Source organism: Columba livia, chromosome 9, assembly GCF_036013475.1.
Source record: "Columba livia isolate bColLiv1 breed racing homer chromosome 9, bColLiv1.pat.W.v2, whole genome shotgun sequence".
Taxonomy (NCBI): domain Eukaryota; kingdom Metazoa; phylum Chordata; class Aves; order Columbiformes; family Columbidae; genus Columba; species Columba livia.
In genome coordinates, this window is record NC_088610.1 from 14630769 (window position 1) to 14702559 (window position 71791).

The 71791-nt window shown below is 39.4% G+C and overlaps 2 protein-coding genes across 6 annotated transcripts; both read left to right on the top strand.

The window, feature by feature from the left end:
• Positions 1-14585: 14585 nt before the first annotated feature.
• PLSCR5 (phospholipid scramblase family member 5) lies at positions 14586-33395 on the top strand. Of its 3 annotated transcripts, none has more exons than XM_021292140.2 (10): positions 14586-14841; positions 15424-15650; positions 18222-18373; positions 22700-22742; positions 23642-23862; positions 24863-24976; positions 26000-26161; positions 27080-27158; positions 27245-31778; positions 33175-33395. In XM_021292140.2, exons 2-8 carry the CDS (start codon positions 15638-15640, stop codon positions 27116-27118), a joined length of 744 nt encoding a protein of 247 aa, XP_021147815.2. In that variant the 5' UTR covers positions 14586-14841; positions 15424-15637; the 3' UTR covers positions 27119-27158; positions 27245-31778; positions 33175-33395. The 3 variants fall into 3 exon arrangements, with proteins under 3 accessions (XP_021147815.2, XP_005505981.2, XP_064930022.1); XM_005505924.3 differs by having other exon boundaries at positions 14587-14841; positions 24815-24976; XM_065073950.1 differs by having other exon boundaries at positions 14588-14841; positions 24815-24976; positions 27065-27158.
• Positions 33396-39556: 6161 nt separating this feature from the next.
• Positions 39557-57415, top strand: LOC102098416 (phospholipid scramblase 1). 3 transcript variants are annotated; one of them, XM_021292137.2, is made up of 11 exons: positions 39557-39742; positions 41144-41339; positions 41862-41936; positions 48440-48471; positions 49244-49345; positions 51659-51828; positions 52254-52296; positions 53353-53573; positions 54379-54540; positions 55600-55761; positions 56969-57415. In XM_021292137.2, coding segments are annotated over exons 2-11 (1029 nt in total). In that variant the 5' UTR covers positions 39557-39742; positions 41144-41337; the 3' UTR covers positions 57029-57415. The 3 variants fall into 3 exon arrangements, with proteins under 3 accessions (XP_021147812.1, XP_064930020.1, XP_064930021.1); XM_065073948.1 differs by lacking the exons at positions 39557-39742; positions 41144-41339; positions 41862-41936 and adding an exon at positions 43481-43638; XM_065073949.1 differs by lacking the exons at positions 39557-39742; positions 41144-41339; positions 41862-41936; positions 48440-48471 and adding an exon at positions 43487-43638.
• Positions 57416-71791: the final 14376 nt, after the last annotated feature.

Below are 71791 nucleotides of genomic sequence, written 5' to 3' on the forward strand. Positions count from 1 at the left end.
ACATGCGAAGGGAGCAAGTGTGCACAGATAGATAACAAAGTTTTAGGAATACAAAAGCTGATGCTCCATCACTGGTAAAATTAGCAGAGTCATATATGCTGAAATCTCCATCCTACAAGACTATTTGTTTGGATCAGCTTCAGGATGACAGAGCACTTGACAAAACCTGAGATTTAGAAATTATGAAAGCTGCAAAATATTTGCTACTTTCTGACTTCATAATAAAAGACAAGTGTGTGAAGTAAAGAAACACGAGGTATGATGGAGCAGAAGAATTTACGGGTGGCTTAGCTGACAACTCCAAGGAAAAGCAGCACATAGAAAAAGCGCTGCTTCTTTCTATCAAATCACCTTACAGACCTCTAAAGTCTGTGTCAGTAGTGGTCTTAGATATGTTACATAAAAAACATAAGTGAGTTCTGGTTCAGAAATATGTCTTATATGTCACAGCAAGTAAAATGAGAAGGGAGTATAGATGGGAGAGTTCCTTAGTCAACTGTTGGACAGAATTGTTCACAGAAAGCTGTAGTGAGGACTGACTTTTCTGTAGGTTTTTACTTTTTGAGATGCTCGGTTTTCCTTCAAGCTAATTTTAACTCTAAACCAGCTGTGATTCTTTTATTTTTAGATCAAGCTGAGCTCTAAGGGGAAGTGGGGCAGGGAAACAAGAACCAAAAGCTGCAAGGTGGGTTGCTTCCTGTATGCAGTCTGCTGGAGAGCACAGCTCCAGAGGAGAGTACTGCTGGTAAGAAGCCTTACTGATGGCAAGAAAGGCTGCATCACTCTCCCCAGGACAAACATGTAATTAAAAGGATTAAAGAAAAAAAAAAAAAAGTACAGCTTTTCAAAACCTTATTTTATGCCTCCTTCATATTTAGCATTCCAATCTTGAATACAGCACCGGTTCAGGGTAACTATATATTTGTTTTATACTTGTTTGGTTTCCTTTATCACTTCAGCCTGTCTCTCAGAAGTATAATTTGCGTGTGGAAGAAAAGTTGAGCTTGATTGCAGAGGATGCATCTACCCCATCCCCAATAAAATAAAGTAGAAACCCATGTAAATGAGGCATACAGTTTATAATGAATTGGGCTGATCATGATGATGTGTTCAAATGTATCTCCCAAAGTTCATTAACTTAATGTAATATATAGTAGCAAGACTGATACCTATGATTACTCTAATTAAAATGATAGTTTTGTGCTTTTCTGTGATGCAAGCTAGTGCTGTGAGAACATGAAACGCACCTCATAAATGCCACCCAGCTGCAAAAGTGGCAAAGTGAGTCTACCAGCTTTTCCTAACATCATTGAGAATAATTGGCGTGGCTGCAACTGGCTTTTGTTGGTGCTGGAAGGTCTGGCAGCTCACCAAGCACGGTAAGACCAAAGAAATAAGTCCATGATAGCATTGCTCAACAAGTGATTAAAATACACTATGGAAAACTTAAAAACGTATACTCTTAAATGGAAATAAAAAGAAAGCAAACACTACTATAAGCATATAATATGTGGATACCACTAAGAGAAGGCTGTAAGCAAGTGAGGTTAGCACATCACACTACTCAAAAGAAGTACAGGATTAAAGCTTTGCTCTGTTTTGAGCTCACTGCTTATTAATAAAGAGTGGATGGTAACTGAAGAGATGAAGAGACTGTATTCTGAGACACCACAGAGCACTGCATGTGTGATGTTCCTTCTGAAGCCATAATAACCATTTGATTTCTGACCCTGAGGTGAATTTTGTATACTCATATGCATGAAGGAGGTGAAAGGATATGCACTGAGATATGCCCTTCTTTCCAAACTGTGTTTTTAGAAGTGACATAATTGAGGTATAAATAAAATAACAAAGAAGGCTTTTGTAGATACGTATTATTATTTCAAACTACCAACAGTTGTCTTCACTTTTGCTGATATTTTAGAGTCCTGAATTTTAAATGGCACAGGTCTTCTTTACCATCTCCTACGAAATGCAGTCAATAGCGAATGTATCTGAAGGGAAACATCCAGAAATCAGGTCTGCAATAAACAGTCCTAGGAACTTAGAGTTCCCTGCTTGTCTCCTTTTTGCCCTGTGACATCTCTGACAATAAAGAATGCAGCCCTAAAATTGGCACTTAGCAATAGGCGAGTCCATATCCTTCCCCCAAAATTAAAAAGAGGACGTAGCACGTGGTATTTGCTTCAAGTGTCTGCCATTATGGGAGATGCCGAGAGGCCACCGCCTGCTATTTTCCATTCAGATGAATGGGAAACCTATGGATAAATCACCACCTGCAGTGCATGATAGCGGCCATAGTAAGCAGCTGTCACTGTAGCTCTGTAATTATGCAAGTATTCTTCTAATATTATACAATTAGATGGCCCTCATCTCTTTCTTTTTCTTGATAATGTTTTTGTAGGTGTCAAGAGCACTGAACTGTTTTCTTGTTCGGTCACTTATGTCTCTGTGAAACACAATGAGCACTTTCCTAATGCTCCTGGAGCTGGCACTCTTCACATACTGGAGGTTTACTTCTGCTGCATTTTCAGTACTGTATTAGATTTTTGTGTTGTGAGATAGCAAAAACCATGGGAATAATAGTCAGTAAGTCGTCACACCTCACCTTTATTAGAGATATCAGACAATCTTGGCAGTTAGAAAGATGCAGCTGGCTTTATTTTCTTCAGCAGAAGCTTCTTCCAAGCATTCAGTGGATGAAGTATGATAAACCAAAAAATGTACGTGCATCCTTTATGCATTTGAGGCTTCTTTGCACTAGGAGAAATGGGAGAGAAACTGGATGGTATAAAGCAAAGCCAAATTTTTGGAAGTGAAAAAAACAGAGTAGAGTTCTCAACTGAGGGGACCATCTTAGTACCATCTTAGTAGGAAATGGCTAGTTTGTTATTGTGGGTGTTCAGAAAAGCATATTTTACTACAAAATGTTTCCACCTTTCTCAATATAGTGCCCTTTTTTTTTCTCCTCAGCATGCCAGTCTGTAATTAGTGGTGAGCTTATGAATACTAAAAGCTTGAATTTTTCTAAATATCATTAATAAAAATGGCTGATATTACTTCCCCCCCACCCCCTAACCCAAGCCTCAGTTGTCATTTTTGCAATCTAGTACTTTTGATTTTATTCCTTTCTCCTATATTTCTTTTTTTCTGCAAGTCTTCATTTGAACAAGAAACTGTGGAGATCTCTTGATGCCATAGAGGGTATCAAATCTCACCCTCAAGAGATGGCATTCATTCTGAGTTGGTCTAAATATTGATTGTTAAAGGAGTCTACAAACTCTGCACATTTTAGTTCTTCCTATATTTCTTAACTTAAGGAAAGTCAATTACATGAGTTGAGGATCTGTTCTTCAGTTAACCTTTTCCTGTGAGACTAAAGTTTAAAATAAGTTTAGATTCAGTACAAAGGTTGCTAATTAGTACCTGCTTTTTTACCTAAATTTGGGCTAAGTCACAGTGAATTTTACATTTGAAAGGCTTCATTCTTGCTGCCTTTAAGATAATTTCCATAAACAAAAATAGTGAGCCAGTTTTGATGTTGCCTTTAATTCTGCTGTTTACAAGATCCTCAAAACTTCCTTCCATAGGAAGCATGCAGAAACCATTAAATGGGGCTTTGGAAGCAGCTGTAACAATCGCCACCCAGCTGTGTGAGCTGTGCCAGCAAACAGGAGTGCAGACTTGAAAAATGTTTGGGGAAACCACGATTTTACAGATCTGTCCTCATGTTGGCAGTTATGCAGCTGCACGAGATGTGAACAGGGATAGTGATGTTTTAAATCACTGCAGCTGTAGAAGAAAATGTGTGATTCTGCCTGAAGGCTCCTGCATGATGGTACCCGGGGCACAAACCTGCCATTGGTCCCTGGGATTGGCTGAGACTTGGTGAAAAAGCCAAAGTAATTTGGCTGGCTATTGCAGATTGCAGGTTCTCCTGTTCATGCCTGATGTGTCATGCAAACACACAGGTGGACCAGAGCTGAACCAGAGCCATCCTGCTCTCTCTCATCACCCCTGCAGTTGCATTTCTTTCGAAGGCAGCATGAGAGCATTCTCTCGCTGTTATGCAGAGCCCAGGACTCTAAATTTATATCGCCTTTCTTATCCCTTCCAAAGGTTAGTCCCGTGCTTTCTTTGTACATTCACTCAACAACAGATTTTTGGCAATTTACAGATTAAGCTGTACATTTCAGAGCATGTAAATGGATCTAAATTAAGTTGCAGTTAAGTGGAAAGGTGTTTATCCTGTTCTTTGGATGCCCTGAAAAGAATTTTTTGAAACAGCAAACAATGTAGAATGTAGTTTTCTGAATTTATTTCTTGAGTTGGTATAAATAAAGGGCTTTTGGGAGCTTGATATATATTACAATAACGGAGCATCATTCTAAATTGATAAATTAGAAGAACAAACCATGGTAACATAATGCCCCCTATGGTTTGTAAGGCAGTATGTACAAGAGTATTAAGGGGAATGCTCTTAGTAGAATTAGAATTACATGTCATGCTTCCAGCTACAGAGGAAAAATCTGGCTGGCTTTTTTAATAAAAAATGTCAGATGCTGCTAATTTAGGTGCTCTAAATCTTTCCTTCTTTCTGGAGATCCAAAGCAATTGAGATCAAAAGTAGTTTTGAGTAATGTAATTGCATAACTCGTAGCGGCAGAGCTGATACATTCACATACCAGACAGTCATCACCTAAAGCAAGGCAAGCAGCGGGCCCCAGAGAGGAGAGGGTGCTCTGTAATGCAATAAATAGCCACTTGATGGCAACATTTTACCACAGATAAGTAAACCCAGCAGCATTTGACAGTAGAAACCATAAACCTGGAAACATGCACGTTTCTTCAAGACCCATTTCAAAAAGCTCCAGACATTCGTACAGCATTGTTTTCTAATAAATTCTGCAAATAAGACTTCTATCCACTGTATCGTGTGTATATCACAATTGTATGATCATTTAGGAATTCCCTTGTTACAGGACTTCATTTAGCAAGTTAGTGCTTCATTCAGTAAGTTAAGCCTTGCAAGCAGAAGTGGATGTAATGTATTAATATGTTTGCAGAGTGATAAATTGCCTCAGTGGTGAGTTATACACAAGATAATGTGTAAATAATGGTAGGACATTTTGCAGGTAAATTAGTGCTCTTTTCCTATTCAGAGTTTTTTTAATCTTGCTTTCCCACATGCAGTTCAAAGGCAAGTATACCCCCTTGTACTCTCAATTCCTTTATGGTCTCATGGTGTCAAGGAGGGCAGAAACACCACTGTACCCAGGAGAGGGAGCAAACCTGCCCACGTACAGGTGCTGTGAGCTGAAATCAGGGACAAGCCAGGCTGTCCTGCTCTGAACCTGCACAGGAACCATGAGAGCAACACCTGTGCAGTATGGTGAAGAGATCCAACATCTAAAATGGATGAAATTAATTACACTCACCTTTGAGCTGTGGATGGGGAAAACACCCTGGGGTTGCTTCTCTTTCAGTTTCCATGGAGCTCACAAATTTACTTTTAAACCTTCTCAGTGAAATAATATGTTGCTGATATTTGCATGGTGGTGAACTGGCAGCAACCAGAGCAGACCCACATGTGCCTATGAGTACACATATAAAGTAAGAAAAAATGTATATTGGCTGTTGCAGATCCCCAAAAAGCCAAGAGCAAATGTGTGCCAGTTAGCTACTCAAGCACGTTGGCTTTGTGTAAAGTGATGGATGAGATAAGATGTCTCATAGGCCCAAAGTTTTGGCCTTGTGTCTTGCATAATTTTGTGTTTCAAAGCTTAATAATCTTGATTACACATTTCTTCTATTTCAGTAACTACTGAAAAAGTCATTGATTTTTCATATATTTACATCTTTGCAAACTGGGGGCCGTGTGGAAGGTGAAAACAGGGACAAAGCAGGAGTGACTTACTGGGAGTAACTTCTGCATTTTGTCAGAATGTAATGAGAACTGTTTAGTCACCTGCTTTTAAGCTGCAATCCTACTAGTAAACTGTGGGCAGATTGATTTAGCAGTAAGTACACTTGGAAAAAAACAGACATTTCATTTCACTGACAGTGTATGATAGTAATCCTCTTGCTGCCTCAGATATAGCCAGTGCTTGTCTGGAGTGGAGAACCTCTTCTCTTCATCACTCCTCCTGCAACAGTCATTAATTTGTTGTACTGGGACTGAAAACACAATTCACTGCTAAATTTGCCACAGCTAAGGTTAAACAAATGGTTATTCCAGCTACTGGTCCATGGGCATATATACAGCTAATATTTAAAATCCATGAAAAGACATACGCATAGGGTTTGTGAAAAATTAGACAGTTTTCCTTCCTATAATGGCAGGGATCTCAAATGGGTTGTGTTGTCAATGGGACCACAAGAGGTTATATAGTTTTCCATAATCTATAAAGCTTCTTCAGAATCATGTCATTAGCTTTCCTGTGGCAGTGCACAGCAGAGCTAATAATGCAATTATGGTTCATGTAGTTAAACTATGCTATTGATATTTTTTTTTTCCCAGGAGGCCTTCATTTCTAGCAATTCTAATAATCTTCATTGTACAGCTGTATGGATTCCACGTTTCACCATGAGGGAAATAAAATTGCAAATAAATACCATCTTTCCTAATGTCTCTGTAAATGCTACATTTAGTAATCATTAACCAAATGTTGGAGTCTATAAAATGTATAATTCTTTGTATAAAGAAAAATATAGAAGAGGCCACATTCACATACCAGTCACCAAAATAAACTATTATGCTGCAGTAAATGAGAGCAGAATTTCATCCAATATTTGATTATTCTAATTTCTTGCTGCTAGAATTCATTACACTTTCTGGTTTTGGTGTACTGTCTCTTCCTCTGTCTGTGTACTATATTTAAACTGTAAGTACTAGTATGAATTAATAAAATTACCACATGAAAATGGTGTGTGTGTTTAGCGGGGATTGGGGGCAGAATCTTCTTTTAACTTCCCAGTCTTTTGAACAAATTTGGAAGCTGCAGTTCTGTACTTTTACATGATATGCAATTGATATGAGAGCTGGCAAGCATGGGATAATTAAGATGCTATTTAGTGTATTATTAAGCAATAATTTATGAATTCCATTAAGGAGATGATGTATTTTTTAAGAAAATGAATGCTTCCACCTGTGCCAATCCCCAGCATAGCAAAAATCTCAGTCTTGAGGTGTTAGGACCCGTATTCAAAAATCTGAAGCAAGAAATAAGGATGTTTGCTGCCTTTGTGTTCTCAGTCTTCCATGATTAAGGCTGTTCCAAGAAAATAAATTATTAGAGCAATGAATCGCTGAAAGGATTGCCCTGTTTTCTTGAGGAAAAAATAAAAATTGTTTCTGTTAACTATTGTGTTTCTTCTGGGTAAACTACCAAACACGTTATGAAGCCTTTCAAAAAGACAAATGATAAGGTGATAGTGTTGTTCATCATTTTGCTGAGAAACTTCCTCCTCTTTCAACATGCCTGGGACACAAAGAGTTGAAAATAAACTCAAAGAATGATTCCTATTAGGTGTCCGAGGAAACAAAAACAGATATGACAAGGACCTGCTAATTAGGCTTTCTCAGTGGACCACATGGAGATGGAAAGGAGTTGAAAATAAAAATAAAGCAAACACAGCGAAGGCCTTTAGATATTCTTTCAAAGAGTTGTTATGTGTGGTAATGAACTGGCAGAAATATTAGTGAAGTTCACATGCATTTTCTGTTACAATCTGTGTTTTTGAATTGCTTGACACTTTCTACATATTCTATTAGTACATTTTTTTTCTGTTGCATAATAACTGTTTTGACTTGTTCTTTAGTAAAGCATTGAAAAAATTCAACCTGTATTTTGAAATACGTAAGCAAAATATCAAGAGGTATTAATTTGAAAAGTTGTGCACACATAACTTCCTAGTGCTCTCTTTTGCCCTCATTTGTTTGTCTGGTGCTAGGTCAAAGAAGCAAACTGTTTTTACAGCTCAAGTAGTTCTGAAATGATAAGCATTAATACATTTTTTTATCTACACAGAAGTTTTTTCGTTCACTTTTTATGTTAAGCTAAGCCTTTGGTGGTTTGCTAATATTTTATTTTCTCTTTTTACTTTGTATAACAGGGAATCTGCATAGTGATTTGCAGGAATCTAAAGTACAAATTTGTTGCTTTTGGGAATCAAAAACAAACAGAAAAACTTGCTCTGATTTTTTTCACCAGTAAGTGAACTCTGATACAAGGAATGTAAAACAAACTTGGAGAAAACCAAAACAAAGCAGAAAACCACAAACAGAAAAAATTTTCCAGAGCTGCTGTGAGAAGACTAATGAATTAGCATGTCTATAAAAAGTGTGATTTGACCAGTAATATAGCAGCCACTTGGGGACTAATGAATGGATTATTTTGTGTTTCAAAATGTAATAATTTTGATTAAGCATTTCTTCTGTTTCAATAACTACTGAAAAAGTCATTGTTTTCATATAGGACATAATACAAAAAGTAAAATTGCCTGGTACCCTGCAAGAATTACTTTTCTTACTGAGCCTGTCCTTTGATAGGCAGAATGTCAGAAATGCGATAAGTTCAAAAGCAAAACATTTTCAAATTAAAATAAATTACTAATAGTTGTGCCATACTATCGGGTAGAATTTCTAAACATTGCTACTAAATGTAGAAAACAAATTGGATTGAGATCTTTAATTCCTTTTATTATTTTTTTAGGGGATGAAAAGCTTTATTAGAATTAAGCTCATCTGAAACTTATTATTCTTCCTGCATGCTAATTAATAGAGCAGGATCATGGATTTGTTAATTAAAATAAGATACCTCAGGGAAAATGAAATTAATTTTGATGTCCTTAATAGTGTTACCATTATGTCATTAAATCTTGGGGATGTCTTATCCATTTCACTTCTTTTTCTTTCCTCAAAAAGTGAAAAATGTTTTATTTACTTAGAATATAGAATTAGAATATTGAATCATGACTTTTCAAAGATGTGGAAGAGATCAGCTGATCATCTTGGAACACTGTAGCCTTCATGGGAATGTTAGGGCTGTTCACCTCCTGTGCTCTAAATGAGCACAAAACTGTTCCCCTCTGGGTCACTGGATCTGTCTTAGTAGGGATTAACTTGTAAACAGTTACTCCAGTAGACTACTGGAATAATTTAGTAATGTTTGCTTCTATTTTCCAGAAATGGAACTAGCAAAACTCAATTATCAGGCAGACATCATAATGACTGCCAAATTCTTATTGCACCTTAATGAAATGTCTTTCATACATGGCAGGTGTCATCCAACAGCAAATACTGTGGTCAGTTGGGTATTTCCAAGTTAGTAAATTAATTTGTGTGGAGTTTTTTAAGGGAATCTCCTGGTCGTCCCCCTTGCTGTGTTTGAGTGTAGTTTTGGAGCAGTCCTGGAGTGTGCAGACCAATTCCTGTTGGATGGGACCAAGCTTTAACATGTGCTTCAGGAGCTCATCGAGGGCCACCAATGGTACTCAACCAAAAAGCCACACAAGAGCCAAAGCAAAATGTGGAGCCACTGAGTATGGGTGAGTCCTCAGAACCTGTCTTCTCTTTCTACGGGTCTGCTGCTGTTGCATTGCACTTTGGCTAATGTGGATGTAGCTAGAACTACCCAGGTCTTACCTAGTGCCTTAGCAAGAGATCAGAGTGTTGATGTGATGGTTGGTGCAAATGTTGATTTCAGTTAAAGTCATTTTTACAGAAGGAAAAGCACCTAGAATATACTCAGTGTTTTCTGATACTCTGACCTTTCAATACTCTTTCTTCCAATTTAGATGTTTCACAGTGTAGAGAAATGGAAAATGAGAGGTAAGTATGGCAGAAGAAGTAGTTTTAATTCTACAGCAAAGCACAATGGTTCTAATTTGACTTTATAAATTTTCAAGGCCAGCAAAGAAGTTCTGCATTGTCACCAAGTGTTAATTGCATTTGTATCCAAAACTTCTGTCATTCAATGCACTAGAAGACAGAAATAATCTTATTAATATGCCAGTGTATATTGTCTGAGTACTTTACCTCATTTTATCACTGGGTTAAATGCCTAAATTTGATTAGAGGCAAGCACTAGATCTAATTGTGAGAGGCTGCTGAGCAGTCACAGTTTGCTTAGTCTTGTGAAAGCTTATGACTTCCTAGGAGGAATGCCTACTTTACTTTCAGCCTGAAAAGTGTTCACAGAGATTTGGTTATGTGTGAAGAAGGGCAAGATGCAGTTCTCTTACGCTTGAATCTGTGTTTAATAAGGAAAAATAAGTTGAGATTGTATGTGAATTTCAGTTGCACTTGACAAATGGTTTCAAGCCAAAATAAAAATAAAATCAGGTAAAATTCACTTCATCTTCTCAAAATAGATTAATCACAGTACTGTTTAATAAAGTATGCAGAAAACAGGCATAAAATGTCTTTGTTTCCAACACACAGCTAAAACAGTGAACTTTATATGTACCTCCAGAGTCCTTTTGCTACAGAGCTATAAAGCTATTCTCTCTGACCTTCAAATCCAATGAGTATTAAAGGACATTTACCTGGAGCAGAATACCTTCAGGACAGATTAAAAAAAATACCCTCAGAGTGCTCATTAATTAGGGTAAATTCACTCAGAGGTGAGAGACCGGGTTCAAAATTTCTACATGAACAAGAGAAAGTTTAGTATGTGTTTTGGTGCAAGATACATTCAGGTCTCGCATGCTGCTCCTTTCTGGCCTTATTTTTGTATAAATCATGTTGGTCAGCTTACATAAATCAACCTCTTCATGGCCATGTTTCCTCTGCTTTTATTCTAGAACTTCTTCTATATGATTCAAGTTGAAATATTTGGGTCTGGGGTTGAATTCACTATTTTGGACTAATCATTTCAGGCAGTGGTTTCAGAACCTAACACAACAAAATCCCACGACCCCAAAACCTCCTGACAAAACTGAAAACTAAACACCTCCCTGAAAACAAAACAAAACAAACAAAAACCCCAAAGCCTTCTCCATCTACTGTATCAAAATGGGGTATGGAAGCTGGTTTATGAATTTCCAGTTGATTGCTGTATTTTGCTGACATCTATATTTAGGCTCTGACCCATATTAATACTTGCTGGGTTGGTGTTAAAATTTCTAATACATATTCATTATCTGTGCACCATTTCTAAATACAAGTGCATGAAGGGTTTTTTCTTGATCTTTTCTTAAACAATCAGTTTAAGATTGCTATTTTGATCCCACTTCTCACAGTTCAGTTAAATGGAAAATAAAGAACTCAAGGCTGAACCATTATTTTAAAAGTTGTATTTTTCTATTAATTCACACACAACAGTCACCTTGTGGAATAGCCATGGTAAAACAAATGCCAGGCGCCCATTCCACAGCGCTGTGTGTGCTGCATGTGCTGTCAGCGCAGGCATTGCCAGGCAGCCCAGCCAGAGCCGGGTATTTCAGCATGATTGCAGATGTCTTTGGAGGGGAGGAGTTCCTGCAGACACAAACTGCAGCGAGACACCTCACAAACCAAAGTTCAAGGTGAGATCCATATTAGACAGTAGCTGATTTAACAAATTGATTCCCCCCCCCCCCCCCCCCCCCCGCCCCAGCGCAGAAAGCAAAACTAGGTAGAAATCTGTAACTTGGAGCTTCTTATTGCACAGGATCACAGGCTGATACTTACGTTCCTGCTCAGCATTTTTCCCTATGCTAAAGGAAAGTCCAGGAAAGGGAAGAAGGCTCCATAATTTCCTATTAAAAAATACAATAACAATTTATTTTAATGCTGGTGGCAACTGATATTTTGAGGAAAAGAAATGTAAAGTGGAAATGGGTATCAGTGATTTTCCCTCTTAAGCAGCAGGGAAGCTCAGGCATTGCTCAGTGAGGTTTCAGGTGCATTTCATGGTGCCTGTGCCCTCTCCTTAACTTGCCTGCTGGGTGGCACAGCGCATCCCTGGCTGCTGGGACCTCAGCAGGGGCAGGTGGGGAAGAGCTGAGCTGTCTCACGTGAACTTGTTTAGGTTGTGGGGATGGGGGGGAGACAGTTTCTGCTTATCTGGGGAAGCTGATAGTGATATAGTGGGGAAAGGGCAGTGTCATCTTTTCCCTGCTGCGTACAAGAGCAAATATTTCACACCAGGTTTATAGGGCAGTTTTCTGAGCAGCAGAACTTGGGAAAAGAAATCGGACAGTTTTTCCTAATACTTTGAATTCTGTTGCTGTCTCCTGTTTTTCTTTTGGTGCCTCTGACCTCTAGTGAAGGTGGATTTTGTGAAACCATTGTGATACTCTGGCTGTGGTGCCTGTAGAAAACAGAAGAGTGATTATGCTCCAGAAGAGCAGCACCTATGTTGAGTCATACAGTAACTTTGCTCTAGTGATCCACCTGTCTGACTAATACTATATACTTTCTGGAGGAAAAATCAATGTTATGGCTCTGTGCCATCTGCTATAGGGATGTCTTAGTCCATGGATAGGTTTCCTATGTGCTTATGTAATAACCACTAACTACAAGGATGTTTGTACGTCAGCTTAGCATGATGGATCTCTGTGCTTTTGAAGAAGTTGTAGTTGTAGAAAAGATGCAATGTAACTTTTCTTTAAAGAAAAAAAGAAGTTTCTAGATGTATAAATTCTTCCAGCCGAGCACTGCTTGCCCTGATCTGAATAGTCTCATGGAATTCAAAGGATCTGTATTAACTTGCATCTTCAGAGGATTTGCCCATCACCTTTTATAAGCTTTACAGCATAGGATGGAGTGAGTATATTTTACAGGTAGAGGGAATACATGTATGCACGCTCAGTTTCTTTTTTTAAAATTTTTTGTCTTATTTATACCTGTGAATGGGTTACAGATGTTCAGCACGTTCATACAGAGGAAGGGAGCATGTTCAACACCCTAATGACAGAGCAAGTGTGGGCAGTGGTCCCTGAGAGCCTTCTGCAAGGAACAAGGGCAGTGTGCTCGGTATCCTGTCAGAGTCCCACTTTGTGTGCTGCCGCTCTGCTTCCTCAAGTCCTTAACAACTGGACAGAAATAGCTGCATACAGGTCTTTTAATGTTTATCCTGATTTCTTGAATAGTTTTTCTAGTGCATTTCTAAATAGCATGAAAGAATGTCTGCACTTGTGCCTGGGCAAACATGATCAAGTCTTCCTCTGGTCCTGAAGTCCCTAGCAATGCTGCTTTTAACCATGGCTGGAGTAATTTTTCACCAATATGTGAGTACTTATTTAAAAACAGCAACACCAATGACAAAAACCCACAAAAAACAAGCACTAAAACAAACACTCCCCACCCACCGAACTAACAAATATTCAGATTAAAGAAACTGTTAAATACATAGTTTTATTTGTAAATGTATTTGTATTGATGCCAATGCAAGACTATAGTTTACAAATCCTGAAGAAATCTATGGATGTAATCTACGAAAATAATTGCTTCAGAATCAAACAATAAGAATAGAGTAAAAGGAGACACTCTAAAATATAGAGAAAAATGTGAAAGAAATGGAAAAACAAAAAATGTACTTGAAGCCAAGTTTTATATCTTTGTATCACTATTCACTGCATTTTTGTAAATAATGCTAGAAAATTAGTTATTTGGGGCAAAACTGCTTCAGGGAAATGTTTATTTCATGAGTGCAGGGTATTGAAACCCAGCTCCAGCAGACGGGTGCACCTGCTGATGCCACTGTGGCAGCTCATGCTCCGGAGCCGGTGTCGCAGCACCAGCAGCTCCCAGCACAGCCGGGCTGTCCTGTCCCAGAGCCCGCAAATGATGAGGGAACAACTGGGACTGGTCCTGTGTTAGTGGTACCCAGCACAGCACAGATGAGCTGCATCAATGTCCATGTGTTCCTCCAGGTCAGCAAACCAGCTGTTTGGACTTCTCAAAAATGCTTTTTATAAATGTTTGAAACATCATGTTTCAGCATATATGTGCATCTTCTGATTTAGGTACATTTTTTCTTACCGTACTACACTTGCTTTATGCACTGACAGAATTACTGTTTTTTGTGGTTTTTTTTTTTGGTTTGGATTTCTGGGAGCTAAAGTCAGTCTTTTTTCATTTTTCAAGGTAGGCGAGTGCCATCTTATCTGAGGTTTCATCTGTCATTTTCAAGGTTAGGTTTACTGTATTTATCCAGAACTTTTCCTTTCCTTTTTTCTTCTTTCTTTAGGTTTTGTGTCTGCTTTCCAGGTTAGATCCCCTGCTCCAAAGAAGCACATCTTTGGCAGGGAGAAAGGAAGCAAAAACTTTTAGTCATCCTTAATCTGTAGTGATGTCAAACTTCTTTCCAGTACAGAAGGATTTGTTTAGTGCCAATTTTACAGCAACCAAAGTTTTTGTCTGTTAGCTTCCTTTTCCCTTTCCAGGACTGAGTACAGCAGGAACTGGTTGCTGGGTCAGGCTGTGCTGCCACTGCACCCAGGGACTTCTCAGGTGGGCAATGATAAACTCCTGGAAAATTTTGCATGGCCAAATTTTCTCACATTCTATAGGTACACCTGGAGCCTTTGTGTGGACTAACATAGTTAATAAAAATTGGCTTATTTAGAGGGATTTTCTGTATTTTTCCTTCAGAGACCCTTAGTCAGCATGTTCCTGAACTGTTAACTCTGGAATTACATCTGCTTGGACCTGCTCCTACAGATTGTTTCAAATCAGTATGATTTGCAGTAGCAAGGAGAAGAGAAAATGGTCCCCAACACCTCACCCTGCTCTGCTGAGCTCCGTGCATAGACTCTGCCGTTTTTGCAGCCATGTATCACATCTGTCTGCAGCTCGCATGTGCATGATGATCTCCATGGCGACTTGGGCACTTGAGGCAGAAATATGAGCTGGTAAGTCAAGGTTACTCTCCCTCCTTCTCCTTTCCTCTAAGTGCAATGCAGGTGGTTACATGTGTTACATTTTGGTGTGGAAGGTACTTGTCTGGAGCAAAGCACAGCCAATCTGTTTTAATTCCCCAAAGCCAGTTTAAACACCTCACATGGATCAGCAGAGCCCAGCATGGTGTGGGGTACAGGAACACTTTCTGGGTCTAGGTGCAGGCATGACAATCCCTTGTAGGGGAGGCTGATTCTACACAGATAGAATATGAGGAGAAATCTGAGGTCCCTTTTCCTGCTCTGTGCATGTGAATTGTTGACTGGGGGCCAGTCATAGGGAAATGCAGGTAATTAGCTCCTCTGTCTTTACTGGATACCCTGAAGGAACGGAAACATAATTATTGAATTATAAAGGTAGAATTTGTATAGTCTTAGAATATATGTATACCTTATATAGCAGAATTTTAGGTCTAATGTGCTCAGTTAGACAGTGGGTCCATTGAAGTTTTGCCTCTTTGTATTCACAAAACACTTTTTCCCTCTTTCCATTGGTGCAAACCACTTGAAATGAATAATGTTTTGCTTGTTTGTCAGCATCATCTCCCCCTGTTGTCCATCGACATAAAATGCAGTGTTCTGGAACATAAGAAAGGCAATACATTTCCTCCAGTTCTTTGTAAGCTGATATGAAGTAGACAGACACCTTCTGAAGTTTTGTGCATGCTGAGCTCTTTTTTCGCTTTGCTGCAACAAGAAAAGCCTTTTCTTTTAACCTGGCTTCCTTTGAAGAAGTAACTCAGGAAGCTTCATGGCCTCTCAAGGTAAGTGCATCTATAGTCTGTATTTTTAGATCATGTTTACAGAAAACTACGGTCTTGTGCATTTCCAGCAATCAGCAGTCTGATGAAATGAGAGTTTCAGGCTGAAACCACAGCAGCCAAAGCACAGTTGTTTTGGCTTCCTTTAATTTTTCAGCATTCAAGAGGCTCCTAAAGAGACTAAAATCTATACTAGAATGTTATTTGAATAAAATATGTTACGAAATGTTAGCATCTGTATTCAGTCAGAAAATTTAGCGTTTGTATCTTTGTGCTTAAACCTTTCAGCAAAGAATGCGTGGGAAGGGCAGGCACCGAGCCAAGGGTACTACTATTTTTGCACAGTTCTTTCCTATTCCATTTTGAAAATACCAAATCAGCAAATGCTTTTCACTTTTAAAACTGGCCAGAGTCCTGCTAACCACATAAGGAAAATAAATATCTGAAGAATAACTGAATTTAATCAGATTACTCCTATCTGGGTTCATCTTTGTCATGTATTATCTTTTAGCAGCAGCTGGTTGTGTGCTCAGGGCTATAGACAAACACTGCAGTATGCTGATCTAACCAGCCTTCTAAATTCACTTTCTTCATGCTTTCAAATATTTAAACTAAGTAGAAGGACACAAATCTGTGTTTTCTTGACATGAACGCAAGTCCATAGATGTCACCCCGTTGTGACATACAGAGGCAGATGTTGGCCCAGGGAGTTTCAGCAATGTCTGTTTATGTTTGTTTACCCCTCTTTGCCCCCCAAAATGCTCAAGGCATACTGCATTTACAACAGTAAAAGTTATACAGCAGCAAGCAGGTTTTACAGCATTATTGTACTCTTGTAATATACTTATTTTTTTGCTTATGTTTAGCCATAGAAAAGAGACCTGGTTTATATATTTTTAATGCATAGTAGTTAACAGAAGCAGAAAAATAGTCATATTGTGTAATATGGCTTTCATAATGAAGGAACTTGATAATTTACTTCTTTTAGGAATAAGTAACTCTACAAATTATGTTTGTGTAGAATGCTCACTGTGTCACATAGTAACTTTTAAGTTTTCCCATACCATAAATTAATGGGGAGACATCCACAAAAATAGACAAAGTGTCAGAGTAGCTGGGATTTTCATCAATATTTAATATTTTTACTGTTTGATTTTTGTATAGCTTAAAATTTGACAGGTAGAACTGCAGTTTGTTGTCTTTTTTTTCTCTTTATTATTTGAAAATAACACTAACACTTGGTCACTTCATGGCATTTCATGTAACAACAAGAGTTACAGCAGTAACAGAACTCTGTGAGGTAAAATGATGCAGAAGAGCATATAAAATATTTATCACCTAGTTATACATTTTTAAAAGTCAGCGACAAATTCAAAGGCATTACTTCTTCCTGTCTCAGACTTTGAAAGCAAGCAGTGCCTGCAAAGACAAATTAAGATCAAAATACGATTAAACGATGAATTGGCCACAGTGAGTTCAAATAATACTAAGTTATCTCATTTAAACCCACAACACCAAAAGACAGCTTCAGACCTAGAGTCAAAATTCCTTCTGGAGCTCAAACCCCATCATACCTAAGTATTGTCAGATGTGAGATAAAAATGATCAATTTGGGGACTGCTTTACTGTCAGCGCATGGCGGTTCAGCTTAATATGAGGATTTGACATTTATATACAGAGCGCTTCAGCTTGCTCTTTCTTGTTCTGGCAGATCCAGTGTTACTGCAGGCTGTGGAAAGGTGCCCATAGCAAACCCAGTAGGATTTGTTGAGAATGAGGTGGCAAAGGTGGTCGCCGCACTGTGGGAGGCAGTGCCTTGCATGTGGCGGGGTGTGGGCACAGAGGTGCCTGTATCAGTAAATGCTCTCCTTACCTTTGTCACACTATCCAAGGTAACCACCACTGTGTTCTAAAGGATGTGTTTGCAATTGCAAACCAGAAAACTCAGCTTAATGATATCTGATCTTTTCATTAAGATAATAATGAATAATACATTGTGAGAGGCTGTTTAGATTTTGATACCAGGGTTGTAACATCTAGCTTGGGAAATCTGAGATCCCTGGAAAGGCTATCCCTAATTAACAGAAAATATGCATGACCTCAAGATGCTGGAAAGCCTCTTGCTTGGGGCAAGCCCTCAGCAGCTGAGTGTACACCTGCATGCAGGGCAGCTCATGTGGAGCTGGGCTGAGCAGCCTGTGCTGAGGATCTTGTGGCCACCCTGTGTGTGACTCTGGACCAGCTCCAGCCTTGTCACACAGACTGAGTGCTCACAAGCTGGCAGAGCAAATTATGTGCCCTCCAAGACCACATCTCCTGGCTGAGCTTCATCTAAGGTGATTGCACTTTGTGTACTCCAAAACTACTTTACAAAGTGAATCAGAATGCTTGAAGTGTGGGGCCATCAGGAATTTCATTTCAGATCCTCACTCCTGATCTGAGATAAAATCCTGATACAGTCACAGGCAGAATGTGATGTTATTGTTCTAGTTTTGATCCAAGCAGCTAACTGCTGTTTCGCCCTGTTCATTTCTGATTGGTTGGTTTGTTTGTTTGCTTCTTCTTTTCCTGCAGAATCTAAGGGACAAAATAACCCAGTCTTCAAGGATTATCTCCCTGGTTCTTCTGACCTTCCAGAAGAGAATAAGCCTGTTGAACCAACAAGTCTCTGGAAGCAAACATCACATACTCATAGCTTGCCACCTGGTCTGGAGTACCTGAACCAGGTCTTGAATCTTTCCAAATGTTAGAATTATTTTGTTTTCTTCATAGACTTCTTTGATACCTTAGGGGATGGAGTTGCTTGGGTCTTCTTTTCTTGAGGGGGAGGAGCAGGTTGAGATAGAGAGGGTTTATTGTTGTTTGATATTACTCTGAAATAGGGAGCATAGGAACGACAAGCCCCTCTTTTGTTGCTGCCATTCATTTTTATAAAAATCCACCTGTTGTGCATGCAGCTCTCCTTGCACCAAAACCATTGTTTTCTTCTCTGTAGGACTTTTTCTAGGTCATAGTATTATTCCTCTCATTGCCCCAGTTTCCTTCCAGCTCCTTAAGAGTTCACCCTAAGGGCAATGACTATCAAATTCCAGCTGGCCTCAGGAAGACTGAAACAGGCAGTGTGTGAATGACTTTTTACCTCCTTATCACCCATCCTTTGAGGAACATGAAAGTCTTCCGAGCAAACTCCTTCTGCTGAGAGCAGTGCTGTCCAGGTTAGATAGAGGTAAGGTCCTGGGGAGACAAGCTGCCAAGGAGACAACTTTGTGAGTGTGAACCTGGGTGGCTACAAATCCACAGCTGTTCTGTGTGGGGTCATGGGGCATGGTGTCCATCTCACTGTGTGAAACCTCATGGCTCCTGGCACTCAGACCAGTGCTGGTGGCAGCTCTGCTCCAGAACTTCCCTCTCTTCCTGCATTTTTCTACTGGGAGGGTCGCTTCCTGCTGCAGCTTTGACACTGACTCCAGTTTGCATTTCACATGTGGCTGGATGTGGCCAATCTTATAAACACTGAGTGACAGTTTATACACCCTGTCTGGTATGGACAGGGACAGAATCTGGCCCCTAGTGCAGTCAGGTTGTGATTCTGATACACAGGCTTCTGCTGTGTTCGTGTTTTGGTGGTGCTGGGAAATGTTTCTTTCTCTCAAGGTCTGTATTTTAGATATAGATTTCTGGTAGTTTTGTACAGAAGCAGAAATTGACTGTATTTTATATTTGGAGCTAAGTTATCTAGACAGCTAATGAAACTGGGAGACCCTTCAGAAATGAAAATCATAACTCGATATGAAAAATTATTTCATGGTGCCCATGCACAAAATTATATGTTGGCAATTACAGGAGCATTGTTACAGACTGTGAGCTACATTTTTTAGTGATTGTGATAGTTAAATACTTGTCAGGTTACATATTCAGTCTCCTCTATGAACATGAATTATACCTCAGATTTACACACACAATGTGGGCAAGCAAATTCTGTTACTCCATTTTGTCAAAGCTTTGTGTCTGACATAAAGACAAAAGAGCAAGTGGCTGTCAGAACTATAACTAGAACTCAAAACTTTGTTCATGTGTGTTCTCAGCCCAATAACCATGTGTTTGTGCTGCAGCCCTTGCTAATTATTTTCAATTTTCTCTGCAGTCTGAAAAGCGGAAAGCATGTGTGCAATGCTGATTATTGGCATATACCCACAGCTAGAGCTTCCATGTGATGCTGAACATTTTAGTGTGTGATGCTGAAGTCACACTGGCTGTGTGACTAATGAAACAAGCTCAGACAGGATAGATTGCAGCAGAAAGGAGATCTGACCAGCAGGGAGAGGGCTGCCTGCAGAATGAATGTGGGATTCACAGCTGTCAGGGTAATCCCTTGGGATTTATCCTGATGGACTAAGAGATTTTCATGTAATGAAATTCTCATATGCATTAAGATATTTCTAGCAGAACAGTGAATTTTTGATGCCACTGGAAAGACTGGAATACTGAGTATTCTTCTGGTTGTTTGTGTATTGGGGAAAGTTGGTCCAAACCAAAATAGGCACAGACAGGTGCTACTGGAAGGACATGGGAAATAAAGAAAGTGCTTTAAAACAAGACTGTGAGTGTTTCGTATTTAGACTAAGAAAATGGTACCAGAGAGGGAGTTATGACAGCTCTTACCCCTAGAAGAGTAAACAACCTGTGGGAAAATGAGACAATTTATAGAATGATACTACCAGAAGAAAGATTGTATAGAAAGTGATTGAATAAGTACAGGATAAAAGGTAGAAATGAAGTTCTGGGATTATCTCTAGCAGGAGCGGGGAAGATATCTGGACAGATTTGTGAAAACTGAATATATTTGCTAATAAGACCGTGATGTATTTGAAACAAGAATCCAAATTTAGTGAATCTCAGAGAGATCCCTACAGTCTTATTCTAAAGAGCAACTCAAAGGCACAATATATAGTGTTGAATGTGAGGAAAATAAAATGTCTATTGTGTACATTAAGGCCAGACAGCAATATTTCACTCTGCAAGTACACTCCCAGAGTCAGTCAAGCTGAGGAGTGATTTGGTTGGCTGTTCAAGGTGCAATAAACTACTTCTGCCCTGGCAAACTGATACCAGGCTTTCTATCAGTATCAAAAAAGTGACACTCTTCAGTCAATTTCGTACAAAACTAGCTAACCAAACCTCATTATTATCTTCCAGATCGCAGCCATAGTTTGAGGAACTGGCCAGTGCATATCACAAAAATCGAAGAAACTTTTCCCCATAGCAAGAATAGAGAGATAAGACCTTGGAAAAGAGTTTTCCAAGTAGCTCAACAGCTTGTTGTGCCACTATTCAATCTTAACCAGTGTTTTAAGAAGCTTCTTAGTTTATACTTGGTTAGACTGATCTGATGCAAATTTAATGCCCATAAAATTGAATACTGATAATTAGCTGTGTAGAAAGAATTTTAACACATCTGAGCTCAAGAGGACTCATCCTTGTAAACCAAAGGGGTTTAGATGCTTTCAAATGCAAGTGCAGAACTCCCTTAACACACAAGTGCCCCTATAAAAGATATATCAGAATAACTGCCTTGCAGAACACAGTGGAAGGCAAAACAAGCAAGCCTGACAAGTGATATTGCCAAGCTGTCTCAACATTGTTTATAGATTGACCACAATAAACCAATACACAGACCGAAATCACTCAAAGCTGCTCAGGGTCATTGATTTTCTTTTCCATGTGACAGTCTACATGAGACAAAGAAATCCACATGGAAATATTGAAGTAGCCCTGCCATCTTTAACTTGTTTATTTTTTTTTTCATCAGCAGAGCACTTCCCATGTGCCCCAAGAGTTCACATGTGTTATGAAATCTAGACTACAAACAGCAAAGATTCTTGGGAGAAAAGTTTTAAGTCCAAATATTTTTTCTTATTTCAATTACTGGCATAAACATTTTGGAGATTAATGAAAAGGATAAAGAAATTTCTCTTTACTAGCTTTTCTTTGCAGCCTGTGAATTAGCTGCAGGAGATGACTAGAATTGACAAATGGCTGCAACAGTTTGAATATGCACCAGGCGCAAGATTTATCAATTGTAAAATATACAGACACTGGAGAGCTGTGACATGCTGGTCTCAGAAGGTCGTTGTGTGCATTCTGTCTGCAGCTGTGAGTAATGGCAAAATCTTGTGCCAAGCATTTGCCCATCAGGAATTTAAGGAAAATAAATTAGCAAAGCCTAAACTATCACATAAAACAGGCATAAAGAGTCACATAAAACTGAAAGGTAGACTGAAATTAAGTCTTGCTGGTTTTATAATACTAATGACTGTTCTCTAAAAAAGAGTAATGTCAGAGGGATGATAAGCATAGAAAAGCCGGGTACCATGGCAAACAGTTTTCCTCCTGTGTTTGTAACCAGCTCACAGAGGCAGAGAGTTTCAGCCAGACGAGGATTTTTCTGGTGAGCTGTTGTTTTGCTCATTCTGGCACCTTAGCGTGATGGTCTGCCAGATTCAGGGTGCAGAACTCCCAGTGCCTGAAATTGGAGAGTTAAAGCTTGTGTGTGTTGTTGGCATTACCTGACAGCCCGGCTGGGCTGCTCCAGCGGGGCTCTGGGGATGTGGCTGCAGTGCATTTTGATCTGGAGCCCAAACTATTCACCCCTGAACTGCTGTGGTGCCCAGCACCAGCCTCAGCTTTGGGGTAAGGGGCTTCCCTTCTGCCAAGACCAGGAGGGAGGAGCAGGAGTGAGAAGTGGCTCCTGCTTCTTGCATACATCTTTTCATTGCTGTTGGCTTTCTCATTTCCCCCAGTGAGGGTTATTTTTCTTCAAAGCTGTGGACGAATTACATGACCACGGTACTCAGTGTCATGCTCTTCAGTCATTGTTTCAGAGGGATGACTAAAGTGTCACTTGAGATACTCTTAGGGCACCCAGCTCGTGCACCTCTGGAAGGAAAGAAATGCTAATAACAGGGAGATGAGCAATAAAAATAGATAGACATCATTGGCACCCCCAGACCTTTCCAACATCCAGCATCTTGTCTATTTTTTTTTTTAAACAGTTGGACCGGATAATTATTCATCAGCAGGTGGAGCTTCTTGAAGGTATGGTGCAATCCTTGTTCTTTAACAGTGCTGATATACAGATGTTTCCAAGAGGTTTCTGAATCTTGCCCTCACCTTGTTGAAGTCATTGTGAAGCCTCCTGCTGACCTTGCATTAGGCCTCTAATGCAGTGTTAGTGTGGTGAAAATTCACTTTCTTTATGCCTATTCAGAAAACCAATGAGGAGAGAAAGATTACAGTGAGTAATCTCTACACCAGTCCTAAAGTCTCTACATCAGATACCTCTCCCTCAAAGTTATTAAAGTTCAACCATCTTTTCAATCCATGGAAAAACATATTGTATTCAACAATAATTAACATGCTATGAGAAACAAAGCAAATAAGGAAAGATCAGAAGGCACAAAATGAAGAATAATAGTTTTCTATTTACATAGTTTCTTAGAATTTCAAAATACTGAACAAGTATTAAGATCTGCATGTAAAACTTTTTTAATGTATTTCTCTCATTCAAAATGTTTTTGGCCTGATTCTTGGACATTTCACTGAGTGAAAGTTTTGTCAAAGGAGTGGAACAGCTTCATATTGTTACTTTTCACAGATGATAAAATAAGAAAAAGACCAACCCAAAAGTTGGCATCTGAATTCTGTTTTGTGATATGTACTTCAGTGTACAGCAAATAGAAGTCTGAACTACATGTTCCTTCATAATACAGACCTGACATTATTATTATTTCCTTATAATTGTATATCTTCTTTGTGTCCTTATTTCTAAACAATTTTTAAAGAGTCTCTGTTCCACAGATTTTTAGAATACATGCTACAGAGAAGACCAGAACTACAAACTTGTATTCAAAGCTGAATTTGGAGGGTCTTGGTAAGGGCTAACTCTAATGCTAACATTATACTAAGGTAACGTACTACTTGTTTTGCTTTATTAGCCATACTTGGCACAGAGACCTCCAGCAAATATGAGATAAAAAACCATTTGGGACAAAGAGTTTACTTTGCAGTGGAAGAAAATGGTTGCTTTGATCGTAATTTGTGCTCGCCCATAAGGTCTTTCACCATAAGGATTGCTGATAACACGGGCCGAGAAGTGATTACAGTGAACAGACCTTTGAGATGTAATAGCTGCTGGTTCCCCTGCTTTCTTCAAGAGGTGAGTGAATCCTAATTGACTTCTGCCCCAGCATCTCGCTGTCTGTGCACAGCATTAGTGAAGCCCAGTGCAACCTCTGCGAGGTGGTCAGGAGGGAATTCACACCCACGTCTTAGCCTGGGGCACTGCCTGGGGCCTTCGTTTAGAAGTAACTATTGATAAACATTCTAACAGCTATATTCCTAGCTTGTCTCCTGTCTCCCACGAGACTTTACTTTGCTGACATCCTAAACAAAGCCTCTATATCTGATGATACAGATGTCTCCCCAATTAGGCAACACTCTAATACACTGCCTGCCCTGCCACAGACTCATGTCTGTTGGTGCTGCTGACGTCACCCACTCTGCTCCCAGAGCATGAAGGATGGAAAATCACTGGAGGCCACTGGTGCATGTGGGCAGGACTGGGAAGCAGCTCTCAGAGGAAGCTGATGCTTTGCTCTGTGACTCTGCCTCTTTAAGGCCATATACCATTGAGAAATTGCACAACTTAAAAGTAAGCTGCCTTAAGTGACAAATGCAGATTCTACTGAGATTTTTTTTCTCCTTATTTTTGACTCTCCTTTATTCAGACATCTTTCTTGTTTTACAAAAATGTTTTATAGGGTAACTGATCTACCTACTTTCTCAGTTCTGCATCAGGATTTTTTTTTTGAAAGGTCTTTTTGTAGCACAGGCGCTATATAAAAAAGCTTATAGGATATTCACAGATTACAGTAAAAAAGACTTCACAGTGCATGGCTTTTATCTAATCTTACATGTAAGATAGCTTCTGGTGCAGATTTTAAGGTTCATATTGTGCACTATTTAAAAACACCATTAGATAGCCTTGTAACATCTAGTTCACAGTTTGGTAAAATTATTTATAATAGATAAATAATGTATGTTGTCATTATAGAAATAATACACTATTATGAAGTTAGTCTATAAGGTTTTTCTGTTTTGTTTGCTAGTTAGAAGTTCAGTCCCCACCAGGAATAACAGTTGGATATGTTGTACAGAACTGGGACCCTTTCCTGCCTAAGTTTACTATACAGAATGAAAGCAAAGAAGAAGTACTAAAAATAATTGGCCCATATGTAACTTGTGGCTGTTTTGAAGATGTTGACTTCGAGGTATGTTTCTGATGAATGTTGAGAATTTTAAAGTTTTACTACTTTGAATAAATTTCTCACTCAAAAATCCTGTTATTCTAAGCTTAAAAATATTATGTAAATTGCTATAATTATGGAACAGAAATACAACAATGTGCATTGGAATTCCTGACTTCTACACTCAGATTCCCACAAATGTATTCTGGACAGGAGTGACAATTTTATCAGGGAAATAAATATGTTGCTAAGCTGAGTCCTTGTCCCAGCTGTTCATGACTGCTCAGCCTTTGACTTCAGTTCAGGGTTCCATCCCACAGGCATTCACTGGTACCTGACTCGTAGTCCCTTAATGCCTGTGACATGGAATCTGCTGCCTTCGTTATTCTCAGACTGAGAACCATGGACAGGACTACTGTCTGTCATGTTTACACCCATTTGACAATATTCACCAAGAGAAAAATAATTCTGAGGAGCCATTGAAATATTTAAGGGATGAGAGGGAGAATGGGAGATGCTCAGAGAAACCATGGACAGAGTTTTGTGATGTGACCAAAGCAATTTGCCTTAGTTAAGGAATCATAAAAGAGCTGCTGTGTTGATCAACTCGTTAGCCAAATCAGAAGAGTTCAGTATACTGTGAGAAACATGCAGGTAGCTATATCTGTCAGCTGTAAGGGACAGTGGTCCACAGCAATGGTACTGCTGTGACTGGGAGCACATCAGAAACATAAGATGGGAAAAAAATTTTCATTGTGAAAAAAGAGCAAGAGTGGTGTAAACTTTCATAATTGCTTTCCTCCACTTTTCTGTCAGGTCTAAAGCTGCTGATGTTTCCAAACTTGAGACCTGTCCTTGTGTGCCACTCCTAAAGGCAAATCTGACACTAACAGAGCATCTCAATGATAAAGATAAAAGAACCACCTGACAACTATAGCATGCTCTGTGTTTCAGGGCACAGTCACTAATTCTGTGGAGATACAATCAGTGTGTATTTTATTTATTTACATTTAGGTGTATTACTTTTTTTTTTTTTTATTTGTGCAGGTAAAAACTCTCAATGAGATGTCAACGATTGGCAAAATTTCCAAGTACTGGTCTGGATTTGTAAACAATGTCTTCACCAACACTGCCAACTTTGGGATCCAGGTCCCTGTAGATCTTGATGTGAGAATCAAGGCAGTAATAATTGGTGCTTGTTTCCTCATTGTAAGTATGCAAACCCAAGAGGCAGATCTACAGAGGTGGGCAGGCTGGGACCAAAGGGGCCTTTGCTATCAGCTGGGATCTTATAAAGGCATAAGTGCAGTGAAAAGCCAAACCCATTACCTAAAACATAAGCTAAATGAAAACCTTTTAATTTTTACAGCTGCTTTTGTTTTTCTGTTATTTACTGAGCATCTCTAGGTTCCTAACATTTTTGTTTATTAAATCATTTAAATAGTATTCCACATGTGATTCAATAATCTTGATTGCCAAACCTACCAGACTCCCCAAGCCTCTTAACTGTTGTGTTCAAACTGGTGTACGAACCAGAAAAAAAGTTATGTTATTTCTAATCATAATTTCAAATGGTAAGTGCCACTTCAATAATTCTGTTAAGTGTTGCATGTAAGAGCTTCAGGTTACATGAAATTTCCTACAAAAGTTTCCTTGTGAAGATAACAATAAGAGAAGAATTCGGGAAAGGAGAATACTCATCGGAAGGGGCAAGGATGAATTTAAGAAGCATGTTTTCTAGAATTACAACTTGATATTTCCTGTGTACCTCTTTTGCCAATGCTAATGACCTAATATTAACATGCAATGGCTCAAAATCATCTGTGATACTTACATCAGAGAATATAATCTTAAAGGAAAAAACTACTTAAATTATTCACTGCAAAGTGTTTGCTTAAAATAGCAACAACAATTCGGATATTTTGCTTTTATTAGGTCAGAAATGTAACTCTCATGACACTTAAGATTATTAGATTTTGTCCTCCAAAACTCCTGTTGTTCAGTAACAGAGTAATGGAAAATGATTGACTAATTACTTTATGTAAAAAAAGCCTACAAGTAAGACTTTTGATAGTAACTGTTGCATTTTCCTACCTTCTTTACTGTTCACAGTTTGTTTATTTGTAGGACTTAATGTTCTTTGAAAACTCTTTGGATGGATTATAACAAGATGACAGAAACAAGAAAATATGCAGAATGTGTTTCAGTAAGTAAAAATGAAAATAAATTTATCTTCTTGCTTTGAAGACTTATACGTTAGATACTTTCTAATTCTTTTTCATTTTCTTCCAGAAATCCCCTGAGATTTGAATGTGATTTTGAACTGCACAAATCCTTGTTCCTTACAGGAAAAGAAAGGGACCTAATGATGAAGTTTATTAAAATATGCCTCATGTAAATAACAATTTCCTACTTACATTTTATGTGTTGTTGTAGCTAAACATATACTTTTCACACAGAGCACTGTTGCTTTGGAACAGTGCTATTCTCTTCTTTCTCTTTTGATGTTCCTGCATGGGAAATCATGAAAGATTAGATGAAGGCTTGCAGCGTAACTGATCAAAGTCTATGTTTAGAGAAGCCTTTGATGTTTTGCAAGTGCTGGTACCAGTTACTAACCACATGAGGGTGTGTTCCAGGGGTTTTGCTTTTTATAATTTTAGAAATAATTTTTTGATTAGTTATTTAATTAATAGTAGCAAACTGAGGCTGAAAGTAACAAATATAAAGACATCACCCAATGGGAAATTCAAGATGTTATCTGTTTCAGCGAATTGAAAGAAGGGAAGTGATGTTTGCTAGTAAATTAATTTTATGGTATATTTGTTTGATGAGAGGCAGCCAGAAATTAGTCTTCCAGTACTAGAGTCTGGAACATAAGGTCTGCTCAGAAAATCTGGTCTTCTACTGCCCTTATTGAATACAGGCCATAAGGTTTGAGAAATGGTGCTCTGTGTGCTAGATGTGCACAAACCACTTCACATTTGACCTGTCTAACGTTAGGAATTCTTACTCCCATCTACTCAGACTTTCCTTCAAAGTTTTGTTCCTCTTAATAATATCTGGTGGTTGATAAACTTTCATTCAGCCTTGCCTGAAGCCACCTTAGCACAGAATTATTCTTTTCCTTTGGCAAGCTCAGGTATTTTCCATGATGAAACTGTGCAACAGGAGCTTTTTCTGTTTCAGATGGCAGTTCTACATAGCTGTTCATTCCTGCAGTCACACCTCATCATACTGTTCCCAAACATTCCTACCAGCATGCTTTTACTAATACAAGCTGCCTTTGTGGGAACATCCGTGATACACATGCAATAAAAACAGAAAATATTTTGTTGCAAAATATTTGCTGTATGAACATGCTTACACCTATCTTGAAAATTCCAATACATTCTCAAGAAACAAACTAGTACCATACAATATTGGTGTCAATGCTATCCTAGTCACCAGGCAAGTTTCCAAGGGGAACATTTTACAAATCACCATGAATACTGAACTCTTTTTTCAGTGTGAACTAGTAATTCCATTCTTGTAAATAACCAACGTATCAACGGAAAGGAGAGGAGATAATGAATAATTCATAAAAATGAAAAAGAGCTAAATTTATCAGGTGATTAATTCTCAACAAATATTTAGACTAATTTTAAATTAATGTTCATGGCTATGAATTTAAACATGGTGAAATCAGGAAGTTGCAACTAATATTCCCATAGCAAAATTAACTCAGGAATGCTTATAGATTTAAACAGTATGTTTTATATTATATACCACACTTAGGTATTTATACAGATTTACATATGTCTTGGAAATAATTGTCGTTAACAAGCTCTGACAATCATCATTATCTGTTAACCATTTCATTACTGGCTCTCACTGTGACTCCTGGCAGTGCAATCAAGCTGCAATCTGCAGAAATTGAGAACTCAGAGGGAACCATCACTGTCACCTTTCCCAGGAGGAAGCACCCTGTGCAGTAGCTGTGAGCTTTGTGGGCAAGAAGCTCCCTCGTGTGGAAATTTGTAGTTTTGCAGAAGAACACAGATGCCAGTTTGCTATTCTCACTAGTTTCACGTTGGTGTTAGTCTACTAAACTCAGTCAGTTCACTCTTGACTTACTCTAATGAAGACTGAGAAACAGAACCAAGTTTTTATATTATCTCTTTAAATCCCTTTGTCATCTTAGACAGAAGTGACTATTATTGCAGCCAACAGTCTTGGGTCTCATGCAAAACCATGTTCCTGCACTTGAGTTGTGTGTGTCTGAACACCCAGCAGAGCGCAGTGCCAGGTGTGACCAGCGAGCTTCCCTTGTCACCTGCCACTCGTCCTTGGCACTTCCCAGCCTTCTTGAGACCCTTAACAAGCCAAAGACACCTTTGAGGCAAATGTGTCCAACCACCACTAAATCAATACAAAATAGGGTCTTATTTACCTGCCAGGCTGAATTTGGCTGTGATTATCCACAAATACACTTTGTAAGTAAGAAATATGTGCATATTTAGATATATATCTATATATATAGATATATTTTAAGCAGATTATAGTACTGTATTTCTTGCACTTAGTGACTTTGTTGCTGTTTAGTGTGTTAGTACAACTTTTTTTTTTTTAATGTAGTGCTTGCATACATGTATGAGTATGTTTGAATGCCTCTGTTCATACCCAGCTTCTGGGACATACAGGAACAGGTTCAGTCCATGGATAAAACAAAGCACTGGGGTTGGGGTTGCTCTTGCTGGCTAGAGCTGCTGTAGCAGCCTGCTTGGTCTTGGTCCCACCCTTCAGCATCCAGGTAGAAATTCAGTGCCAATGCCAGCACTTTTTCAATTGGAAGCTCTTTTGTCTAAATCACAGCTGCCATATGAGGGCAGGTATTTATCCTCAGCAAAGATGAAGGGGTTCTGTGTGATATTACTAAATAAAAGCTAACGTGTAATAAACTTTTAAAAACCTGCAGCTCTATCTAGTAATTCTTTCTTATTAATAGCAATGTGTTTCACGTTTTAGGAGCTACATATGCTCTGTACAAATCTCACCTTTCACAATTCCCTTATGGGCTAGGAGTGGCCCTATAAAGGACAACTCAGTATTCCCCAAAGTGGGGACAAATTATTGTCCTGAACGTCTTCTAGAAAGAAACATGATTGTTCTAATGAAATGGAAATCTTACTCAATACAGCCAAGCAAATAGTTTCATGGTTGATCACAAGACAAATTGTAAAGCTGTGTAGAACATAATTTTTGTGTTCAGTAGATGGCAGCAACAGTTCATTATTGTAATATTTAGATTTTCAGAGATCAGAAGCTGTACCCAGGATGCTGATTAAAGATCAGCACACCTTTAAACCCTAATTGATTTCTACCCCTAACTGGAAGATTTTATTTTCTTTGTCTGCTATGAAACCTTTGTCACATGGTGCTGGTTTATCTTTATTGCCTGCAACTTACAGCTGAATTATTGGTAACTGATATTTTGTAAGATCTCATAGATCCATGGGCAGAATCCAGTCTACAACAAAGTGAACTCTTCTGGTAAGCCCAAAACCTATTTTTTCCACCTGGAGCACCTCACCAGCTTCCACAGATGGACAGAGGAGAAGCCCCAGTTCCAGGAATTTCCCCACCTTCTGCAGAAACAGAAAGTGCTACAGGAGTGTCTAAAGGAGATTGCCTTGCAGTGGGGTCCCTAGAAACGTAGAAGGTTTCTATGGGTAAAATAACTTTGCCCCCACATGATGTCACCATGGACTATCACTATGTGTTGTCCCGGGACTTGTAGGGCCACAAACTCAGACAACACCACTGCCTGGGAAAGAGATAGTTCTTCTGCAGGAAGGTCAACCACTTTTTGGAAGAAAGTGGCAACACATCATCTATGTAAGTCCTGAGATATTTTTGTCATATAATAATTTGGTGGATGTGAAAGTACTTCTCTTTGCAGACTTTGATGTGTGTTTTGGGAAAAAAAAAAAAAAAAAATGGTTGGTCAGTCTTGGTCTTGAAATAAACTTACTGGATTGCATGGATTAAAATCTATCTCCTCCATTTAATGTTCTCATTCACAAAGAATAGATGAATTAGGCAATCTTGTATAGATCCAAATTCAGTGCTTTCACAGGCTGCGGGTTCAGTTCTGAGTGCTTCTTATTGCACAGGCTCTGGCACAGAATAGCTCCTAAAATCCAGATACTGGCAAGCAGGGTAAGCATGGAGACTGTTCAGCTCCATAAAGATGATTGAGCACTTTGTGTGCTCTTATTTGTAAAGAACCCAGCACCTCCCAGCTTCAATCCTCACATAATGATGTAATAAAAAAAGGTTGACAAGGGCACATGAGTTGTCATATAAAATCCTAATTGGAAGGAAAGTTCTCACTTACTTGAGTGACCTTGTTAACTTTGCTCACTGTTTATCTAAATTAGGCTTACTTTCTGGTAAAGATTGACAGATTAATCTTCATGTGCAATAAAATAGGATACAGGAAAAAATGCAGGAGAGAACCAAGAGCCACAGGGTGGGATGGTGAGGGCTGCCTGACACCTGTCTCAGGGCTGGGGCATTCTCTCTTCCATCGCTTACAGGGAAAGTTGCACTTTGGGTACGCAAGGCTGGAAAACAGGGAAGCACACACCACACATTTTCCATCTTTAGGTTTCTATAGGCCAGTCATAGTATGTCTAACAATGTTTTTATTCTGGCAATAGGGTGAGCATCGAAGGAAAATTCTTCCTGTAAGTAATTTCAAAAGGACTCATTAGCTTGGTGTATTTTTCCACTTTAAGAAGTTAATTTGAGGGACTTCTTTGCTCTGCGCTAACAACATCAGGTGAGTGTTCTATTTACATTGCTGATTTTTTGGTATTAAAAAAGCCCAAACATACAACAACAAAACCCTACATGCTACTGTTGGCAGCAACTTCTGTCTCTAAAAATATTTGTTTCTATCTAGAAATGAGCCTGGATACTTCTTTTGTTGTTTCAGATGAGCACATTTAGAGAAAGAAAATGTCACAGTGCCTGTGTCAATGTCCACTATTGCTTTGTAAGCCTTTTCTTAGTTATTTATGCATTGCCTGCAGAAACTTGGGGAATTTCTGGATAAGGCTAATGATTATTGTTATTCTATCCACATGTAATTTCTAGACACATAAAGAATTACAATTTGGTACCAGGAATCATTTTGGGCAGCTGTATTTAATAATAAGGCCTGTAGCATATCAGCCAGCATCAAAATAAGAAAAGCAGCCTGAGATCAAAATAAGGACCACTACTAGAAATACCTTGTATGCTTTACACTTTTATAGAATTCGAATGAAAGTTTTGAGCATTTTTTAATTACTTGTGGGTTTCATGAAGAACCCAAAGTGTCAAAAAACTATTGTATTTAAAAAAGAAAGATCCTATTTGCTTTGCAAATTCAGGGGAGATTACTCAGGTTGTTATATAGGATAGTTTGCTGAGTGTATAGGATAGAGGTAAAAAACACTTTTTTTCTTGTTTTCACTGTTCATTTATTCTAGTTTCTTTCCTATCTCTAGTTTTATATAGTTGTAGATTAAGGCTCAGAGCACCTGGGAACTAAGAGAAAGCCACAAGTGGTGCTTTCTCCATCCTTCAGCCTTGCCCAGCACCAGGGCAGCAACATCGCACCTGGGAACTGTAAGTTTCCCTTGAAAATAAGGCTGGGGATAGACAAGCCCTTACTGTTTCTGTTCAAGGGGATTTTTTTTAAATGTCAGCATTTAAATCAAGTCCTAGATATGCATTTTAAAATCCTGAGAGTTTGGAACAGTTTTGATTAGATGAATATTTGGTTCTTAAATATTTTCACTCAACTGAGCCAACCATATGAGAGCATCCTCACACCAATGCTCTGAAAAGGCAACAGCTCAGATTTAAACAACTTTAGTGGAAGCTAGGACAAGCAAGTTATCATTTACGTTAAGAGTTTAGTAAATGAATGAATGAAATGGTTCTTTATCAGGAACAGCTTTATCTCTGCCTTTATTGCTGCAGATTATCAAGGGCCTGATATAAAATGGTGACATCTAATAAAAACTCCCAGAAAAGTGAAACCCCAACAAGAATTGGTGCTGTACAATGTATTTCATCCTTGACACAGTGCAGTGGCTATTGTCCCAGTAAAGTCAATACAGTCCCACAGTTTGACTCCTTTCCTAATGGCGCCTAATAGAAAATTAAAAAGATTTTTTCCCTTTCAGTGATCAGCAAGATGTGTCATTATTGATGTCCTTCAACCACCTGGACACTCAAATGGTATTCATCATTGTGGTACCAGAGCAGTACTCACACGTTACAGACATGGGTAAGATGAGGTGGCACTGTGCTTGCCGCTGAGGAAAGTCTGGGTGTATCTTCTTTTTGCTTTGCTGAAGAACTGACAGCAGTGCACGAGGAAGAATGTGAAGGTTTCAGCAATAAGGTAAGAGACAAAAAAAGCGAGGGCTTGGGAGGGCTGAGGAGGAGTGCCTGTGTAAACAGATAAGGTGTGTCTTTGGGAAAGGCTTTGTTCACAAAAAGCTGAGAAACAGCGACCGATATATTGACACTAAACTTGGCAGCAAGCATGACACCTAAATAAAGAGCATGTATGTGATCCACAAAAACTTCTGTGAGCTAAAACTGCTTGCTTTTAGCTGCAGTGGTTGGAACCAGTGGGACGAGGCATTTTGTCTTGATACTATTATTTTTTTTTTTTTCAAACAGAAAAACTTATATCCCCCAATGACTGCATGCATGTGACTTCCATTTGCACACCAGCTGGGAGAATGTTATCACAGAGAGGTGCGGTTATACGGCGGGGAGAGGGGAGGCGGGATGGGGGGATGGACACAGGAAGCACATGTGCGACCTGACTTCTAACTAAGCCATTTGTATAAGCAGTCACATGAAATTTGCCTCGTCTTTCAGTCTTCTGTTCAGTCCTCTTTTGCAAGTACTGGGTTTAACCTGTTTCAGGGAACACAGTGATTTAGTTGAACTGTCACCACCCTGGGTGGTGACATTGGCCCTGATGTCAGGGAAAGGGTGGCTGGGAAGAGTCTGAATAAGATGAATCCCTGCAGGGTAACTTGACCTGAAGGAGGTGTGAGGGTGTCATTGGAACAAAATGAGCTGGGGCAGAGGAGGACATGAGGAGTATAAAATATTTCTATCAAAAATAAATGAATGCTTTCAACTAGCTGTGAAGCCTAATATGGTCTTTACAAATATGTGCCTGGTGGAAAAAGTATGATGGATCTTCATTACAAAACAAACATCTGCTTGGTGAAGTCATGGTTATCTAATGCACTGCTGATTTGTTCAACCCATAGTGCTTTGTTATTTGTACTTCAGGAGTATCACTGATAGAAGATGATTAAGAAGGAAAAATGTTTCAAGAAAATCTGCAGAGATGCGAAAAGCAAACAGCATTTATATGCTTGGCACCATATATATATTTCTTCAAATATATGTTAGTTTTTTTTTGTGAACTTTTTAATCTAAATCACTTAACTGTAAAAAATCAAAATAGAAACCTTTCCTGAAGGAGATATATCATAGCAGATGAAGTAAAAACAAAACAAAGCCAAAACCTGTAAGAAAGAGATCAGAATCCACTCTTCTCCCATGTTGTCCCAGAAATTAAATTTTGTAAACAGCTTTGTTCAGTCTGTTGTTTATAAAGCAACATCATCTTAATTGCAGTCTTGGTTGACGTGGAAGAGTTTAGAATTCCAACACTACAGTGAAGCATTAAAACCACAGGGCTTCATTCAAAGCCTGATAAAATAAAGGTTAGCCTTTAAGCAGGTCATTATGGCCTTTTGTCAGATGAGTCCAGAGTAATTGTATGTAGCTCTACAAGCAAGTATTTTATATTATTAACTCAGAGAAAATAACTGCTGAATGGTGTAAAATTTTTTTTCTAGCTCTAAAGCCACAGAAAGTCTGATTAATGCTAATATAAGTCCACTTAGGCAGAAATGATATGCTTTGAAATTCTGGGAAAGATCGTTGATAAAGAACTACATAGAATAATTGTAAATACTAGAGTAAAAGTGGCTTTTACCTCAATTTTGGAAACCTGCCCAAGGAGCATATTTGTTTCAGAAACCTGCATACCAGACTTGCAGGCCAACCCATCCCATCCACCTTGCAGGAACTGCAAGTCCAGGGGTTGGACCTCCTGTCTCCAGCAGGAGAGGGTGGCCCTTTCCCAGGATCAGGGGCCACAGGGCACTGAACTTCCTCCTGCAGCACACAGGAGCAGTGTTTGTCTCAGCAGGGCTGGCACCCGGTGTGTCCCCAGCGGGTGCAGTCCCCTCCAGCAGCACACTGCTAACCTGCCACAGCTGGACAAGAAACTCCAGCCTTGGGCCAGAAGCTTCCAGCAGGACCTGTCCTCACTCATGCAGGGTGGAGGTACCTGCTTTGGCTTTGCTGTATTGAGACGTGGTTAATGGGAGAGGATGGAGCATCTCCTCGTCAGCAGCAGCCAGCAGCTCGATTACATTAAACAATTGAAGGATTGGATAGCAAATACAATTTATAATACCATGTGATAGAGCAACCAGGGAGAAAGGTCTCCTGGGCTGTGCGTAAGAAATCTGAGAAGCCTGATGTAAGATATAATAGGATTTATTGTGAATCTCCTGAAAGCTATGGTCAGGATTTCTAAGGAATAGTCCTGGCCTGAGCGTGAGGTTGCTGCTTTGATGAGCAATTTCCTCACGTGTAATTACTCCACGTCCAAGGTAATGCAAACAATATAACTACTACTACACCTGATATTGGTGGCTCAGTCTTCATAGTGAACAGGTTTTGTGTTTGATGTAAATCTTCTCTGTCTTCCTTTTCCTGCATTTTCCCCTTCCCAGCTTCCAAATCTCCCCAAATCCCACAGCTCTCTGTGCAGTGCCTCTGAGCAGTGCCTTGTGTTGAGTTTCCTCTATTTTTGTTCTTAATTGACCTGTAAATTCAACTGATAAACCCTTGCAGATATAGTGACCCTTCTACATTTACAACTTCTTAATTATCTTCTTAATTAATGAAATCCTCCCTGTCCTCAGTATGTTTTTATCAGATGAGTCTGTTATGAAATGCATTAACTTGTACTTCATTTTTTTAAATAACATTCTGTTCTCAGCCTGGTTAGACTCAGGTTGATAAAAGAAGCAAGTTCTGGTATATATCATACCAAAATCAGAAACAACCCCATTTGCAGCTTTTCCTTTGTTAGCAGCTCCCTGACAAGCCTAGGGTCCCTAGTCAAGAATGTGAAGCTAAAGGGTATTATTTTTTTTATAATAGTGAATTCACAAGCAATGGTGGTATTCAAAAGGCTAAACTATTGTAAACAAAAGCCATTGTGGGCCTGGGTGCTGCCAGACATTCTTTGCTGTGCTAGGACAGAAGTGGGGCTGGGAGGTCTGGGGGACAGACAAAGGGAGCAGAGGTGACTCTTTCTCTACAGCCAAAGATACCCCAATTACCATGGCCATGGGCTGCTGCTTACCTGCTTTTTTATTTTATGTACCTCTGAAAATGAGAGATTTCAATTCAAGGCCCCAGATGCCCTAACATAACCATCTCACGTGAATCCAGTTTTCCAGCAGTGCAGCAGCACCACCTTGAGAGGACTTTGGCCAGAGAATCCCATCCACAGACGTTCCTCACTTGTCCAGGAAACTGGAGCCGGGGAGTGTTCAAGGACTAACACATCATTGCTGCTGTGCAATCTAGTGTGGCCTGCAACAGTGCTTAAATAAAAGAACTTAGCTTTGCAAAAAACCTTAAAACCCCCACAAACAACCAAAGAAAATCCCAAAAACCTAACTCTTCACCTCCTGCTCTGCAAACCAAACACGCTTAATCTAAGCAGCCTGGAAATGCAGAATGCCAACTTCAACACAGGGAGCCGCACATCCGCAGTGTGGGGTATGTGGAATTGGCCTGAGCTGGCTTTCCTGGTGTATTATATAGATTAAGCTGGTATTAATTATGCTTTTTAGGAAAAAAAAGTCACGCCTGTGAAAATGTTGCCTATAAATATCTATTTGCAGTATCAGTATCCCTTTGGCGGAAAACAGGATTTACACAAGCTGCATTTTAAACTCTTGGTATCACAGTTAATCCTAAATGCTGTAAACTGTAATGGCCTATTTCTTTGTTGTGTTGTTCTTTTTCTGCCTGTATCCTGGTTTCTGACTCTAAAGCGGCTTACTCTGGCTCCTCTGTAGTGCTGACATTCAAAAATCAGTATGACTGGCAGCAGTAAAACTTTATTTAGCCTCCTTCTCAGCCTAAGAAAGAAATTGGTTTGGCACAAAAACATCTAGTAGCAAAATAAAAAATGTGGTATTATTTCTATTGTTGTTCAGTTGTTTTTCCCTTATGTCCAAATGTCTTGAAGAAAGACTGATGATGATGGCTGATGGTTCACTGTGGGAAGTGCTTTTCTTCTTTAAATTATTATTGTAATTGTTAGTGACAGCCTGAGGGGACATGTTGCTGGTCAGTGTATGCAACAATATAAGGACTGTTGCCTTGTGGGGTTTGGAACTCTTAAATGTACAATCCTGCTATCTGTATGGTGAATTTACGAAGACATTACAATATTAAAAACATTTTCACCCAGTTTTCCCTCTCAAAGGAGAACATTAAGCTAATTTCTTAGACTACAGGCTCGAAGACTGACTTGACATTGTTAAATGAAATCAAATAAACTAACAGTCCTGTTACCACAGTTACAAGTCTTTAATACAGAGATAATGTGTTAGCTGCCTCTCCTGGTTTCATGAATACATTTTTTATTATCTTAGTGAAGGCCTAATTACTGAACCAAAAAAGAGAACTACACTGGGACTGGGGAGATGTCAGATGCCTGTCAGCTGTTAGCATGGTGGAATCAATTTGCCCCAGTTCCACATCAAAGAAATAATAATGCTAGTAATTTATCTACTTTTAAAAATGTTTGGATTTAAGCTTCCTTTTACTACACGTACATCATGTCTGACATATGGTGTCAGACATGTCTGACCCATGGAGCAGACATGGTGGTCTGATATTAGACATCATGTTTTAGCAAAATGTGGATCTTGCCTATTGGAACAATTAATTAGTTGCTTATTTGCTTTCAACGCTGCTACTAGTTTGGATACAATAGATAGTATAAATGCAAAGAGGAAAATAATTTATTGATTATGGATAAGATTCCTAAAATGTGAATAATTTTGGGTAGGGGGGTTAGGGTTAGCCTTTTAAAATCCAAACTCTCACAGGAAGTTCTAAGTGTTGTGAAAATCCTATAATTTAAAAGTGTATTCGATGTGACTGCATTGTACGGTCTTTGCCAGCAAAACCTGTGCAGGGTAGAGCAGTCAACATTGCAATCTCTGGTACTTTTGAGATCTACCATTCCTGCTCTATTCACCAAAATGTTTCCGGTATTTAACATTCAGTTTCACTTTTGTTCCGTCATTCCCAGATGACAACACTGACTCCAGTTTACTCCATCCTGCCATATCCCTGCAGCAGTTTGCATGCAAAGGGATGGAAGGATTTGCCAAGCAGTGCTTGGACATCTGCATTGTATCAGAAACTGAAGGTCCTGGAGTCAGTCAGTACCTTTTCCATTCCTCTGCATGCACTGCTTGAGTGACACCAGCCTCTCGGAGCTGTGCACAAGGAAGGGATGGGAGATAGCAGAAAAAACTGTACCCCTTGGCTGGGGCTGCTCCCAGTGCAGCCCAGGAGCCTTTCTGCCTGCCACAGGCAGGGGAGCATATTTTTCTTTTTTTCCCCCTCTTCCTTCTTCCTCCTTCCCTTTTCTTTTTTTTCCTGGCACCACCCTCAGTTGTGCACCTCAAACCTAACATCCTATACCTTTTCTGTGTTTAAGGCAACAGCTACTCACGGCTAATCTTTCTCTGCATCTGCCAGGGCTGCTTGCTGTTCTGGATTTGCTTTCCAGGACACAAAAGCCAGAGAAGGGAGTTTCCATCTTCTGTGGGATGACGTGCACAGACACAAAAGGCAAACCTGCCAGTAATTGCTCTTATTTCCTGAAGCGTGCAAACAATGCCTTTATAGATGTTAAATGCAGTTACACACTGGTTGAGCTGCACAAAAGTTATTTTGTTTCTTGTGTACAGTTGTGAGTGAATTTCCTTATGTTCTATCACAAACACTGCACTGCCTGAGCACGAAGTGAAACAGAGCTGCTTAGGTGACATCAGGAAGAAGGTAGCTCCTTTTGTCAACAAAACTCCACACAGCAAATCAGGTTACTGAGACTTCTGTGTCAGAAGCTGGTGGAGGATTTGATCCTATTTCTGGTGTTGGATACCATGGGATCAGATGAGTTGCTAGAGATGGGGGATCAGAAACTGAAGCAGTAGTAATATACTGAATACATAGCCCATAAGCAACACACCTGGAAAATGGGGTCAGGAATCTACAAATGATGTTTCTTCTCAGTTAAACATGCTAAATCTAAAGAACAAATTATTATGAGCATAGTCTGTTTCTCACTTTTCTTGAAGCAATTCCAACTTCTCTTCCAAAGGTTTCAGGGGTTCCCCTGCGGCACTGATCAAATCTGTTCACTGGAGAAAATAAAAAGGTACTGAGCATTTCAGCTCACCGATCTAACAGAGAAGCACTGCCTGTCAGTCATAATACCAGCGATCATAGTCGGATAAGAAGTGGAGCATTATTTGATATGGCAAGGACTGGCAATTGACTGGCATTGTGTGAATCATGGCATCTTTTTTTCTGCCACCACAGGTGAATAGGTTTTTTTCCTACTGATAAAAGCCTCAAAGGAAGAGGAAGAGATACGGTGCTATCTGTGTTCATATTGATAAGATGAAGATATTCTCATGTAATAAATAACATTCATCCCTGTGTCAAAAGTCATGTTTGCTGGGCAAGAGAGTTTACATTTCTAGGTATAAACCTGAACTGAGTTAAATATAATTCTTTCATTTCTGTTAAAAAGGAGAGGTAGTATCAAATACTACCACGTATTTCTAATTTCCCAACCATGTCAAAATAATTCTATACCCATTTCTTAAAAGAATTATTACAGCCTACTTCTCACTGTCTGGTATTAATCCTCTTAGTGGACTCAATGCAGATGTGTGGAAAAATGCAAGTCAGCTTTAGATTAGATTCCTATGTACCTGAGGAAACTAGCAAAATAAAATCCCCAAATCCTTGTTATATCCGGTGTCCAGGTGAAATTCGGTGCACAACTATAAGAAGATTTTTTTGGTTTTGGAAAGTTTTATATTGAAATGCAGACATTATTTTGTGAGTTAGAAGAAAAAGGCTACAGTGTATATAAAGCTGTAAAGTGACCTGCACTTACTCATTTCTGTTTTCTTTATTAAGGATTCAAATTTAAGTCCCAGTCTTGGGATTAATGCACGCACAAATTACCATGATCATATTTGTGTAGTTTAGATGAAGCGCAGTTTACTTGGCAGAGGCATACATGGACCCTAACAGCTCCAGTATGGATTAGGTGACTGTATAGCAAAGGATGCAGAAGATTAGTTCACCAACACTGTATTCAGGACGTGAGCCAAGTTACTCCAAATGCTTTCTTTGCCAAACAATTCAGTATTTGTTTGTTCTTGTTCCTGTAACTGTGGAATTCACATGAATATGTTTTTTTGCCTGAGGTGGTGCCTTATAAGCAAGGTAAAATTGTTTCAAATAGAATTTATTTCCCTTTCAAGGTGGACATAGAGTTTGAATGTACGTATGTAACCAGGTATTCTGTGGCTAAAAATTAAAAATTAACTCTCACTAGAAGTATAATTACTCAAAAAGCCCAGTGTACTCCATGTCACAATTTAAACATTTATTGTACTGCTTGAATTTTGTGTGGCCCAAGTCTTTTTACAGATAGGTGGAAAAAAGACACTGGATGAGCATTATATTCTAAATTTGGAGATGGAAAAAATAAACATCAAAAGGAGAAATGCTAAGTAATCTTTAGAATTTTTTTTTTACATTTAGTGATCAGATACACAGTGTCCTTTCTGGCCTTCCACTCTATGAGAGGAATAAAAAGGCCCTAAAAGAGAAAAGAAAGGATTAAAGTGTTAGTTTTGGGTTGGATGTTTTCCTCACTGAAAAAGAGCAATACTACTTTTTTTTTTTTTTTTTCTCCCGTAGATATTAAACATGCTGATCTGTAAACAGCACGGACTTCAGTATCAGCAACATCATAACGTCATTCTTGTGAGGGCTTGACTTTGTTACAGGAAGGAGCTGGAGCCCAGCCGAGCTCTGTTCCTGGCACCCAGGCAAACACACAGCTCCAGCTCTGGGAGGCAGAGCTGGGAAAGCAGGGCTGCTGCCTGCCAGCAATGTAAGACTGCACACCGCATCAGTACTTCTCTTTTCTGCTGAATTTTATTAAAAGGTTGACTTTGCAGCAGTCCAGAAAAGTTGTTATAACTTTCCCAGATGTACACAAGTTTTCAAACAGCTAATATCTCGGCATCATGGGCCAGCTCCCTGATGATAGCAGGGAAGCTTTGCAATGCATGCAGCACACTAAGCGGCTCTTTCAGTGATGCAGTTTGGATGTTCTCATGGGATACAACACCAATTTGGGATTGTGGAGGACCTCTGCCATGCCACTCATCCAACCCCTCAGCCATTTGCCTGTTCATTTCATGCCGAGGCTGTTCTGAGTTATGTCTATGGATGTTCAAAAACCACATACTCATAGGGGCAATCTGTCAAACTTTCAGCCCTCAGCGTAGCTGAGAGCAATCCTACTCAGACTAAGGGCCAAGAAAACTGGGTTATCAGGTGGTAAGAGATGATAGCTGGGCTAGGATTTCCTACTGTTCTTTCCTGAGGACAAGGTAATTTTGTCTTTCAGGGTTATTGATTGGGGCTTCCCTGCACTCCTGGTATTCCTGCAGAAGCTGTTAGGACTGGTGTGGCCTTTCTTGCTGTAAGTCTCTAATTTAAGCTTTATAACTTCTGAACATCAAATTCTTCAGCTGTTACTTAAAGTTATATAACATGTGATCCAAGCTGAACTGCCGTTAATAAGCTGTCACAAAGGCTTTCAAAGCTGTGAGATCTGGTGAAGAGGTAACTCTATTTGTTGTGCTTTCTGGGCTGTGGACTTGTATTTTATGCCATCTGAAATACATTCCAGAATTATGTTACTTATTGGAGCCCCCTTGACACTGTGATCAATCGATTTTAAGAATTAGCTAGATAGTTCCTAATGCAGAAGGAGCAGACTGTCTTTTTCCCTTCTTATGAAAACATCATACATTTTTGTTTCTACGCATCTATCAAACAGGATCATCTTATTCATTGATAACTAGTACTTGTCTGGAAGCACTCCTAAGCCTGAAGGAGTAGGAAAGTATATAGAAAAAATAGCATACTGGCACCCTGGAGATGGAAATATCAAAAGTGCATTTTGCTATTATAGATCTATTATTTATATTCTTTGACAAAACACAACTGTTCTTTGCTTTGTTTTTATAATTCTGCTATCTTGAAAACAAGGCTTGCATATTGCATCTCATTAGGTTTTATTTACACCTGTACAAATTGTACATCTAAAAGTATCTATAGGCTTCTGAACAATGAATGACATGACTTTCAACTATATGAGCAGAAATTTAAAAGATTCTATTTTTCTGTTGTTTAAAAGCTCAGTTCATCATATTTGTTGAATGGTCTGGGAACCAAAAACATTGAGTAAACTAGCAAGAGAATTAAGTGTGATTTAAAATTTAGGAGAATATCTTGTTATTCCCTGTAAAGTGTTAGAAAAAAAAAATCTAGAACATAATTTGTTTTATGGCATCTAAAGATTAAAAATTCATGAATATGTAAATTACAATCCACAATAAAACTTCCTGTGAATCTTAACAGTGTCATTTAAAGAAATGTATTCGCAAGCCAATTCTTTGCAATGTGTTATACCAGTTTCTCTGTAACCTTGGAATGTTTTATGATGACCAAACATTGAGTAAATCTACAATGACCCAGCGCTGGGACACCAGGGGATACAACCAGGGCATCTGGCCCGGACTGGCCAAAGGAATATTTGATACCATATGAAATCATGCTCAGTATATAAACATGAGGAGTTGGTCAGGGAAGATGATCACTGCTCAGGGATGGGCTGGGCATTGGTCAGTAGGTGGTGAGCAATTGGACAGTGTATCACTTGTTTTGTATGTTCTTTTATTATTATTATTATTCTCCCTTTGCAATCCTATTAGACTGTCTTTATCTCAACCCACAAAAGCAAGCTGTTCAATGAGTTCCCAGTGTTTCACCCATGCGGTTCCTCTCCTGCCCCCAGCAGTGCCAGCACCACGGCCCGGAGAACGGCTGCCAGAACATCCGAGCCGTGTTTGCCGCTCCCATTCACAACCGTGGTCCCTTCCAGAAATCCAGCAGGCGCCCCCGAGCTGCCACGGAAGGCGGTGGCCGAGCTGCTCCGCCCGCCCAGCGCGGCCTCCCCCGGGGCGGCCCCGGGCAGTGCCCGCCCCGCGGTGCGGGGTGTTCCGCGGGGACGGGACGGGACCGCTGGGCGCTGCGGAGCGGAGCCGGGGTCGCAGTCGGTCCGGCGCCGCTGGAAGTGGGGTTCAGTGTGCGGGACGCCCTCTTGGCTTTGGGAACGGGTATTCTTTACAATATATGATTTCTTTATCGTATATGATTTCCTTTACGTGTTCGTGTTTTTTTTTTTTTTTTTTTTTTTTTTTTTTTCCCCTCGATCATAGGGCTGTGAAAACGACCTGACGATTAGAAGGACCACAGTTTTCCAATTTGGGACTGTGCATTAAGTTAGAAAATATCTCTCTTTAGCAACAGTTAGTTATTAGATGTGGGAAAGTAACTGGCTTGCAAAGACTGAAGCTGTCAGTGGAGACCCCCACTCGAGAGAGCTGACAGCAGCAGGCAGGGTTTGGGCAATCGTGGTCCTGTCACCCAGCCGTGAAGTGAGCAGTGGTAGAGACATGGCCTTGTCTCAGCAAGGCTTGATAACCAGAGAGTGCATTGTAGCTCTCAGACGTTGGACTCCCAGGTTTCAGTAGAGATCTCTGTGTGAGGGGAGAGGGTATCTTACTGAATGAGAACAAAGTACTTTTATGTCAACTTACAGCACATTTCATTCCTTCTCTGAAGGTTATTTTCTTAACTTTGGCAGAAAATAGACCATTTAATTATATGATGTTGATTATTTTTAAGTATACTGTTTCTCCACCAGTCAAGGTTAAGATCCAGTGGCTGAATAGGCTCATATCATGTGATAATGCAAAGAAATGCTAAAAAGCTAGCTAGGGTGAACTAATGCATGCCTCACAGCTAATTGGCTTTTAAAGTCTGTTTTTTGAAACATAAACCTTCTTGGAAAGGGTGTGACTTGGTTTTTAAATGGCACCATGTGATGTTTGTGCTTGAGGGTGTATGGTAATATGCTCTTGGCAGGGTTTTAGTGAGCTAGATAAGAAACTAAACTGTGATGTTTTTCTGCTAAAAAACGGAAGTTCTGGGGTTAACTGAATTAAGGCCTCTCTAAATCAGTTGCAGCACATCTACTGACGTGCATCAGAGTAAGGGAAATCTGGTTGTGTAATACACTTCTGAAAATGAGAAAGTGACTGAGAAGAAATACGGACATTCTGCCGTTCCTCAAAAAATAATAATCTGGGGATGTAGTTTCCTAACTCTTCTCTGAACTAGAATAGTTTTGTTCTGAATTCCTTCAGAACCATTATTTCCTCAATTTCCTTTCCAAAAGCGTTTGGATGTCCTTAAGTGCCTGGGATCAGAACTCCTGAAGAGGGGAAGACACTGTGCTTGGATTCCTGGATGCCTCTGAGGGTTGCTTCAATTTCAGTAACAATTTCAGAAAGTAAGGAGGAAGTGAGGGACCCGTTGGATATGTTGGTGCTAGGTGAGAGGGTTTAGACTATCGCAGCAATTGACTGCTGCTTGTAAGAGCACAGAGAAGATAGTCTGGGAACTCCTATGGATGAGGAGGAAGGCTGGCAATATGGGTAGTACAGCATATAGGGACAGCGGATGAAGTATAAAACTTCTTGATATGGGTTTCTTTTGTGAGCAGTACAGCAGACGAGGCGTGAGAGTCTGTTGTCAGCTTGCTAACCCACAGGTGAAGGAACCTTTAGCGTGGGGGCGTGTGTGCTGGTTCTTTTGCCTTTCATTTCCTCTGTATTGCAGTAGCTGAGGCCAGAAACCATGCTGCAGGGTTCACGTGTTTCTAGGAGAGGTGGCTGGCTCTGTGTAAGGCAGGCAGCCCTGCCTTTCCCACTGCCGGTGTCAGCCATGGAGGGGGAGCTCAGACCATCCAGAAACTATTTCATTAACAGTCATCCCTCATCACACAGACGCACCTTATTCCCCTGGTGCTTCCCTCCCCACAGCAAAATCGCTTCTGCTGTCCCTTGTGTAAAACTGAACCCAGGTATGTCCCCTCCTCCAGAGAAGAGAGGGTATTTCTTCCTTATCTGTACTCCCTTTGGGAGAGTGGACCAAGAACTATGAGTTACTATGGGAATCTGTCAGGAAAGTGATCAGGGGTTGTTACATGCAGGGACAGGAGTTGGACTGGATGATCCTTGTGGGTCCCTTCCAACTCAGGACATTCTATGATTCTAACTCATTGGGTTTCCCTGGCACAGGCTCCATTGCAGAGCCCTAACCCAAAATAGCCCGTGAGAATCAGGTGCTGGGAGCCAGAGCCTGGTCCAACCCCTCCTCTCACCCTTCTTGTGCTTCAGCTGGGGATTTTGGGGAATATTTAATTAGCAAATACCTCAGACAGTATAATAAAATGTGAAGGACCCTTATTATTCTAGCACAATTTAGGTTGGAAAGGATAACCCTGGGAGATCATCTGGTCCATTCCTCTGCTTAAAGCCAGGCTAAATTCAAATTTAGATCAGACTGCTTTTAAATGGGCCTTGTAAAGCTTTTTATAAGATGTACGCAAAGATATACAGCTGCTGCTTCTGGAACGCCATGGCTAGCTTATTCACTCCCATACAACTTATTCTCAATTTATGCTGTGAATTCAGGTTGCAGCATGTGGTCAGTGTAGCACAAGGCATTAATGCAGCTGCTGTTTTTGTTGAACTGAAATTAATTCAGTAATGGACTTCTTGCTGAAGCACTTCCTTTCGTTTTTCTTTAACTCTGTGAAATTTTAACTCCATTACAAAGAAATAGCATTCTCCCTGTTTTTGTATTAGTGGGAGCTAAACACAAATACCTTTACTTTTCCCTGCTATGTAAGTAACGTTTCAATGATTGTTCCCTATATTTATTTTAAAACTGTTACTAGAACTAATAACACCTAGCAGCATGTAAAGCCTCATTTTATTAAACTGAAATGAAAATGTAGGATTCAAATCATTGCTTTGTGTAACCCAAGCAGCTGGAACCAACACATTTCTAAGTGACTAGTCTGCCTATTGCTGCTGGTTTTGACTGAGGTATCACCAGGTAGGAATTTCGCCATGTGTAACAGCATGGCTGAACAATAGATTGTGCAATATAAAGGCTGATGAAAGTGAGTTTTTGTTCCTTGTTCCTTTGGTATTTCCAAATTTTTGGTTATTTCACAATCTTTATAAATTATTTACGTGAAAAGCAGCATATTACTGAGAATGTGTTAATCTTGGTGACTGAATTGGATGTAGTAGGAGTCTAAATTAAAAAAAAAAAATAGAAGAAAAAGAACAATATTAATAAAATAAATAATATTGACTAGCATCAGGTCTTATGAAATGGGAATTGAACTTTGTAAAATCTTTGTTGCTTTTCTAGCTATAAAACATCAATGTTTTCTAAATCCTAGTTGGCACAGAGGTGAATAGGTATGGTTGTAGGGAAAAAAAAAGATTCTGGGCTACTATAAAGCCTTTCTTTTAAATAAATGATATGAATCTGTCTCTGCTCTCTCTTTAGCAAAGGGTTCAGTTGTAATTCACAATAGTTCACTAAAGTTCAAGAAGCTGGAACATTTCACAGTATAGACTGAGAAACTGATCTTTGGTACTTTAAATAACATTTTTAATTAATTAATCATTTGTGCTACTTCCTACAAGCTGGTAGTTTTGTCAACATATTAATATGGTTTTGTATTAGCCTTGTCACTCTAGGTTATCAACTGGGAGAACAAGATTTAGTTATGTACTTTGAATGTTTTCTTTCAGATTTTTAAATTAGATGTAGAATTTTAAATTATTTCCTACTCTCTTTTAACCTGTGTTCATATGGGGACAAGAATCGATTTAAAACATGTAAAACAGGATGGTGGTTTTGTTAGTAAAGTAGAAGAAAAAATAATATTAAAGAATACCTTAAGACTTACTTATTAAACAAAGAGGATGTTGTGTGTGAGTTGGGAAGTGAACTAGATGACATGTCATCCCAGAACCACTAAACATCCTTCTGTGACATTAGCTTTTACACTGCGAGTGAAAAGCAGAAAGGAACTGGTTTCAGTTTCATTTCCAGTTTTGACCATCTTCATTGAACTGAACTAGTTGGAAGAACCGTAGCAGACGAAATACATTATTACTTTAACTTGAACTGTGTTCTTTTTAAAGAATAACTAGGTTTATTGTTTATTTTAAAGCTTTTGAGCCCCAAAAAGGAGCTCCTATACTATTCTTTATTATACTTGTGGATCTGGTGGCTCTTTTGGACCTCTGTCTTTAACAGAAGTCGCTGCCGTTGTCTTTCTTCTCGTATTACCCCAGAGACTGAAAGGTTCATCTCTCAAGGTTAATGCTGGCATTAGTAAATGTTCTTTCTGTTTTTAACTCCTTTTGGCAACCCTGGAAGAGCAGAAAGAAAAGCAGCTGGCCTTTTCACTCATGATACTCTGCTGTAGAAGCCCACTTACCTGTGCAATCCTACCCTTTATTAACATATGGAGACAAGAATTGGATATGTGCTATTTAGTAGTACCACTTCAGAAGTGGAATGGTGTAAAGAACTGAGGAGTGATTGCATGGCATCACAGCTGCTCCAGGATTTACAAAAGCAGGTTTTCTAGTCAACATCCATACACTAAACTAGTTGATCTGAAATTACTGCAGTAGTTACTCCATGTGAATTGGGTGATGTTTCCAAATGGCTGCACAGTGTAGTCCTGCACTGCCATGGAATACCAGCATATACTGATGCTTTCCTCTGAGTTGAGGATGATTTCAAGATCCTCAAAGCATAAATGCAGGCATAGATAGTTCAGATTGATATTGTGGTGGAGATATAGCCTAGAAGGATGCTGCGATATTTAAAGGTAGTTTGGCTTGTATTTATAATTCACCTTTTCCATACAGTCTAGGTAGGCAAGTATCTTTTATCAATAATAGATAACTCTGAGTAACTCTTGTGTGAAATTATATATTAAAAAACCCATGAAATAAAAATGTTGTTTTGCAGAACAATTATAAGCAGATCCACGGCAATGCAAGGTGAGTAAAATATAAACAAAATGTCACCTGTTGTTAATATCAATGATAACATGGGTCCTTCAGAGGTGCTCAAGCAATATTAGCTTAGTTATTAGTTTACCTTCTAATATTATGAAAGATATATAAATGTTTTAAATTGAAATTATTTATTTTTTAAAATTGAATCATTTAGAAAACATATAGCTTACATTTTCAGATCTTGATTTTAGAAGTTGAATAAAATAAATAAACTTGACTTCGAAGTTGTTTCTGCTTACAAACCGAACTTGGTAAATGTCATCCCTTTGAGTCTGCCAGTGAGGCATTAGTATAGTCCTAATTTGAAGAAATTGGGAGATAATGTTTTATATAGTGGAGTATGTTCTGTACAGGAGGACAGCCTGTCAGTTCCTTGGTAATTCTTTGAATTAAAGCCTACTTATAAATTAACAAAGGCACTTTTGCTTCAGACAGATAGTGAACTGACCTTGCTTGAGCAGGAGTAGGAACAGGTGATCTCAAGAGGTCCCTTCTAAGCAAAATGATTCAGTGTTTTTGTGACATCTTCATGACATAATGGGCAATACCTGCCTTTTTTCTGAACTCCCTTAAATTATAGTGATGTTTAATATTTTTAATAAATACAAGCTTGTTATACAGCTTTTGCTATACAGAAAACAGCTACTTAATTTTCTTTTATGTCTGCTCTGAAAAAGGAAGCAATTCTGGGGATCTTTCATGCTAGGGTAGGAGGAAATGAGCAATACTCAAAGCATATTTTCCATTCTTCCAGCACATAACCCTGCCCCAGCACCTGGATTTCCAAATATAAGCTATGCTCCAGGAAATCAAGTCCCTTACGGCTACCCGCAGCATGCACCTGGGAGTTACCAAGGTAGGTTGCCTGGCTACAGATCTACTATATAATTAGGAAATAATTATGGGAAGGATGAGGGCAACCATATCTGATTTACTTTTCTGCTGAAAAGTTGTCTTCCTTCCTTGGTGCTACATGTTAGTATGTGCTGAGCAGTACCAGTGGTGGTAGAAGTTAAAAATGTTGGCTGTTTCTCACTGTGGGGAGTTTGTTAGAGAGGTGTTACTGATGCAAAGCAATTAAAGTGTGGAAGCTTCTTGCTGATTATCAGATTTTTTTAATTAACATGTTCCTTCAGAATTGCACTTTTTTTTTTTTCTCTAGAAATCCTGAACTGGACAATTGTTTTCCTCTTGCAGTTCTGCTGGTCCATGTGTTCTGTTCCTGTTTCTTACTCTGTTGCTGTATTTTGCGTGTGGTTATACCTCATATTTTTACGCATTTAATTTTCTCCTCTATCTCATTTTCTGCTCCACATTCAAAATACAGCACTCATAAATAGCTTCTCATGTTCTACCTACGAACTGCTTTCTGAAAACCAAATCATAATAAGCAAGAGCTAACAATCAGGCTCAAAGCATAGGTTATAGATTAAATGTGAAATTTTCGCCTAAGTTACTGTGCTGTTCTAAGTTAAAGCTTGTGCAACATGTGGCAAAGCAGTCTGAGGCCTGTATGTACTGTGAGATTGAGCGAGGAATGGGCATGTGCTACCTGTGCGATGGAGGTCAGCAAAGCATTTTTCCTTTTGATTAATTGTATATGCACACGTACATGACAGCAGTAGATAGATTGTGTGCAAAGCCTGTGCTCAGACTTAAAAGTAATTTTGTGTTCCGTAAGGGTGGACCCTTCTCTGAGGTGAGTGATCCTATGAGCTTTAAGCCACAGATGTTTACATCACCTGAGATACTGTGCTGTTTATGGCTGCAGCGTGAGCTTTCACATGGTATAGTCCATGTTTTGTTATGTAGTGTGAAACATTGGTGCTGAACTGATTTTAGCTAAAAATAGGTCTGCAAATCAGCATCTCTTGAACTATTTGCCTTTGTACGGCTTTACAAAAATATTTTTTATGACTTCTGTGTTGTGCTTGCTTCTGAGTAAAATGTAAAATTCCTCTGTATCACACTGAAGGCCTTGTCTACCTACCAGGAAAGTATTAAATGAGAAAAAAAAAATAGTTCTTGTTCTGTAACAACTTTGGCAGCTTCAGCTACAAGGGCATAAACCATCTCTCTAGCAAAGACCACATTGCTGCAGGACCATACCCAGGCGAGGCAGCTGTGCACAGTCTGGGGACCTGGCGTGGGTTGTGAGCAGCATGACCGTAATGCTTGTGCCATCTGGTGGGAGGTTGAGCATTTAGACCCTGAAGTGCTTCATGAGAGCTTGTGTTTCCTACTGAGTGCTAACTGGAGAAGTTACTCCCACAAAATATGGAACTATTTCCTTCTTTGCTACACACCTCCTCCATGAAGGAGTTGTGGATTTCCTGTAATCCATTAAACAAATGGGAAAGTGCCATTTTTAGATCACAGTTAACTGGCTTGAAAACTGCAGATAAACAGCTAAAAGGACATTTCCTGTCACATAAGTAGAAGGTATAATTCCGGAAAAAAAAAAAAAGTCTTAAAATTCCTCATTTGTACTTTTCATGTGTTTAAAAGTATTATGTCTTAGAATCATTTTGGTTGGAAAAGACCTTTAAGATAATTGAATCCAACTGTTAACCTAACACTGCCAAGTCCACCTCTAAACCATGTCCCTAAGAACCTCATCTATGTGTCTTTTAAACATCTCCAGGGATGGTGACCCCAGCACTTCCCTGGGCAGCTTGTTCCAGTGCCTGACAACACCTGCAGTGAAGAAATTTTTCCCAATATCCAATCTAAACCTCCCCTGGCACAACTTGAGGCCACTTCCTCTCACCCTATTGCGTGCTAGTTGGGAAAGGAGACTGACACCTTCCATGCTACAACCTCCCTTCCAGGTAGTTGTAGAGAGTGATAAGGTCTCAATAAGGTCTTCTCTACTTGGAAATAACCTTCATTTATTTATTTCTAATTTTTGAATTGCCCATCTTCATTTGAATAAAATTTCTGCCGTATTCAAGAATGATGTATTTATTGTTTTTGTCTGGAGGGATTAGAACATCTCAATCCAGTGTAACTTCCCTCATAAAAGTTGTAGTATTCATAACTGAAATACACTGTAGGTGTAAGGATCTTCACAGTTCAAAATAGTGAATAAATTAGTCTTTCGAAGATCTAGGGGGCAATTATTTTCCAACATCCAAGTTTCCTAATTGCATCTCTCCTACCACCCTAGGTGTTGCAGGTGCAGAGAGCTATGGCTTCCAGGTTCCAGCCATGGGAGTCCCACCTGGACTTGCTGTTCCACCCATCCAGAACCAACCCTTTGTGAAGGAGGGGACAATCTGGATGCCTGTCCCACCTCCTCTCCCCAACTGCCCTCCTGGACTGGAATACCTCACACAGGTACTTGCACCCTTCAAATAAAAGCACCAGTGAAGAGCGGCTGATTTTAGCTGAGTTTCACACAGAGCTGAGCAGCAGCTGAGCTTCTGCTCTAAAATTTCTCAGGCTTTGTAGATGAGCTGACCCAAGTTCTGAAGGGAACACAGGTAGCTGAGCCCTGTGTGCTTGTAACCAGACAGGCTTAGGTGTAACTTCAGAAATCTGCCATGGTGCTCTGAAACACTATTCTGCTGAATTGACCTGGACAAGACAGGGGGGACGTGAGCTACTTCCATAGCTTTACCAGTAGATGACCTGCCTCTGGGCAATGTATTGATCCATAAATCTGCATTTTGAAATGAACCAGTAATGCTTTTTAAAACTACATTTCTCTTAGTTACAACTTCTTAACTATTTTTTCTGTTTAATTTTTCAACCACAAACAGATTGACCAGATATTAATTCATCAGCAAATTGAACTTCTTGAGAGTAAGTGAAAAGTATTTATAACAGAGAAATGTTTAAATCTCATAATCTCAAGGACAGTAAAATGTAGACTTTCTTTAACACTACATGTTTAAGGTGAATTGCTGCTTTTATCTTTCCTGCCCCTGTTCTCTGTCTCAGTTTCTGTAGAAGTTGTGCAGGAGAGGAAGGAGAAAATGGGGTGGCAGAGGATTTTAAGCAGATTCTGTATCTTAAGAGATACATAGCAATGTGACTGAATAATTTTAGGAGCTAGTTATAGCTGAAGTCATGCATTTCCCATGTTACTCATGCACATGATTTCTACTTGCCTCTCTACTTAAAGATCCTCTTTTCTGCCTTCTCTTACTCCATCTAATTCCACAGACTGGCATACAGCTCCGATCTTGTTTTCAGTCAATCCTGCTATTTCAGAGAACTGAACTTCTTTCATTCTGCTCCCCTCATTCCGTTCACTTTAGGAATATCAGTCATGTTATCAGTTTCTTTCAAACAGAAAAAATAAAATGGACCATCCATCTTGGCTGACACCTAATGCTGCTGCATTTTCTTTACATAATGCTTCAAATAGTACTTCCATTTGTTAGAGAAATTAATCAAAATTTCTGTCCTGGCTCTTGTTGTTTTCTATTTGTGCTGCTGTGAATCTTGACTGTGAGGCTTTATTTGTGGCCTTTTCATTCTGAACATATTTGTGCCCTCTAGAGCCCTTTTCTTGGTTTATCCCAAAATTCACAAGTTTCCTTAATTCTTATCCCTTCAGCTTTTCCCTGGGAATCTTCTGTGCTGCGTTATTGCTAATTCTGGTGCTTCCTCTGGCAGTGGGTGTCAGTGTCTGGTGGGACGGGACAGACGGACATCTCTGTGTCCTTTCCGCATTGCCATGTTTGTGGTGGCTTCTCTCTGACCTTCTCCATCAGGCTGCTCTTCTCTTTCCCCACCGCTTCCCTTCACCAGTAGCTTCTTCTGTCTCCCCAAATGGTAGCTTTAGGTTTAGCATCGTGACTTTTCTGACCAGATGCACGTCAGAAATTTAACAGTTCTGTTGCTGTTTTTCAGTTTTGACTGGCTTTGAAACAAACAACAAATACGAAATCAAGAATACTCTGGGGCAAAGGGTGTACTTTGCAGCAGAGGACACTGACTGCTGTACCAGGAATTGCTGTGGGCCATCACGACCCTTCACCCTCCGGATCATAGACAACCTGGGCCACGAGGTGATAACACTGCAGAGACCCCTCCGATGTTCTTCGTGCTGCTTTCCCTGCTGCTTACAGGAGGTAAGTTGCTCCCTCTCATCGTCTTCCTTCGGATGGGACGTGGTCCACATGTGCAGTTTTGAGATGGGGTTGCCTTGAGTCAGGAGGCGAGGTGAAACAAGTCAGGTTTGGTCTGTAAGTTGTGGGGAGAGAGTGATCTGTGGAATTTGTGCATGGAGTCTCCTTGGTCTGAGAAGAAGCCAGTGTGCTGCAACACTTACGATGATTGCTCTGACCACTTGTGATTACAGTAAGGAAAAATTTGATTCAGCAGCATGTCAGGGAACTCATGGCTAGTGCTGAAATCTGCACTGGCAGTGGTGTCAGAGTTGGGCAACAGTTTTCATGAAATAACAGCTAGAGGTTTCACTATACTGCTTTGAAAACTAGTGAAATTCAGCATATGAAATTATGAGATTTTTACTGTTAAAATAATTATGGGGAGATGCAACTTGTAAAGCCTCAAATCTGAGCCTACACAGAGCTCTTTCTGAGGTGTTTATAGTAGCTGCACCCTGTGATATCTTCACTGAACGCCTTTCAGGATGCTCACAGCCTTTCTTTCACTAAACTTTGATCTTTCTACTGTAGATATATAGATTGTGTACATATAGCCCTAGGAGCATCTTATTGTTTTCAGTGAAGGCAAAAGTTGCATATGAGGTCTGCAATTTGCCTGCAGATAACATTCACAGAAAACCCCATGCAGCTTCATGCGTTGGATAGCCAGAACGTGTGGAAAACTTGTGTTTTGTTTGTGTGCTAGTGTGGGTTTTGTCTAACAAGCATTAACATTCACATGAAGGTTTTTTTTTATCTTGTGAAGCTGGAAGTTCAGGCACCTCCAGGAACACCGGTTGGTTATGTCGTCCAGAACTGGCATCCCTGCCTGCCAAAATTTACCATTCAAAATGAGAAAAAAATGGATATACTGAAAATCATTGGCCCATGTGTTGTCTGCAGCTGTTGTGAGGACATTAATTTTGAGGTATGCAATGCTAAAAATTGCTTGTATCTTCTTTCAGATAGTAATTTGATAGTAGTCTGTTGCTCAACTTATTACCTGTCAACTGAACTGTAGTGTATATTAAGTAATTAGTACATAATCTTTAAATGCTAGTATAATCAATTAATTTCTGTAGATATCTAGGTTACTCTAGATAAGCCTGTCAAACTTCCAGGAATGACAGCTTAAAGCCATTCATCAGTGTTCAGCGAGACTGATTCCCTCTGGTTGTGCACAAATCTCTTAATTGAAATCTTTAGCTGCAAAAGCTTTTAGAATTTATTATGTTAGACCCTAACGAAAAAAACACTATTCTGAGATACATCAGGTATTTATTAAAATGACTTCCTATAAGCACTCATTTAATTATTTAATAATAATTCAATGACTAAGTAAATAAAGATAACTTACACCTAAAATATAGATTTGAATGACTGAAGAGTTCCAACTTTCACTTAAAAATAATAGTGATTAATGCATTATTATTTTCATACTCATGAAACAGTCAAAAAACTAGTCTACCATTTAATATTTAAAATGATGTTGCAAATAGTTGCTAACCCAAATTTAGTATCATTTTATTTTGAGGACCATTTTTTCACATGACCCTGAAGACGGGATCTAACTTCGGAAAACATAACGTTGACAAAGGGCTACTCTCTGCTTTGGAACAAAAGAATGTAATTTGTGTATTTTTCACTTGAGCAGTTCCTGATACATGGCAGGAGAAACTAATTCACTCTCTTGGCTAAAATACACCACTTCCAGCAGAGTGTATGTGTGCATGTGGTTGCTGTCTTCCAACACCATTAAAGCATTGAACTCTACAGTCAGTTTTAGAATTAAGTTCATGTCTGTGCTACTTAAGACTGACTTTGTGATAGTCAGGATTGCCTTTTGGTACAAACAGTTGGATTCAATGACTGCATTAATTCAGATAACACAATCTGAAGCTTTCAAATGGATCTATCATGAAAAGGATTTGGGAATGTTATGAATGATAGGTTTGATGTTGCTTTTTAAAATTTTGTGTTAAACTAGGTGAAGTCTGTGGATGAGACTGCTACTGTTGGGAGGATTTCTAAGCAGTGGACTGGCTTTGTGAGAGAAGCCTTTACAGATGCAGATAACTTTGGAATCACATTCCCAATGGACCTTGATGTAAAAATGAAAGCTGTCATGATTGGTGCTTGCTTCCTTATTGTAAGTCTGTTATTCACTAATACTTGAATATGAACTGACTTTTTTAAACTTCATGATCAAACTATGCTGGTAAAGGATTTGACTCTGAGCTCATTGAAGCAGGTGACAACTTGTGAACTTTCTACGCGTAAAACTAACCATGGAAGGCAAGAAAGAATTATTTCAGATAATAAGCTTATTCTAGACTACATGAAGCTCTTACTGTATTTAAGGACAGCTTCGTATGTGGTAGGACTGAGAAACCCTGTAAAGGGAAGACTCCTTACACACACCTCAGAAGAGGCAAGCATGTTCATGTGGAAGGTGAGACCAGAAAAGCACAGATCAGCAGTAGGCAAGAGACCCATCTGAAGCCAGAGCAGCCTGCTGAGCTGGTGACCTGGACAGATGAATGCTGCAGTCAGGTCCTATTGACTCTCCGTGGAACTATGTGAAGCCCTGAGCTGAGCAGGATTAAATGCTCTTAGAGGAATCATTGGCAATGGAAGGGACTTCTGGGGATGCAAAGCACATCTAACTCCATACAGGGTTTTTCAGCTGCCCTCTGTGCCATGTCAAATCCTGCAGCGCAGCTCACTTTGCTCTTTGAAAACAGTGTGCGATACACTCCGTTTCCACTTATCTGTGCAATTCAGCATCAGGGACCATTTCAAAAACTGCACTACTGCTGTGCTGGCAGGGCTGCAGAGCGGGAGGAAAGGGGCATGTGAAGCACCTTGAGTTTGGAACATTCTCACCAGCCTCTGACAGCCCAGGTTTTCCTTGGCTTGTATGTTCATGTGCAAGAAGTACACTGTTAGTGAGTGTGAGCAACCCAGGACTCCAGACACAGAAAACGGGGCTCCCAAGTGTGAACTAAAGATAGTGATCATTATGATGGACTCCAGTGTGAGGTCAAACTGAGGGGACTGAGTTGGGCTGAACAAAGCCAGGGCAGGAATCCTGAGTGAAGGAAGCATAGCTTCAGCTAGTGGTAATTTAAAGTTTCTGTGTACGTCTGTCACCACCTTTCTCTCTCTATGGGTGTCCTATTCTGAGAGACCCAGGTGATGGGGGGTGGAGAGGTGCCCCCACCTTCTTCTCATCTTTTGAGGAGGTTTCCAAGAGGAAGGTACTTTGAAAACCTTGCAGTGCAACCAAGAGATCTCTGAACTAAGAACTGCATTTAAGAAGTATTTGTTTTGTTTGCTTTTTGTTTCCTTCTTAGGACTTCATGTTTTTCGAGCATGCTGGTGATAAGAAACAGCGAGCAGGAGTTTGGCAATGAAATCTAGAACTTCTGTGTAGAAGGAAGAAGAACATATATCTCCCAGTTTTCCAGTGAATTGCAGAGCTCCTGTAAGAATGTGAGAAATGTACATCTTGTGCGTGTAGTTATATTTCTATAAACTAAAAGCTTTATGGTCTTTTTGTTTTTTAAACTGACGAAATAATTTGTTATATTCAAATAACCCATTGTACAGATCAATATTGTGATTTATACAAATATATATATCAACAATTTTTTGCAAGAAATTTACAACTCTGAAATAACTAATTACAGTTACTTTAATTCCTAAAGAAGAAGACTATTTCTATAGACTGTTTCTATATTCAATGTTAATATAAGCAGTGAGCCTAATAAAGAAATCCAGATCTTTTCCTGTGTATCCTTCTTCAGTAGTTTTGCCTGTTATTTGCATGCTGTTGTTTCCAATTTTTTATCAAATGTATATGTTCAAAACAAAGTAATGTAAATGAACAGAACTATCAGAAATCACTATGAAATTGTATTAATCTAGTGATAAATCTACTGTCAAATATGACTTATTTAGTGTAACATAGTTTCATCATTTAGGTTGTTTTGAAACTTAAAGGCTTTGATTTTCACCAGCAAAAGTTTAGAGGAAATATAAATGCCTGTGGTTGCTTCTGTTTAATAATCCCTTAGTTTGTGCACTAGTGTGTTTTTCCTGAAGTCAGGAAAAACTAGTTAGTTACTTTTCAGTTTCTCCAGTCCTCTTTCCTCTTCATTTAGTCCATGGTTTTCACAGGCTATAAGTCAGTCTGTAGATGTGAAGGGGTAGGAATAATAAACAGAACAATTCCACTGAAAAAGCAGGTGCATGAAATGGTAGGTCTATCTCTTAGCATTTATGGCTTTATTTAGATGTGCGAGTGTCGGATAAAGTTTTGGTTTGTTATTCTGGCTTCACACACAAGCATGTGTTTATAGCCGTTCTTGGTATTTAGCTGTGGGGAGACATCCTTGCCAATATTTTCAGTCGTATTCTGGTTCTGCTCAAGATTCCTTTTGTTCAGTATTTTTAATTTATTGATTGCTCCTGTCTATTCAAAAAGCAGAGGAAAAGAGAAGTGCTGTTGCTGCTATGTACCTGGACGCTCTTGGTGTTACAAGAATTGTACAAAATTGTGACAACCATCTATACTGTTCTGAAAGTCTTTAAAATGGTATGTCGTTTAGGGAACTAAATTAATGATATTTTGAAAATATTTTGGCCCTATTGACCAGCTATTAATGAGATACTGGAAAATCAGTCTTTCAAACAGGAGCTTATCACCTTTGTGATGTCTTTCTCCTAATCATATTTAATTGAGAATAACTTATTCCTTAAATTCTTCAAGAACTTCTGTAGACAGGTGTATTCATTTTCTCATTTCTGAGACTTATTGTGCTAAATGCAGAATAAATCATTCTTGGAACTATCTTTCTTAATTTTGAAAGAACCCATAACAGCATCCATATTTAATAAATCACCAGACTCCAGAACTCTCCATTCTTAATCCATCAAACTGTATGCAATACAGTGGTTTGTCCCCCTATCCATAATTCCAGGCTTTGGAAAACACTGGAAGACTTTTAGCATGCTGCCTGTTATTCAATACCATTTCAGTTAGATGGAGCTGTTACATAAGACCTTTACAGAGTGAGATTTGTGATAGATTTCTTTAGTTCTGTGAATGAACTTTCCATTTGCATCATCCCTGTAAGTTTTACATCTCCAGCTGTACAGGAGATGCAGTAACTTGATGAAACCCTAGGGTCAATACGGCACAGAAAGGCATAATTTATATGATGTTTCTGAGTGAAAAAAGAGTAGTTAATTCCAGTTTCAAGAAAGCAAAATTGTAAGTGTTTAAAAGGAAAGTAAAAACAAAACAAAAAATAAACAAAACCACAAACAAAACCCAACAAACAAACAAAAAAAACAAACAAAACTAATTTATTCATTCTTTGTCCTTAGGCAAGATTGAGGTTTTGCTAACTGGGGAGAATGATTTTGCTAATTGGAGAAGAGGAGGAGCTTTGTTTCAAAGTATGTTGTATTACAGTTGGTCTCCTAAAAATGTTTTAACTTGTATTAGCAAAGTTCATAAAAAGTTCTCCTTGGACATCCCTGACATCCCTTGTGTACCTTATCTCGGTTTTATTAAGGAGAATAACTTTGTCCAAAAGCTGACAGCAGGAGCAGGGACTGCACAATAAACGATGAGTCAGGGAAGAAGAAAGCAACTGGTTTTACTGAACTGAATTTAGCTCACTTACTGTAGGTGCAGTGGTAACTTGTTGGAAATGCTAGGGGTAATAGAGAAAATAAAATCTTTGTTTATGGAAATGTATTGTAAAATTGTGTGGCTTGAGTGTTTGACTACTAATGGGCATAGTGTGATGTGAATGCTAATAATCTGTGGCTGGAATAGGTATCAAATTGATAAATGGAAAAGGTAAAAGGATAATGCAGGGAGGAAGCTGTGGAATCGGAGGAACTTGCAGATAAGGGAACCCACTCAAGATCAGGGCAAGGAAATGAATACAGATTGCATGAAGGGGAAACCACCACTATACCACAAGATGAACAAGCCATTTCAAGGAAAAAGCAATCATGGTAAGATTTGATCTTAAAATTAGTGAAACATGAGGTAAAAGGTACAAAAACCCTACAGAAAATAATAAGAAATCGGATGGGGAGGAATAACGAAGAAAAAGCTGCAGCTTTCCCGGGTTGGATGGAGTAGCCCAGATAGTGGAGAAATCTCTTGTGTTGGTCTGGACATCTATATGTGCTGGACATCTATATATGCTTTCATTATATATATATACATATGCATCCTAATGCTTAAGTACTGGATCAGATCGCTCGAGGACTCCAGTAGTTCCCTGTCACACCTCACAGGGAGACTTCCATTCATTGCCGATTTTGTTCTGAACAGACTTGATCTTCTGTTCTACAGACATATTACTTGGTTTTGGCTTATTTGCATTTTTTCCTCTCATAAAACTATGCTATTAAAGGCAGCAGTGAGGAGAAAATACGAAAAGCATTGCAACAAAAAACATAGGGAGGAGATGAGAACAGAGATTGACGATGATTGTGTCGGTTGTTCAACGAGTGGCAATAGGTGGCAGTGTTAGCACAGGAATTACGTTTTCACTGCTTAAAACCTTGCTCTGAGATTCACAGGCAGCTTTGCTAGTTGTCATTCTCATGTTCTCAGTGGAAGAATTTGAGATTACACTATCTCCAAAGTATGTATTCCCTGCATGAGTGTGAAAAGCTAGATGTGTCTTTCCCACCAAAGCTGCAAAATCTTAAGCTTCAAATGCAATTATGTGCCACTAGGAAAATTTAAAAATGTGTGTGAAAGTATGTTAAGCCATGCTTGATTAAAAAAAAAAAAAAAAAATCACATAAATACTGTGTAGTGTCCTTAAATTGCATTAGGCCTGGTAAATGGTAAAATTTTGAATTGGACTATGATTTCTGATGTAATTTACTACATAATGAAAAAAGTTAATATATTGTAGCAGGTACATCAAAGCAAACAGCCTGATTTCATTGCTGGTTTAATGTCTCGGATTTACATCTGAGGTGCATTTAGCCCCCTAGACATGAGATTACTTCAGTTGTGCATGGCTGTGACGTGGATCGAACGATGATGAGGACTGGGTGAGCTGTGGCCAGGCAGGCCTGGGAATCTGCTCCAGGCTTTGGTTGTGCTTTTCTGTTTGTGTGTGGTTTGGGGTTTTTTTGTTTCTTTTTTTTTGTTGCTGTTGTTTGTTTTTTTTTTTTTTTTTTTTTTTTGTTGTTGTTTTTTTTTTTGTTTTTTTTTTTTTTTTTAATTTAGACTTTCTGCTCATGCCTCAGCTAGTTTAACCTTTAGCTGACCTAGTTATTGAACCAGGGTGGCTTGTAGCAGCTGAGGAAGTCAATATTTCTCCTTTGTTGATTGCCATTTACTGAGGAGCAAATATAAACTAGTGCAAGGCTGGGCAACAAGCACAGAGGGGAGCCCATGCTAGTGCTGTGTATGCCAGGACCTCAGCAGCTCCTGGTGTCCCTGGCTCTGCTGCACAATCAGCTTCAGTCTGTGACTACTAACACATGCCATGGGGAGTGGGCTAGGGCAATGCAGGGGCTGCTGGCCTGGCCGCCTTCTGCCCAGGATCCTCCTGTTCCTTGTTGTGTGCGCTACAGAGAGGAAGTGATGTGGAGACATTGGCAATAGGAAAATTCCTGTGCAACCCTGTGTCATGACAGCAAGGAGCACAGACAAAGGCATATTACAATGGTAAGTGGTCAAATGCTGCACCACTGCCATAGGACTGTGTGTGAAGCTGGGAGATGGTGCTGGCACAGTGTTGACAGCACTGTGGTGATGCTGTGAGCTGGCACTGAGCCTCAAAAGTGAGTGATGGGTAGCAAATGCTACGTGGCAACTCCTACACAAACTGGGGAAGCTGAAGTTTATGGTGAAGGCTATAATTAAAGTTATTCATAAGAAGAAAAATATAAACAAAAGGTAACCTGCTAATTTAAATAACCCAGTTGTAGGTTTTGACTCTGAAGACACTAAAGACCTTGGGGCTGCGTTGACTTCATGGCTTACAGCAACATTCTGCTGGTATTATGCATTATGCATATGTCAGTGCAACAGCATTCTACACTTGAGATCCCGGTTGCATGTTCCTGCTCTGAAGGATATTCCCTCTTGTGTAAGAAGTAAAGCTTCTCCTGAGCGTTGGGATTTTTTTGAACAGCACATCTTCCCAAAGTATCTGCACTTGCACAAGCAGAGCTTTGTGCTGGTCCACTTTTTATTTAGTTATACCCCACTGTGCAACTGAGCTGTCGTATACATCACCAATGAGCTCACTCCAACAGTCTTATATGTTGTGTAAGTTGTTCCTTCAGTTCTTTATGATCTTTCCCAATGCTCCCAGCTGATAATTCAGATCAGGCTCTGTCTCCTGGTATTACTGTAGCTCTCTCCTGTCACACAGTATGATGCAGAGCAACATTTGGCCTGGGGAATTTGAGCAAAATGAATCCTAATATCGCAAAGGTTGTGTAGGTTTGCCAGGGGCCTGCACATTAGCAGCTAAATCCTGTTGTCTTTTACTCCTGCAGTCAGTCCTGCTTTTTAACTGGTATAAAGCTGGTTTTTTATCCCACTGAGTATGGCTGTGCAACAGGACCAAGGCACACTGCTTTATTCTGTCAGAAAATTCCTCATTTTTCAGGGAGCAGAATCTGTGGCTCCTGGAAAATGTAGGTCTTTCAGTGAACTGAGGTTGAGTTGCCGGCACTTTGTTTATGTCCATATTCTGCTTGTTGCCAGATTAGGATAGAAAAGAAATACAAGCAAAGTTGTTCAATGCAGACAAGGACTCACTGTGCCCTGTCCTCTTTTTCCACTGAACAAACTTTGGAAAGGCCATGAGAGGTAGTGAGCTAATATTAAAATTAACCACGAACTAAAGCCAGCCATTGAAATGAACAAGAACTTACCTGTGTGCTGCAGCACACATTTTTACATGGAGGAAAAAAACTGAAAAAAAAAAGAGCAAATAGTTAATGTTTCAGTGGTAGAGAAGAGAGAGAGAAAGGTAAAATCTCTGAATATATTAACTAAATTTATGTATGTTGTATGAGCTCCATTTACAGTGTTAAACTTTCTAAGCAATAAGATTAGTTGAAGGAAATATTTGTGCTAAAGTATATATTAAAGAAAGTAATGAAAAGTTATTAAAATGTCAGTGGTTATATATTCTTTAAGGGAGCTATTACAATGCAGTGTTAGAGTAAAACATGAACTAATCAATGCTTCTTAAGCTGCAGATGTGAAATCTTCACAGCAAATTGTTTTTCCTGGGGATTTGGACTTCAGTAATTATGTGGTGAAATTTAACAAAAGCTTTCACTATCAGATAAACTCAAGCCAAATTTGCAAACAGAAATATATATTAGTCAAGTTTTTGTATTTTCAAAAAGACGTCATGAGCAGTAAATATCTGTGAAATATGTTTGACTTCAAAATCCTATTGGGCCAAAGCTTGGCAAAGTCACAGCTAATTACCTGACTGGTCCAAAGGGCTCCTAGAACCACTGATAAATCTCTGCATCTCAGCTCAGATCCAGCCACACCAGTATGTCTATCCAGGTAAAGATTAGGGGATTTTTGCTTCATGTATATTTAAGATCAGAATTTGACTGTTTAAAAATACAAATATTCCTGCTGACAATGGAAAAATCAAGAGAAGGGTGCTAAAAATATCAGGGCTTGAAATCTCAGCATAATCAAGCTGCAGCCCGGAGTGACTGAGTAAGAGAGCGTGATGAGCACTCTCCTTGGAGACGTACTTTGGTGCTGCCTGATGAAAACTGCTGCAGTTCCTGAAACTTCATCCCTTCCTTCAGACCATCACCTTCCTCTCCATTTAAGCTACCTACTTGCAATTCATATTGATTCAAATGCTTTTTCTTTAGCTAGGAGGAAGAATATGGCATATCCATCCAGACCACAACAACTGATGCTGTCTGTCCTTTTTGCTGCTGAAGTAAGTCTGTATTGATAAAGCATTTGTAAATGCCTTTCTGCAAACTCCCATAGCAATCCCACTAATAGCTGGTTGTTGTTAACAGGCTGTCAGCATGGCATCAACAGTTTACTCTCCTGAGGATCAGAATGTTTTAGTCTAACTCATGTTCTTGGCTATAATATGAGGGTACGTAAGAGGAATGCAATGAGTGTGACATTCTGGTCAGAACAATTGATCAAGTGCCTCTTCTCATGCTAAAATATAGGAACTATATTTTTTTTTTCCCAAAAGAAAGAAAGAAAAAAAAGCAGCCAGGTAGAAATATAAAGGTACACCTGTTAATCTAGCAATTTTTGCTTATGATTGTTATGTTTTCATATATGATGGAATTCTCTAAATAATGATACCTGAATTAATGATTGTATTAGATTTAGTTAGACAGCGCCCTGTTTATTGGAGATTTCTGTGCCTGTGGAACTAAGTTTCTTCTAAGTTCCATCTGTTCCTTGCTAATAATGGAGCAGATGACTGGTGCAAAAGGTTACTTTGGTTTAAAAGTTTACATACGCAACTCCTGAATGGATTTTAGTGCAGGATTAAGGATTTATTCCGTAAGTTCAAAATCTATAGAAGGCTGGAAAGCGTTCATGTGAATCACATCTCCTTAAAAGCAGTATTGGCTTTCTCTGTCACCACTGAAAAGGCACAGGGATCCCTATGGCACTGATATAGGGCACAATCTCAGGGCAGCTGGGGAGGACCAAGGTGCTGTGCAGAGTGGCTGCGGGTCCTGTTGGCAGTGACACATGCTGTCCCTCAGCGACTTGTCATGAACAGCCATCTCGGGCACAGCATACGTGGAGAAACAAAGCATATTTGCTGGTACCTTTTTTCTGAATCTTTGCTGACTGCCAAGTATTTTCAGTGGGGTAGACCACGTCACAGAGAGATGCTGCTTCATTGCTGTCATCCATCCATCACCTACATTAGGTGTTTTTAAAATGTTTAATCACCAAAGTATCAAAGCCTTTTTTCTGCCCAGTCATGATCTCTGGTTATGGAGCCCCAAAATGATGGGAATCACAGACTGAGTTTTGTGTGGTGTTAGAATTGGATGGAGAAACTCAGAATCAAGCTTTCTCCATAATGACAGACCGATAAATCATGTCTGTTTTCCTCTGCAATGCAAAGGGAAAAAGCAACGGAATGACCTAATTTAGTCATTGAGATGTATGGTGTGACAGAAGAGTGTTCCAAAAAATGCACATAAAACGTAAATCCATCTTTCCTCTAAGTGCCTGGGCAACAGTTGACTTCTGTGACTCACTTAAGAGAAATTCCATGGGAAAAAGGTTAGGCTCTCTCTGGGATGAAAAGAAAAAGAGAAAATGATATAAACGGTGATTGTAAAGCAATCCCTGACTAATATCCCCTGTCTGCACTATATGAAAAGCAAACACGCCAGTAAAACTTCAAGTGCTGTGGTAAGTTCTCTGTCTTTGAGAGCTGAGGAGTACACACTGCCACAAACAGAGCTGGGCTCTGAAGTCAGCCTTGGAGCGCTGAGCCTTCTCAAAAGAGAGAGGGAGTGTGTCTCGTCTGAGGCTCTTGGCATTCCACTGAAAATCATGGATATTTAACCAGTAGCTTTTTCCTTACTCCAATCAGATGTCGGTCTGATGTGGAGTAATCTACAGCAGAGTCATGGCCAAAGCATCTTCCACAATTGGCTGCAGGGAGAAGCAGCCAGAGTGGAAAAAGCGTGTGGATGGCCTACGTGCAGTGCAGTTCAGATGCACAGCATTTGTTTATGGAAGCTTACATTCAGCTGCACCACCAGCTGTCTCAATTATAGACCTAGACCATAAAGGGAATAAAATGCTTGAATTAGGTTTGAGAACTAGAGAATTATTCATAATAATTCAACAGAAAAAATGTATAGTGATATACACCAAGCTGGGCTGCTCATACACAGCAGAAGGAAGGTGTAAGAGCAGGATTCAATCACCTACTCTTACTAGAACAACAAAAATCTTCGTCCTCTCTGACACACAAGGTACCAAGAAGCGAAAGAGGCTGCAACTGAGATTTTGCAGAAGCCTGGCTTTAGCGGTGTATGAATTTTATTGAATTTCTGTGATTTAGAGGGAAATTTTTTCTGCCTTTATCTTGTCTTCCATTTTCATCTGGGAACTGCATCTTAGTGCTCTCTCTGGCTTTAGTAGCTACTTCAAGCATGGTTCAACCTAAAGATTATATTTTGTTTTGGGAGCAAGTGATTTCTGTTCGTTAGATTGGAAAGCTGGGGAAGTTATCACTATTATCTCTAGGGGGAGAACCTTAAAGCTGAATAGCCTGTGGCAATACTAATACCTCACAACAGCTTTATATAGTGATCTGAGGAGTCCTGATGGCTCAGTAAATATTTAATAATAGTCTCAACATCATCATTCAGATTGCTAGGTTCCCTGCTAACCCAGGAGGTGCTCTGTAGGCTTTTGCACACTGTCACTACAATGCTGTGCACGATGTGTCCGATGCTCCTCTGGAGTCAAACAATACCAAATTTGCCACACTGATAGCAGTAATAAAATTAGTAGTAATCTAATGGGATTACTTAATGTTCCTGTCTGTTAGGCCACATGACTGGAGATGCTGTGCTCATGGCTGAATGCATTTACCAAGGGGCTGGAGAGGTGTGTGGATGTTTCTGAGTGCTGCTTTAGGTTGGAGCAGACTGGTGGACTTAGAGACAGTTGAGTCATCTCCATGCAGAGCTAGCAGAACAAAAGATTGTACAGAAAAAAAGGGGACTGAGCTAAAGATAGTCACGTGTCCCTGTCATGAAACACAGGGAATGACATATGTATGGACCTGCAGAGCTTTTATTCCAAAATTAGATTAATATAGTACTAATAGAACTCTGGCTACATTGCATGAGCATATTTTGGTAGAAAAAGTGAAGAAGCAGCATCTTGAAAACAAGGATACATGAAAGGGAAGTGATATGAAAAGGATATGTTTTTCTTAGAATTTGTATCAAATCTATCTGGTTAGTAGCTTAACAAAAATGTTTACATAGCCTTTCCAAGCAGATTAACAAGGGTAGTATTACTGATTTTTTTTTTCTTTCCTGAATCAGGTGCACAAATCCCACTCTGGGAACCCAAATGCAAGAATAAATAATATCGATATTACCCACTACATGTGGGGAGCATTACAGCTGAGCCACAGTGAGTTCCACAGGCCTTATTTCAGCATAATTCTAGCAGGCAGAATGTAAGCACAATGAGACAGCCACATAAATAAGACTTTCTTGTACATAAGGGTTTTGTAGAGGTGATAATTTGGTAGGTAGCTGCCTGCCAGAGTCAGATACAGAGGCTACAAGGTTCTCCTTGTTTCTTTCTGGCTACAAAGAATGTTGTTAATGTGTGAATATCTCAAAGGCAAGAATATCCTTACATTGGTACAGGGATACAAGTTCCCTTTCTTTGTATCTGCCCCTTTGCTATGACAACAGGATGGCTTTTACCTGGCCATTTACTGTGAGGATCCTATGGATGTGTGCTCTGTGCCGACCAAGTTTTCCTCCTCCTTTAGGTACCCTGGAATAGAAGCTGTCTGCACAGTTTATCTGAGGACATTATTAGGTTGAGTACTGTGATTTCTACTCTTCTAAATCCTACAAAAAAAATCCTACAGCCTTATATACCACACATATCCTTTTGACAGAGTGAAGAAAGACTGAGGAAGAGGGAAGAGCAGAAGACAGTGACCCAGGCGCAACAGCATGTGATGCTCAGGCTATGTGGAATTTTGGCCAGTTTCTTAATTCTGTTTAGGGTTTTACCAACAGCCACTCATGGAGCTTGAACACTTCTGGGCTACCTGTGACTCCTGCTATTTGTTCATCGCAACGTTCCTCCCCATTCTGGATGCGGTTGCTGCCTTCCTACAATACATAAAGTAAGTTTGTTTAGTTTTCTTTAAATACAAAGAAATTTTATTCCATCACGTTCCCTAACATAGACTCAATCTGTATGTTGCCTTGAACAGTACAGGCTTTGAATTATCTGGAAGTGAGGCAGCAGATCCCCTCTGAAACTACTCTCCTAAAACCCAGACTACAGGAGCAAGATGTACTGCCAATGTCAGGTTTTGCCAACACTGACAAGTCATCATAATTATCTTCATCTTCATGAGCATCCAAACTAAAGAAGCACAGACTACAGTTTCTGAGAAATTATTTCAAAGATGCAAAGTAGTGATCCATCTGCCTTCTGTTGAGTGATGTGCTAAAAAATAATTAAATTTCAAGATCTTTTGAAAAGGGTCCTCTTGAGGATCTACTGGAAATTCCCAATTTATTCCCATAATTCCCTGAACAGCAGATGGGTGGGTTGTCTTGAATGCAGAGTGCATCACATTTGTCAAAACTATGCTGCTATTCAAAGTTTGCCTCCTCTGCGCCCCTTCCTGTGTTAAGCTGAGAAGATTTGAGCTCCCAGCCTTAAAAAAGGCATGTGTGCTTTAGCTCACTGGCCTAAGTATAACCAAGAAGCAGCACAGGGACTGAATGCATTTCACTTTCACAGTACACAGCCTAAAACTTAAGACTTTTTCATTGCTTCAGTAACTCCTGGCCATTTTAGTGTTAAAGGTCTGAATTTGTTCCAGTCTCATGCTTACCCTACCAGTCACTGAGATAAGTGATTAAGTACACTGGTGTGGCTTAACAGTCGTGACCCCTGCTCTGCAGTAAAAGTTTTCTAGTTGTGATCTGAATGTAATTTCCCTTCATATCCCTTTTAACCAAATAAAACTATGGGCACATGCAAACCAAGATGGAGAACAGGATGAGGAAAAAACCCTCAAAGGCAGTGTTTAGCTCCTATATGTTTCTGAGCTTGAAAGCACATTCTTCTGCTGATTCGGTCCTGAGATTTTCTTTCTTGCTTGCTCGTGTTCAGGGACACTGCTCACAAACTCTGCTTTGCTGGTTACTCTATTTAACTGTTCATTTAAAGATAGTCTTTTTACTTTCCACGCCTTGTTTTTATTGGCTGCCACCTCTTTTTCTCTGTAAAAGGTTTTCTTGTCAAGAGGCAAAATAGTTAGGTATTGCAAAGCCATAAGATATTTTGACCAACTAGAAAGGCACTAAATTAAGTCAGACCTGTGGCTCTGGGCTTTTCCTCACCTTTCCTGTTCTTTCACACAATGCCTGCTGCAAAGAGGAAGTTGGGAGGCTCGTGCAAGGGGACTTTAGCAGCAGCCAAAACATGGCCAGCCCATCGCCTTTCTTTCTCTCTTGAATCCAGCATTCCAGAAATGCTGCCAGGAGTTGTTCTGGGGCCATCTGGGATTCTTCATTTAGGTCATACAGGAAGTAGGAAATAAGACTAATTTAATGGAAATTTTGTTATAAATCAAACTAAATTACTAAAGAGACCTACCTGTCAAAATTAGGTTTTGTCAGACAGCAGTTTCTATTTGTCTTAAACAAGTCAGCTGGAGAGAATGAGATCATTGTGGACAGGCAGAACAGTCATAAAACTCCCAGAGCAGGGGCAGGAAAAGAAACTTTGACCAAAACCATTCCAGTAAAAGAGAGTATGAAATCTGCTGTCTTCCCGTAGGGGGAATACTTGTGGGACATGCTTCTGCGCTCCAGCGGTTTTCCCAAATTGCCACTCTAGAAGTCTCCACTAGGCTTCTGAAATCACAAAAAAAGTAGGCTTTAGGGTAACTATTGTAAAACACATACTGACCTCCCCTGCTCTATCAGTCATACACATGATACACTTCAGTCTGTTTAATTGCACAGGCTTAGTTCAGAGGAACATTTTTTACAATAGTTTGTTGATATAGACACAAACTCACATAGACTCCCAGTTTCAGACAATTTCATACACACATTTTCCCACTAGGACCTATTAATTCCACAGTAAATGTTTAAAATTATTTTTCTTCCAGCCAGTTTTCTTGAATGTCAGTTCCTTTTCCATTATATTCTTTTCTGCATCCCTAAGCTATAACAAAAGCAAGACTTTAAATTAGTCATTATGATTAACTGTCTGTTTCAACGCGTTTCATTTGAGGCTCTGGGAAGCATTTTATGGTTTATTGGGTGATGGGACTGAAATCTTTACAAGATCAACCCTGATCAGCAGGCTTTACAAGATACACTCTGCAGGATTTAATTCTCAGTTTCTTGTGCCTATATAAATCACATAAAAATGAATGCAATGAAAGCAAAAAATGAGGATCAGACCTTTTTGTCCACCAGAAGCAGTGACTGAGGTCTAAAGCCTGGTTTAAGGCCAGGTCATCAAGATTTATTCTTATGATGCTCACTGACTTCAGTAGTGCAGGATAGGACCTCGAGGCTGGACCAATCACGTCATAAACGCCAAAGGACAAAAACTGAGCGTGGTTTTTCATGGGCACTCACGTCTTGCTGCTCCGTGTCAGTAAAGGAATGTAAGTCTCCTTGTAATTTCAAAGCCACTCATTCAATCTTTTGAGTAATTATGGGATGACAGCTGATTATACCCTGGAAATGCTTGCTAACGCTATTAATCTTTTGCTCGTATGGGCTGTTTATAGCTGTGGTAATAAATGAGTGAATGAAACCAAGTAATTTCTGATTGGGTGGCTTGGGAAAGAAACTATGGTTGTAGCCTGAAGGATTCACTTGGCACTCGACAGTGACAGGAGCTGAGCACCCGCTGAAATCGGTGGGGTCTCAGCACCCCTGGGGAGGGCTCAGCATGTCTTGGCAACGGGCTGGATCACACCCATAATAACAAGACTGGGGCAGCAACTCAAATAAATGTTCCTATTGAAGTTGAGAATAAATTAAAGGGAGGGAACCAAAGAGAAACTATTTTCAGATGGTGAGAGTAGAATTTCAGTAACATTTAGCCTGATTCCTTGGAAATATATTGCCTATGGAAGATTTCTTATTAGGGTTGAAGTACTGAAAATGCCCTTATTAAAGGCTTGCGCACACATATTAAATTAGGCAACGTGATGCACATTTTAATGCCATATTATTGCCAGAGGGGCCTTTACATTCACATTGATATATTTTTGTGAAAACATATATTTTTTAGTTGTAGATTAATTCTAGTGTTTCATTGGCTTGTGGTCAAATTAAAACAGCCACAAGCATATATATTAAATATATCCAAAGAACATTTTTTTCCTATGACTTAAAAGGGATTTTTAAACTTTCTATTACTTTGGAATGTTAATTTCTATTACTATTCTTCTATAACAACAAATGTTTATTTTCAGCTACCCCTGACTCATGTAAAATACTGATATATGTGGAATTTCTAATTAAAAACTAGTATTTTCTTTTTAGAAATTCCACCAGGTAAATAACTTAACTGGAAAAATAGGTATGACTTACTAACTCAAAGGTGTTTTACTAATCTAATTGCAAAGAGGAACTCAGCTAACTATTTTGATATAATAAAGTAGATCGATGAAATAACAAAAAAGCCAAAACCTTCTGTTTAATTCTATGGTTTGTATGCACTTGTGCATTGAAATCACAGTGCTATGGAATTACCTCTGTAAAACAAAGACAGAACAAACTTTATGAAACTAGAAAGACACTTGAGAGAGAAACAAATTTCATTTCTTACTAAATGACCAATGACTGATGCTATTGAAAATATGTGGGGAATGACTGACTTCTGCCCAGACAAAATAGACTTTTGGCTGTTATATGTCAAATTTATTATCTGTTAGAAAACTCTTTATGATCTTGAGGTAAGGGACTTAGGATCCTTGGAAGGTTTGAGTTTGTTTTGTTTTTTAATTCTTGGAATGTTAATGCTGCTGAATTGTTGACAGTTCCTTCTGTCCCACAGCTTTCCACAGACCAATCTTGTTATTTCTCTTTTCTTTTGTTTTTATTACTGTATAATGAACAACTTCAGTGTTGTAAGATTAGTGAATGAAGTTCATGTCCATTTGAGCATCTCCGGAAAAGGTATTCTTGTGGGGCTCCAGAATAAGAATCTTTGAGGCCCAGATGCAAAGTGAGATGAGTTCAAGGACAGGCAAAGCACAGCAGGAGTACAGACTGTCTGTCTGTCTGTTTGTTTGTTTGTTTGTTTTTAAGACAGTGAAATGAAGAGTAGTTAGAGGATGTGAAAAAAGTCTTTTATAAGAAACTTCTGTAGTTTA

What these genes read in the sequence shown, in the direction of transcription:
- PLSCR5 (XM_005505924.3), top strand. An exon ending in TCCCCTGCTTTCTTCAAGAG is followed by an intron (nt 23,863 to 24,814) that starts GTGAGTGAATCC and finishes TTTGTTTGCTAG; the next exon opens with TTAGAAGTTCAGTCCCCACC. An exon ending in TTGAAGATGTTGACTTCGAG is followed by an intron (nt 24,977 to 25,999) that starts GTATGTTTCTGA and finishes TTATTTGTGCAG; the next exon opens with GTAAAAACTCTCAATGAGAT.
- LOC102098416 (XM_021292137.2), top strand. An exon ending in CAGATCCACGGCAATGCAAG is followed by an intron (nt 48,472 to 49,243) that starts GTGAGTAAAATA and finishes CCATTCTTCCAG; the next exon opens with CACATAACCCTGCCCCAGCA. An exon ending in TGCACCTGGGAGTTACCAAG is followed by an intron (nt 49,346 to 51,658) that starts GTAGGTTGCCTG and finishes CTACCACCCTAG; the next exon opens with GTGTTGCAGGTGCAGAGAGC.